This window comes from Rhinolophus hipposideros, assembly GCF_964194185.1.
Source record: "Rhinolophus hipposideros genome assembly, chromosome: 11".
Lineage (NCBI taxonomy): Eukaryota > Metazoa > Chordata > Mammalia > Chiroptera > Rhinolophidae > Rhinolophus > Rhinolophus hipposideros.
The window spans coordinates 31,162,031-31,234,119 of record NC_138057.1 but is presented as its reverse complement, the minus strand read 5'-3'; the positions used below and the strand labels follow the sequence as shown (position 1 = coordinate 31,234,119).

At 40.5% G+C, this 72,089-nt stretch overlaps 3 protein-coding genes and 1 pseudogene across 7 annotated transcripts; 1 reads left to right on the top strand and 3 right to left on the bottom strand.

Moving 5' to 3' along the window:
• Positions 1-1,898: 1,898 nt before the first annotated feature.
• Positions 1,899-3,472, bottom strand: LOC308505222 (prorelaxin-like; the record flags this gene model as incomplete). The annotated part of the gene is made up of 2 exons (XM_081067047.1): positions 1,899-2,212; positions 3,253-3,472. 2 exons carry the CDS (start codon positions 3,470-3,472, stop codon positions 1,899-1,901), a joined length of 534 nt encoding a protein of 177 aa, XP_080923173.1.
• Positions 3,473-12,507: 9,035 nt separating this feature from the next.
• LOC308504768 (prorelaxin-like) lies at positions 12,508-14,691 on the bottom strand. The gene is made up of 3 exons (XM_081066015.1): positions 14,536-14,691; positions 14,059-14,359; positions 12,508-13,018 (listed from the first exon to the last, which is right to left on the bottom strand). The coding sequence occupies exons 1-3, from the start codon at positions 14,629-14,631 to the stop codon at positions 12,705-12,707; spliced, it is 711 nt and encodes a 236-aa protein (XP_080922141.1). The 5' UTR covers positions 14,632-14,691; the 3' UTR covers positions 12,508-12,704.
• A 2,781-nt stretch (positions 14,692-17,472) lies between these two features.
• PLGRKT (plasminogen receptor with a C-terminal lysine) lies at positions 17,473-60,097 on the bottom strand. Of its 4 annotated transcripts, XM_081066019.1 has the most exons (8): positions 59,905-60,043; positions 58,783-58,886; positions 57,777-57,904; positions 56,204-56,313; positions 55,879-55,965; positions 20,928-21,058; positions 20,261-20,370; positions 17,473-17,867 (listed from the first exon to the last, which is right to left on the bottom strand). In XM_081066019.1, exons 5-8 carry the CDS (start codon positions 55,957-55,959, stop codon positions 17,746-17,748), a joined length of 444 nt encoding a protein of 147 aa, XP_080922145.1. In that variant the 5' UTR covers positions 55,960-55,965; positions 56,204-56,313; positions 57,777-57,904; positions 58,783-58,886; positions 59,905-60,043; the 3' UTR covers positions 17,473-17,745. The 4 variants fall into 4 exon arrangements, with proteins under 4 accessions (XP_080922145.1, XP_080922146.1, XP_080922147.1 ...); XM_081066020.1 differs by lacking the exon at positions 58,783-58,886 and having other exon boundaries at positions 59,905-60,039; XM_081066021.1 differs by lacking the exons at positions 56,204-56,313; positions 58,783-58,886 and having other exon boundaries at positions 17,478-17,867; positions 59,905-60,097.
• On the top strand, positions 40,509-42,061 carry LOC308504767 (tubulin epsilon chain-like; annotated as a pseudogene). Its single transcript has one exon. The product of its transcript is annotated as a tubulin epsilon chain-like (transcript).
• Positions 60,098-72,089: the final 11,992 nt, after the last annotated feature.

Below are 72,089 nucleotides of genomic sequence, written 5' to 3'. Positions count from 1 at the left end.
GAAGGAACTGCTAAACACTAAACTGAGAACTTTTGTTAATTTACTACTCTAACAAGTTTTCATATTAATCCAGTTACTATGTTCCCGAAATGGATTGTAAATTCTACAATAGTGAACAAAAAGAGCATTCTTTGCTAAAGCAGGTTTTCTGTAATATATGACACAGAGATGTTTATTCTTTTTATGTATGTATTTATTTTCTGCTTAGAAAAACGTAGTTTACTTTTTAGTGTCTTCGATGATAGAATTAAGAGAAGAACCCCGGTTTGAAAAATAGCTGCGTTCATGTGGCCCCCACTGAATTCAATTGATTTAGGGTCCAATGTAATTGTTTTTAATTAAAAGCTCAATGCAACAGAAAAATCTTTTTTTTTTATTTGTTGATTTATTTATTTATTTTTATTAGTTTTAGGTGTACAAGACAAGGTAATACTTAGATGTTCATCATTTATATCCCTCACACTGTGAACCCCCTTCCCCCCATCCATTATCCCTCCGACCTCACACCCAGCCATCACATTATCTATATAAAATTATAGTTGGCATTCATTAATAGTTAGCTTCTGGTGTACAATGCCATGATCAGGCATCCACATTATCTCTGAAGTGGTCTCCCAAATAGGACGCATGTCCATCGGATACCCAACAAAATCTTTACGACATTATTGAATAAGTTCCCCAAATTAATTTTCAGAAAACCCTGAGGCCATCTTGTGGTTACCAGCTGCTTCCTAATCCCTTCACCTTTCCCCTTATCCCCAACCCCCTCCCGCCCCCAACCATCTAACAACTCTCGGTTTTTTCTTTGTGCCCTCAAAACTGTCTCTGATTAGTTCATTCACATATTCTTTTCTTTAGATTCCGCATATAAGTGAGATCATATGGTACTTGTCTTTCTCTTTCTGACTTATTTCACTTAACATAATGTTCTCTAGATCCATCCATGTTGTTGCAAATGATAAGATTTCTTTCTTCTTTATGGCTGCATAGTACTCCATTGTATAAATGTACGACAGCTTCTTAATCCAGTCATCTACCGATGGGCATTTCGATTGTTTCCATATCTTGGCTATTGTGTAAAGTGCTGCAATAAACATAGGAGTGCATACTGATTTTTGAATTGGAGTTTTGGATTTCTCCGGGTAGATGCCTAGGAGTGGAATTACTGGATCATAGGGTAGTTCCATTTTCAGATTCCTGAGATACCTCCATACTGTTTTCCATAGTGGCCGCACTAATCTGCAATCCCACCAACAGTGCACTAGCGTTCCCTCAGAAAAATCTTTAAAATCTATTAGAAAAGTCCAGGATTTGTGACCCTTTGTGTATCTGATATGAGTTAATATCGATGAAAACATTTTGGTCCTTTTTTTATAGCCAGCGTTAAGCATTGTGTAAGTGAATTATTTTTAATTTTTTGTTTGCTCTCCAAATAATTTGTTTAATATTAAGTAGTGAAAGAACATGTGGATAGTAGATCTAGAGGAAAAAGTGGGTGACAGATCATAACGTATGAAGTACAAGTTTCACAAATAGACTAATCCATTCTCACTAAAGGAAGAAAGAGAGTTGAGAGTTTTACTAGGTATTTAAAAACAATTTGTAAGTTGACTTACTGTGTGTAAAGTGATAAAGATTGTGTTATTTTAAGTTAATAGTATTAAAGCAGCAATCACAATTATGCCATTAATAAAAACACGCTTTTTAGCAGAAAAGTATTTATTAGCAGTAACTACAATAATGCAAGGAATAATGCCTTACACGCAAAATTAACAACCCAAACCCTAATGATGATTGTTCATATTCCAATAATCAGTGGGGTGACAGAGGCATTAGTGAATGTGAACACAGGTGAGACACACAGGTGCTTAGCAGATGAAATACACATTCTCTGCATCTCAGCAGTATCGAGCCAACTCTTTCCTGTAGCAGCCATAGTTACAACACCTATCGACTATTACAGTACCGGCGCTTCTCTTTTGTAGGTAATGTTTAGCTGAGCCTATGTTCTTTAATTCCGACTGACTGCTGTCTTCTGCTCCACTTTGTCCAGTAAGAATATTGTCCTTAAATTCTTCAGAGTTAAGATTTCCACCCTGTAATGCACCTTGTAGCTCTCGCAGCGATGGCTGCCTCTCTTCTGACGAAGCAGGAGCGGATTGCAGCATACTTAAGGTTTCTGTATCTTTGGCGTCGGTCAATGACATGATATCTAAGTTAAATAAGTGGGGTGGGGGGAGAGAAAACACAGGTCGATGAACATCGGGAAAACTGTAAAATTTTGCATAGACAGAAGGAAAGCATTGCCTCAATAGAATACACATCAAAAGACTCAGCCAGTATCCCGATAGCTGAACGACTTGGTTTATTATAACTGGGCAGCTTACAGTACTCCAGCATGACCGAGGTTTTGCTGGTACCCGCGGGACCCTCTGTCATCTCTCCTTATGTCCACTGTGCAAGTTCCACGTGTTCCCCGGAAGGGGGCCTCTACCTCTGTGAAACTTTTCATTGCAACTTACACTTAGCTTCCAACTTGCCTTTAGGAATGCCTTATAGCTAACCAAGTGTTTGCTTCTTCTTTTTCAATACATTCTGCATTTGAGCCGCCTTCAATTCTGAGATTTTGCTTTGAAAGATAATCCGTTGCAGCTTCCAGATGCTTGAAGCATCAGTCGGGCTTTCTGTTCTTTGCAGCTGTGTTTGTCTGAAGGGCAAACGCCCCTTGCCTCTTGGCCCCCTGACGCCCAGCCATGCTGGATAAGAGCTCACACCCACTGTGTGAGCCCTGCCATCTCAGTCAGGATGCCCTGTCCAGTTGGCCCCGCCACCAGCATTCGCGCCATCTGGCCCACACAGCTGGACTCCGGGTCCCCGCCACTGGCTGCCCCTCCCTGCCTCCTGCGGGGCTTTGGGCAGCCCCCCCCCCTGTGGCCTCCCCCGCCCCCTCCCCTTCTGAGCCCTCTCTACCCGCGGAAACCCTGGCTGCCAGGAAGTGAAGGGCACCAAGGGAGACCCTGTGCTGTTCCCGCTGCTGCCCCTCTCTCTGGGGAGATCCCCGTGAGACACTCCCCAGAAATGCAGGTTCCCAGGGAAAAGCCCAAACTTTGAGGCCCCGGGCACCTGAGTCAGGCTGAGCGCTGGCGGTCGGTGAGGTCTGGAGCCCAGAGTGCGGGCCGCGCTTCGGATTGGTCGGCGGCTCGCTGGCAGCCACCAATGGGAAACGCGGACTGGCCAGGGGCGGGGCCTCACCTGCAAGGGCTCCAGTTCTCAGCCCGGGCTCCTTGGGGCTCAGAGCCATCCTGTCCCAGTTGAGGTTGCCGCAGAGCCGGATCCAGTAGAGGGCTAATTCGGAGCCGCACAGCTTGATAAACTCATTCTTCTTCTGGTTCCTCTGGCCTTGGATCTCTGCGGGGAGTTGGCTCAGTAGCAGGCAGACTCCCAGCAGGTAGGACACGAACAGGCGCGGCATCTTGGCCCTTATCTCTGCTCTTCTGGGCGTTTCAGCCTTTTTCTGGACCCCGCGGCTGCTGTGGATCACCAGCCTCTGCCCCTGTGCCAATGCTGGACGTCAGGATGCTTTCCCTTGGCTCCAGCAAGCTTTTATAACCCTCGGACTGCCCCCTAGACCTAGAGTCACGTGGTCCACACTCCTCCCCTTTCCCCACCCACCTCCTTGCCATCCACTGCCCCCATCCCTCAGCCCCAGCTCTGGTGTAGGCTTCCTACCTTTCCTCCTTTGGCCCATCTTTCTTTTCTTGGACCTTCGGTGGTTCTAGTTTTTCCTTTTGTTTTTCTTGTCTTCCGGCGGTTGTGTATACTCATGTGAAGTTAGTCAATATTTGAAGTCTTTCCTTGATTATAAAGTTAAACGTGGCCAATAGCCTGAATTATGTTAGCAAAAATAAAACAGAAGTCATTTATTTCCTCACAATCCAGATCTTTCCAGCGTGAACATTTACTACATAACCTTCTAATCCTAAAAAGATTACAAAGGGTTTAATTACATAGTATCTGGCATATCAATCCATAAAAAATGAATGAATGAATTGTTGACGAGAGGGAAAGCTGACGAATTTTCATCTAAATCCCTGTAAAACATTATATTTCTCAAAGCATCTCTTAGTCTTTTACAGTGTCTTAAGATTACCATGTATTTTTCCCACTAAAAGTACTTTCCTTCACCTCCTCTGGGAGGTAATTTGACAGTAATAGGCCTGGATAGTTTAGTTTGAGATTTTGTTCTATATCTATAGAGTGGAGAGAACACACAAACACAGAGAACAAAACCAGAAAAGAAAAGGATAAAAGCAGTGAAATCCCACAATTCCTGAAGGAAAATATTGGTAGTGCATGGTACAGCACCAAAGTCATATATATATATTTTTATTATACTCTCTGTGCTGTATTTGGAGAGGTGATTTTTGTTTCAATATAACATGCCTTTTAATTTCATTTCTTCAGAAACGTTGCCTGGATGGCAACATAACGAGTAAAAGAGAGTTTTGTCGAGAAAAACAATAGGTGGATATGGAACAGTCATTAAACATGACCTGGCAATCATGTGTAGCTCCTAAACCAGTTTCAAAATAAATGTTTCCTCCCAGGAACAGCAAACATGTATCCAAAGATTTATTTAGAATATGATACACATAGCTATGTAGAATAATTTTATGTGTAACATGCAATTGGAATCTTTCCTTTTTTTGTGATTAAATATATATTTCGTCTTTGTCCCATTTCTTTTTTTTTTTTTTAAATTGGAATCTTCCTTTTGTCCGCCTTTCCAATGTAAACATCCAAGTATGAAATCTCCCTGTGGTGTACTCTTGAAATACAGAATTACAAAAAAATGCATAGTTTGTCTGACGGACTCAGAGTCCGTATAATATGTAAATATTACATGACATGTTGCTTTAAAAGAACAGTAAAAAAAGGACATCAGACCAACTAGTGATTTTCACAATCATCTCTTTTTAAGCTTTTAAAAATTAAGGATCTTTTCAAAATTTCAAAGAGAACTTCTGGATTAATTAAATCAGCAGTAGGTTTGGTAAGCAAAAACAAAAAAAAAAAAAGAAAGTCAAAACTAGTGAGTTCCCAAGAAGCACGGAATATGTATCTAATACGGTAGTATTCAAAACTATTCCATGAGTGACGTACACTTTTGCTATGACGAGTATGGGCTTTCACAGGGAGCAGGACTGTAGGAAAGCTACACCAACCAAACCTGACAGCATCCCCTCATTTCCCCTCCAACCCCACTTTGTACAATGTAGGTTCCTGTCAGTAGGGATAAGTGTTATAGAAAATCATCACCTGTTGAGAAGTATATTGGACGTGATTTCCCTCTCCATTCAGCTTTTTTCCAGGCGACTACTCCCCCCACCCTTCAACTCCACTAAATTAAGTTCTAGAGATATTTATGCTGAACTCCAGGAGCACAAGTACTCTGTGTACCAAAGTACCCTGTTTACCAGGGTACGTCAGGGCGGGTTAGGAGCAAGATAGAATGAAAGAGGATCAAGTGAGGAAAAGTAAGATGGGCATGAATAGAGAGTGGACGTGGCTAAAGGTGCAGGACCTCTAGGGAGGGTCACGCAGAACATTCTCCCAGGTAATGGCTGACTGAAGAAACCACAGTAGTGCTGGAATCATGGAATTACTAGGAAAGACATGTTGTTGTCTAAATAAAGTTACGTAACAAATTAGTATAATCAGATTGAGTCGTGTTGAAGTGCAAAGGCAAGGAAGGAAGAGAAGTACTTTCAGACTCTGGCCGTTGGCTTGAGGGCAGTGTCCAGATACAGTTGTACAAGAAAGCCTTAAAGATGGGTCTCCAAATGGTGTCTCAAACTTTGCCAACGTTTGACAATATTGTCATCAGGTAGGTTGTGGAGAAAGGACACTTTTGTGCAGGAACTAAGCTGGAGGTTCTCTAGTCAAGGGGGGCTAGTCCCTTAATGATAAGAGCAAGTTGTAGGTCTTCAACGACTGAGAATGTGAAGTATGGCCCTAGCAAAGAAGCCCATAACACAGGGGGGTCATTTTTAACACCTTCTAATTTAACTTTGAAAATTATTCCACATAGTCTCAGATAATATGCTCATTAAACAGGTCTTCTAGATGGACAATAAATTTTAAGTGCAAATAGGTTCATTTTTCCCCCCAATAAATTATTTACTCATGTTCATAATGTACTCAGATGACTTCAGCTCCACCAGGTTAATTAGAGAATGGCACGAAGTTAGTACACTTTGAATTAAAATAATAGCTCAACAATCACTTAGGTACAAATATAGCTCCGGAAGGCAATAATTCTAATTTCTAGATTGCTGCTAATTGCAACAAGGCCCACGGAGCATTGGTCAAATGCTCAACATTATGTAATTCTTCAACAAACAAACAAACAACCTGCCCCTGGCTATTGGATGGCCAGAAGTAGTGCTTTTCGACAGGTTTTCATCAAGACGAGCAGTTGGGGAGAGGGTTTTCAAAACTGAGGTTTGAGGTGTTTTCGTGGGTTGACTGTCCTTGCAGAAAATAATCCATTTGCAAAGCTCTTCTCCGAAGTAATTGATCCTTTAAAATATAAATTTACGGAGGGTCATTTTTTGACTTTGCCTAGAGGGTCTCAGAGTGCTCACAGCTGTCCAGTGAAGTGGCCATTCTCCCGGTTTTGGTTTTCAGAGCCAGGAGGCAAGTTGAGAGTAGTCAAGTAACATGTGCAGCTGTGTGTGGCACACGTGCCAGGGCTGCGCTACTCTATGGCTAAGGTTAACAGGCAAATGCAGGCTTCCCCGCCTTTACAGGCACAACTAGAAGACATGCTGTGTTCTTAAAACAAACAAGCAAACGAACAAACCTCTTTAAAGCCATGCACACATACGCATTTCATGTTCTGAAAAAACAATAGAATGCTCCAGAGAATCCTTTTTAAAGAGAAAACCGAACATGTGCCCTAATAGCCAGTACTCAATAGGTTTGTAATTACTTATTCCACCCATTCAGCAACTGGGAATTCATGTGATAGCATAGATTTGGTGCTGCGTTCTGTTCAATACCTATTCCCAGAGCCTCCTAGCTGCATCTTGCCTTCGCCTCTGCTGGGACACAATACAAACTCCGCGTGGGGTACTCAGCAGCCTGCCATCAACAACAGTCTCTACAGGCAAGATCTTAACTGTATTTATCTTCCTGCAGGAGCTCAGCTGACGTCACATTGATGGCATCCTCGTCGAAGGAGATTTGTTGGACCCACTCACTGAGAACATGCAAAGGAGCTCACGAAAGGGATGGGTGGGCCCTTGCTGCTCACATAGTGCAAGACCCCACCACCTTTCTTAAATTCCTGAAAATTATGTGGTAAACTGACGGCTGCTCCATTCCTGCGTCTCTCAAGAAACCGCTATTGACCTTCTTGGGCCCCACAATATTGATACAAGTCCAGCAACTTTAAGACTTGTTGGGTTGTGGAGGCCCAACAGTCCATATTTACACTATTACGGATTCTCACGGATGTTGTGACTTACACATCAGCCCACCTGGAATGGGCCCCCTTCACAAAAGGCTCTAGAATCTGTCCAATTAGAAATACAGGCACTTCCGTTTGTGCCCTCTGAGATCCCTTCACTGGAGAGGCTTCAGTCACCTCTTTTCATGCCTATGCGCCACCTCAAATGGCCATAAGTTGCCCCATGGACTTGTGAGGCAAGAAACTGCCCTGTGAGGCCTTGCATTCTATGCCCTTAGAACAGCACTTGCTGGCCACGTTCTTAGCCTCTCCTGGAAATAGAGGCTGTCCTGGAGCCTGCGACCCGACAGACGGAGCTGCCCGTTATGACTTGGGTCATGAAAGCAGCACGCCGGGAGCTCAACATGGCTCCCGAGCACTGTCTGCTGCAGGACGGAGCCAAAGCTGAACTCAAAGGAGCAGGTAGCCTTCCCTGTCCTCGGAGCCGACCCCTTGGCTCCTCGGGAGTCCCTTGGGATCAACTGATGGAACAGAAATGGGAATTCATGTCCTTCCCAGGTGAGCTCACCGCCGTGTATGTTGCTGCCCCGTGTCCCTTAGTCAGGATGTCCCTGACCACGACTGGACCCCACCGTCAGCTCAGTGGGCCAAAGTTCAGGTAGTTATCTGTGCACTGGGTGCCCTGGCCATTAAATGGCTCCCTCTGCACATTTTTTGAAACTCTTAAACTCTTGGGCAATTCTGTACGAGTGCCCCAGGATACTTCTTATCTTTCTGTAGAATCTTTTTCCATGTGGAATGATTGATCCCTCCGATTCCACAGTGTACCATAGCTCCCACGTCCACCCTGGGCCCTGAGCCCAGTGCAAAGTTTTCCCAATGCCGCAGCACATTAGAATCACCTGGGGAGCTTTAAGAGCGCCTCCCGCCTACGTTCTCTGCCCAAACAATTCAACCTCTGTATTCTGGTATGCAAAGCAGGCATCAGTATGGTTAGAAGTCCCTAGTTGACTACTGTGTGCCAAATAGTTGGAAAACTATCACGTAGCCACTACCCGAAGAATCTGGTAAAACATTTTTGGAATAATTCCATTGAATATGTGACTTACCGCAATCCTGAAGAAATGAAAACGTGAAAACTTTTAAATATACTTGGTTTGACCATAAGTGGGTTATGCAGTACTTTAAATGTATTGTAAAGAGCTCATCATGTCATTAATATCAGGGCATGCTACTTAATGGGGTGAAAAATGTGTACTATGGAAAGGGAGATGTATTTTGTAACTTGTCTAAAGGTTCTAGCCAAAGTGATTTTAATGAAATCTGTTGGGGGCATATTGGTTAATACCATTATGTGAGTTTCAAGTGTACCATCGTATAATGCTTTATTTGTACATTGCACTATGTACTCACCACCCAAAGTCTAGTCTCCCTTTGTCGCTATATATTTCACCTTCTGTACCCTGTTCATCCTCCCCAGACACTGCTTCCAAGCTGGTAACCACCCTGCTGTCTGTGAGTTTGTTTGATTTGGCCTTGACACCCTGCTCTCTGGTCACTGGCATTGCCGCAGCAGCTCACTGGAGTACTTTTCTCCAATCAGCATGAATACTCTTTACTGAAATCCTCCATATCCAAATTCTGAATAACAGGACCTGGCCTATAAAGTCAATACCGTTAATGTACAATTTAAAAGTAATTTTGTTTCAAAAATTCTAAATATGTGTATTAGTCATGTAACAAATGTTAAAATTCATTTCTTTCACTCTTCCTCGTGCTATCTTTTTCTGAATAACTTCTGGCGAAATCCATTTGGAGGGTCAGAGCAAAGGAGGAGTCCATGCTGGGTATTTGAATTTTCACTTTTCCTACAACATTCCTGTTCTAGTAGGAAATTGATGTCTCCGCTTGAATTGCTGAAGAGAATTTATAAAAGTCAGAAGTTGAACAGAACCCCCTTTGCCTGCCTCATTCAACTTCCAGGCTGTTTCCTAAGGTGCAGGGTCAGACAAGGGAGCTGGATGGAAGGTCAGTCCCGTACCGTGTGTGTCTCTTGGCTGTTGAATTCAGCAAGTAACTATCGAGAGGCACACGTGTATTCAACCCCAGGTGTTTTTTATTATTGCTAGTCTGAAATGCGTAGCATTAGTTGGACTCATTTCAAAATTCTTAGTTCCTTGAAGGTGAAGAGAAAAGTATTGCACAGGCCAAGTTTTCTCTGGAGTATTTTGAGAAGATGTGTAACAGTTAAGTGTCTCAGAGTCCCTATTGGGTTGATAGTGTGTTGTCTCTCTCTCTGTCCGTGTCTCTCTCTGTGTCTCTCTGTGTCTGTCTGTCTCTCTCTGCCTCTCTCTCTCTCTCTCTCTCTCTCTCTCTCTCTCTCTCTCTCTCTCGCTCTCGTTCCATATCTTTGGTGGATAGAGTTGGTTTTCCTACATAAATCGGATCTTCATCAGCAGAAAATTAATGGTTGTAGGAATGGTGGGAAGATAAGGAAAAACAGTCACCTGTATTCCTCAAAGCCCAACCACACTACCCTCACATGCTGATAGCTTTTCACAGACCTCCCTTATTACATTTCAGTGTCTATTATTATCGCATCTCTGATCTATTGATTTTCACATATATTGAACAGCTGTCTTTTACATTTTTTTGAAACCCTCACCAAGCTAGAAGCCCAGATTGCCAGTCTTCCCTAGGACTTGACTTCATGTACTCACGTCCTGAATTCTGTTCTCCTAACACCAAGGGAAACGCCCAGACCCACTCAAGCTCAGGGTTTGCTGTCCCCATGTCCTGGTAGAGCAGAAAACATGCACAGAGCGCTGCTGTACCCAGAGGATGTCCTCCAAAGGAGAAAGTAAACTGAGGTTCGCAGTCCCTCATTGAAGCCCATGACACTTGTGGACTGAGAAGTTGTGAATCAGAAATGTCGTCTAAACCTCAGACTCAGCGACACCACTGCGTATCAGTGGGAGATAGGTTTCCAGTTTCTTTTGTCAGTGGTCATGATGAATTTGTGTCGCTCCGGCCACACTTCTTACTGTCATCCAAATAGCCAGAGGAACAAGTTAGCAGACCAAATACAACTGGTCTGTGAGGGGATCCTGTGGGTGGCTTGTGTCCCTGGGGTTTCCTCGTGCTGCCAAAAGGCTGAAGGCCTGGCGTACTGAAGTAACGGGTCAGCGATGTGCAGCGCACAGTGGCAGTGCCCTGCAGAGATGAAAGCTTCCGAGGGGATGACTGTGGTCACCTGAGGAAATAGGGCCCTGAGCAGAGAAACAAGCACCCTTGGCAAAGTTCTGCTGATCCCCAGGAGGGAGACAGGCACCTAAATTGCGAGGACCATGCAGGCTGGAGCAGTAGGTGTTATGGTGGGCTTCACTGAAAACTGCGGGTCCGGCAACCTAACGCTTTGGTGCTTTTGGATTTCAAGCGCAGGTTAATGGGTAGCTCCATTAGAATAATGTGTGATGCTGAATTGCCAACTCAGCGACAGAATGTGGATTTCTATTGATTTGTTTAAAATGGAGAAGTTAGGGAGTTTTTGCCACAGCAGAGACTACTTCTAAATGTATACCTGTTATACCTAGACATGGTCTTTTAGGAATCAGAAAGCTAGGGGTCTTAGCTCACAAAGTTAGGGACCAGCGGTGTTACATTTGGGGGTACGTTTCCATCTAAAATAGAGAAAACCGTAGGCCAGGCGTAGTGGTATGTGCTGGAAGATGAAAGTCACTGAGTTACCGGTGTTGATAAAAGACCTCAGTGTCCCACTTACAAAATGGCCATGTCGTCAGAGGTAGTGAATGCTGATTCTGGAGCAGGGGTCCCGCCTCCAGGGCTTTTGTGGAGGAGCAGATGAGGGACGTACGTGGCCAGAGCAAGGTCTGGGGAGACGTCTTCTGCATCCAGGGAAGCCTCTTTGTTCTGTCTGGGCTGCAAGTTTCCTGGTCAGCGCCCTTGTTGTTTTGGGTTGGACATTTCAGACAGCACCCTTCCTGGCATTATGAGATCGCTAATGGCCTCTGAGGTTGTGCGTGCGCAGTTTTACAAGTTGGTCTTGGTGAGGACTTCAAAAACTTTAGAGGCCTGATTATTGTTAATCATGTGTAGGATTTGAAATAAGGCAGTCGCTGTCTTAATCCCTTTAAATTCTATTTATAGGCTTTAGATGGAGATTTACTTGTTGTTTAAGGGCATTTTTCTATAAATGCTGCCAAGATTTTATGTGTATGGATTATCGAAGGAACTGCTAAACACTAAACTGAGAACTTTGTTAATTTACTACTCTAACAAGTTTTCATATTAATCCAGTTACTATTTTACCGAAATGGATTGTAAATTCTACAATAGTGAACAAAAAGTGCATTCTTTCCTAAAGCTGCTTTTCTGTAATATATGACACAGAGATGTTTATTCTTTTTATGTATGTATTCATTTTCTGCTTAAAGAAACGTAGTTTACTTTTTAGTGTCTTCTATGATAGAATTAAGAGAAGAACCCCGGTTTGAAAAATAGCTGCGTTCATATGGCCCCCACGGAATTCAATTGATTTAGAGTCGAATCTCGTTGTTTGTAATTAAAAGCTCAATGCAACAGAAAAATCTTTTAAAGTCTATTAGAAAAGTCCAAGATTTTGACTCTTTGTGTATCTGACCTGAGTTAATATCGATGAAAACATTTTGGTCCTTTTTTTATAGCCAGCGTTAAGCTTTGTGTAAGTTGAATTATTTTTAATTTTTCATTTGCTATTCAAATAATTTGTTTAATATTAAGTAGTGAAAGAACATGTGGACAGTAGGTCTAGAGGAAAAAGTGGGTGACAGATCATAACGTATCAAGTACAAGTTTCAAAAGTGGACTAATCCATTCTCACTAAAGCAAGAAATAGAGTTGAGAGTTTTACTATCAATTTAAAAACAATTTGTAAGTTGACTTACTGTGTGTAAAGTGATAAAGGTTGTGTTATTTTAAGTTAATAGTATTAAAGCAGCAATAACAATTATGCCATTAATAAAAACACGCTTTTTAACAGAAAAGTATTTATTAGCAGTAACTACAATAATGCAAGGAATAATTCCTTACACTCAAAATTAAAAACCCAAACCCTAATGATGATTGTTCGTATTCCAATAATCAGTGGGCATCAGTGACAGAGGCATCAGTGAATGTGAACACAGGTGAGACACACAGGTGCTTAGCAGACGAAATACACATTTTCTCCATCTCAGCAGTATCGAGCCAACTCTTTCCTGTAGCAGCCATAGTTACAACACCTATCGACTATTACAGTACCGGCGCTTCTCTTTTGTAGGTAATGTTTAGCTGAGCCTATGTTCTTTAATTCCGACTGACTGCTGTCTTCGGCTCCACTTTGTCCAGTAAGAATATTGTCCTTAAATTCTTCAGAGTTAAGATTTCCATCCTGTAATGCAGCTTGTAGCTCTCGCAGCGATGGCTGCCTCTCTTCTGAAGAAGCAGGAGCGGATTGCAGCATACTTAAGGTTTCTGTATCTTTGGCGTCGGTCAATGACATGATATCTAAGTTAAATAAGTGGGGTGGGGGGAGAGAAAACACACGTCGATGAACATCGGGAAAACTGTAAAATTTTGCATAGACAGAAGGAAAGCATTGCCTCAATAGCATACACATCAAAAGACTCAGCCAGTATCCCGATAGCTGAACGACTTGGTTTATTATAACTGGGCAGCTTACAGTACTCCAGCGTGACCCAGGTTTTGCTTATTCCCACGGGACCCTCTGTCATCTCTCCTTCTGTCCACTGTGCAAGTTCCACGTGTTCCCCGGAAGGGGGCCTCTACCTCTGTGAAACTTTTCATTGCAACTTACACTTAGCTTCCAACTTACCTTTATGAATGCCTTATAGCTAACCAAGTGTTTGCTGCTTCTTTTTCAATACATTCTGGATTTGAGCCGCGTTCAATTCTGAGATTTTGCTTTGAAAGATAATCCGTTGCAGCTTCCAGATGCTTGAAGCATCAGTCGGGCTTTCTGTTCTTTGGGGCTGTGTTTGTCTGAAGAGCAAACGCCCCTTGCCTCTTGTCCCCCTGACGCCCAGCCATGCTGGATAAGAGCTCACACCCACTGTGTGAGCCCTGCCATCTCAGTCAGGATGCCCTGTCCAGTTGGCCCCGCCACCAGCATTCGCGCCGTCCGGCCCCCACAGCTGGACTCCGGGTCCCCGCCGCTGGCTGCCCCTCCCTGCCTCCTGCGGGGCTTTGGGCAGCCCCCCCCCCTGTGGCCTCCCCCGCCCCCTCCCCTTCTGAGCCCTCTCTACCCGCGGTCACCCTGGCTGCCAGGAAGTGAAGGGCACCAAGGGAGACCCTGTGCTGTTCCCGCTGCTGCCCCTCTCTCTGGGGAGATCCCCGTGAGACACTCCCCAGAAATGCAGGTTCCGAGGGAAAAGCCCAAACTGTGAGGCCCCGGGCACCTGAGTCAGGCTGAGCGCTGGCGGTCGGTGAGGTCTGGAGCCCCGAGTGCGGGCCGCGCTTCGGATTGGTCGGCGGCTCGCTGGCAGCCACCAATGGGAAACGCGGACTGGCCAGGGGCGGGGCCTCACCTGCAAGGGCTCCTGTTCTCAGCCCGGGCTCCTTGGGGCTCAGAGCCATCCTGTCCCAGTTGAGGTTGCCGCAGAGCCGGATCCAGTAGAGGGCTAATTCGGAGCCGCACAGCTTGATAAACTCATTCTTCTTCTGGTTCCTCTGGCCTTGGATCTCTGCGGGGAGTTGGCTCAGTAGCAGGCAGACTCCCAGCAGGTAGGACACGAACAGGCGCGGCATCTTGGCCCTTATCTCTGCTCTTCTGGGCGTTTCAGCCTTTTTCTGGACCCCGCGGCTGCTGTGGATCACCAGCCTCTGCCCCTGTGCCAATGCTGGACGTCAGGATGCTTTCCCTTGGCTCCAGCAAGCTTTTATAACCCTCGGACTGCCCCCTAGACCTAGAGTCACGTGGTCCACACTCCTCCCCTTTCCCCACCCACCTCCTTGCCATCCACTGCCCCCATCCCTCAGCCCCAGCTCTGGTGTAGGCTTCCTACCTTTCCTCCTTTGGCCCATCTTTCTTTTCTTGGACCTTCTGTGGTTCTAGTTTTTCCTTTTGTTTTTCTTGTCTTCTGGCGGTTGTGTATACTCATGTAAAGTTAGTCAATATTTGATGTCTTTCCTTGATTATAAAGTTAAACGTGGGCAATGGCCTGAATTATATCAACAAAAATAAAACAGAAATCATTTATCTCCTCACAATTTAGATCTTTTCAGCTGAACATTTTCCACATACCCTTCTTATTTTAAGAAGAGTATAAATGGCTTTATAGTATCTGGTATATCAATCCATGAAAATTTAATAAATGAATGAATTGTTAACGAGAGAGAAATCTGATGAATTATGTAAATCTCTGTAAAAACATTAAATTTCTCAATGCATCTGTTAGTCTTTTACAGTGTGTTAAGATTACCATGTACTTTTCTCACTGACTTTCCTTCACCTCCTCTGGGAGGTGGTTAGATATTAAAAGGCTCCTTGAAGAGTTTAGTTTGAATTTTTAATGTATATCTTTAGAGAGGAGAGAACACATACACACACACGCAGAGAGAGAGAGAGAAAAAGAGAGAGAGAGAGAGAGAGAGAGAGAGAGAGAGAGAGAGAGAGAGAGAAACCAAAAGAAATCGAAGAAAGCAGTGAAATCTCACAATTCCATAAGTAAAATACTGGTAGCACATGTTACAGCACCAAAATCATATATATTTGTTTTATTGTATTCTACTTGCTGTATTTGGTGAGGTAATATTTTTTCAATATTGCAAGGCTTTCAATTTTATTTGTTTGGAAACATTCCCTGAGTATCATGTTAATTAAAAGATGGTTTGTTTGAGAAAAACAATAGCTGGATATGGAACTTCATTAAACATGACCTGGGAATCACGTGTAGGTTTTAAACCAGTTTCAAAATAAATGTTTCTTCCCAGGTACGGCAAATATGTATCCAAACAGTTTTTTAATATGATACACATTGCTATGTTGAAAAGTTTTATATGTAACATGCAATTGGAATCTTTCTTTTGTGCATATTTCAAACTTGAACATTGAATTGTGAAATCCCCCTTTGGTATATTTGATATACAGAATTACATCCTCTTCTAACCTATGCCCTTCTAATCCCACCCTAATTCATTTTCTAAGACTATGAAATTGAGCATATATGAGAGATTTTAAAAATTGTTTCTGACTTTTACTTTGTGACTTTCCTTTCAGAGTCAGGCAGCATGTTGCATTGGAAAGAATCCTTCCAGGGATACCAAACACCAAGGTTTTAGTGCAAACTACCATTACCATATGTGGAACTTTAGGTAAATCACTAAGGGCCTCCATTTTCTCAACTGTAAAATGGGGGACCCATTTCTAAGGGTCTTCCTTTCCTCTAACAACTTGACAATGGTTTTAGTATTTGTCACTAAAACTGTTTGGAGTAGATTTGGTGCACTGCTATAATCTTTTACAAAGTGTCGTTAAGTACTATACCATAAAGGATCCTTCAGCCTTACCCCCAAACACAAACTAAGTTAGGTGGAACACCATATAAAGTTGATTGATTTGTAATCTTAGTCCCTCTACGATGGAGTGCAAACTCCTTGGTGTTGCACCCAAGGGCCTTCACGAGTTGAGCCTTCAGGCTCATTCTTAACAAGTCCCCCAGGTAAGGAATACCTTGCTGCAGGCAAATCTAATAACCAGCAGCAAATCCCTGGGCTTGGCACTCAGGGTTCTGCCTTTAATCAGTCTCCTTCTACAGCCCAGGATGTCCTTCCTCTTCACCTTGTCTTCATGGAGATCTTCAATGCATCCTTTAAGAACTGGCCCAAGTCTCTTCAACCAAAATTGTATCAAAGCCATAGGTTCATATGTTGTCAACTGCTTCAAGGTACCAGCTATTGTATCCATGCTTGCTTCTCTCCTTCAGATTTCATCTTCTGTTCTCTTGGCCGTCTCTCTTTTTCTTTAGCAAGTCTCAGAGCCTTCCCTTTGGCTCTTCCCTTCACCTAGAGATCCCTTTCTTGCCCCCATACCTAGCTACACTTCATAGGACTGACTCATTCATCACTGTTCTCAGCTCCCACGTCACCTCTGCAGAGGAGTCCTTTCTATCCCGGGTCTAAAGTAGTCCCCGCCACCAACATTCTTCGAATCATTCTTTTATCCTGTTTCATTTCTGCTGAAGTGTTTGTCACTGTCAGAAATTATTTTGTTTATTTCCTTGTTTCTTTGTTCCTCTCCCCAGTTTACCCCTCACTAGAACTTATTCCTCTGCCTGGGGTGCAGCGACCTTGCCTACACATTCACTCATGGAGGTCCAGTGCTTACAACAGCCCTGGACGTTAGTGACAATCAATAAATATCTCCCGAATTAGTGTATTATGTGTGGTGTTTGCAACTATAGAAATGGGTATAAATCAGATTATTTCATGAGTATAGCTTTCCTGGTGAGTGGAAATGAAAAGATGGGTATCCTAGTCAAATTCCCGTCCTTCCCACTTCTCTAGCAACTCTGCTCTGAGTTGGTATTTGAATGCTTTTGCCTTTTGTCTTTCACATCTGTCTTTGCATGTCAAGAATGCTTGATGGCCTAACTTTTTCAAGGCCTTTTAGAGCACAGACACTGGAGCCAAATGGTCTAGGTTCAAGTCCCATTTCTGTCTGTATATGACCTTGGGCAAGTAATTCATCCTCTCTGTGTCTCCATTTCCCCATCTGTAAAATGATGCCTCATGAGATTGTTGGGATGACTACTAGGACATATACATTCAGAACAGTGCCTGACTTTAGTAAGCACAGGGTGCATGCTGGTCACTAATATTCGTTGTTTCCGTCGTTTGGAGGCAGGACACAATTGACAAATCCAAATACAAGGAGTATCTGTGAGAGACGAATGTGATGGGGAAAGCATGTGAGACAGAGAAATGAGAGCAGCAGGACATTTGCTTTCAGGAATTTGAAACAATGCAGTTTATTAATTTTACACTTAGATATTTGTAATATACATACATAGAAATCTGAAAGTTATTTAGAATACCTCCATTTTTTGTTGAGTGTTATAAATTTTATTTTAAAATAGATTAACAAAACAGATCTTGCATTTTAACATTTTAAAATACAATCCATGGTATCAAAATCTTGAGCATTTAAAAAGTTATAAAAACCATGATTCAAGTCCACAATTCTGTGTTTTGAGATTCAGTGGGTAAACATGGTTTCATTTGTCTATGAAGAATTTACTTTGTTCCCTTCTGGATTTTTCAAGGCTTTCAAAAGTAATCATTCCTTTTGGCAGCTGCAACTTACTCTTTTCTGTTTCCAGTATGTTCTCAGCTTCACCTTAAATAAAGTACAGACACGTGCAAGGTGACAAAGGGGTACCAGCATTTTGTGAGAAGGCCCACTTGCTGTGTGCCAGTGACAAGCTGTAACACTGTGTGGAGGGATGTCCCCAAGTTTCACAGTTAAATATTTCACCCATTGCCCTCAGGAGAAGTGGCCTCCCAAAGGAAACATAGTGATGAATTCTGAAGACTCAGAGAGAGATAAATCAGATGGCAGGGATTTTATTTGACAGAAGACAGCATTTAAAAATGTAGAAGAGAAAGCATACCAAGTAATATTTTTTTTCCCTGAAGGAAAGTCAGGATAAGTATTAGTTGTATTTGGAAGGGTTTGAGGTAGAGAAACTAGTCTGCTTCCCATTGCCCCTTAACATATCATAAGTGACCTGAGAGAAAATAAGGTTTACTAAAAATTCTAAATTTTCAGGAAAGCTAATCTTTGACCTGAAACTACTTATAAATACCTGAAATAATATTAGATGTTCTTTAGTCTGTATATATATACAGTTCTTTAGTCTGTGTGTAGATATATATATATATATATATATATACACACACACATACACAATTTCATAAACAATTCCTGCTTCAGATAACAGCTAGTACTTTCTTTGCCAACTTTTATTGTTGAAGAATTAGAAAAATTAATAAAAAATGATAATACACATTGACATTTCATAAACTTTGGAAATGAAGGCAAATAAATGTTTTCTTAAGTTCTCCTCTTTTAGCACACAATGTATACTCCAAATTCAACAGGGCAAACTACAATTTTCAAATTGTAACAGCATTTCAACCATCTGCAAACACTTTTTTCCTCAATCTTAAATCGTAAGTAAAGATCATTATAACTTGTATATAATTAGGCTGGCCACCAATGACAGACTAGATATCCCCATGTGAGAGTATCACACATATGGCAAATCTCAGTACATATTTACAGAATGGCTGATGATAAATTCAGCTCAACAGGGATTGTATATCTTGGGGTTATCACTAGTTAAGAGGGCTAAATGTTGTAACCTGAACTTTCTTTTCTTTTCTATTATTTTTTTAATTAAAGTTTATTGGGGTGACAATTGTTAGTAAAGTTACATGGATTTCAGGTGTACAATTCTGTATTACATCACCTATAAATCCCATTGTGTGTTCACCTGAACTTTCTAATGTGGTAAGTTTTCTGGTGGATTCAAAAGTTGTATTTTTTTAATAAGAAATTCCCACAATATGCCTTGAAGGTTTAAATATTCTGTACACTCAGATGGACCTGTAATAAAATTACTTCCAAAACATACGGTAAAAATGTTCCTAGGAAAAAACTCACTTTCCATTAGTAATATGTTCAAATGAATGCTCTGTCATAGAGTTGACAAATCTTAATACTGCATATTAATTTTTATGAGGCATTGAGAATTCTAATGTCCATATAAACAATGAGACATAGTTGAGAATGATGGGAAGAACTTTGTTGTTTCAGACAACAAGTTTTAAACATTGGGAGAATATTTCCTCAATTTTTTATGCTGTTCACAAGGTAATAGCTATGGACACAACACACTTTTAAGCATAACCTGCATTATTGACATCTCCTTCATCACTCTCTTAAGTCTGGGCCATAGGTTGGCAAACTTTTTTAAAGGACTAGACAGTAAATATTTTAGGCTTGTGAGGCCATTCATCTCTATTGCAATGACTCAGCTCTGTTATGATAATGGGAAAGCTGCCACAGACAATTCAGAAATGAATGGGCGTGGCTGTGTTCCAATAAAACTGTATTTTCAAAAAGAGTTGGCCATTCCTCAGGCCATAGTTTTCCAACCCCTGGTCTAGACAAGCAACAACAAAAAATAAGTCAAGTCTTGATTTGGCATTTGCAATTTTCCACGGTCACATACTCCCACCACAGTCAACTTCAAGGTCCCAGTGGGATGTCACTGAAGTCAGAGTTGTAGCTGTCTTTTATTGTGTCTGTATGTTGTATCTGCATTTCTATCATACAGATCCAACAGATATTCACAACTTAAGAGTATAGGTAATAGTAGAATAATTAGACACTGATTTGTTGAGTATTTTTACCATTGTTTTAAATATAATTTAATGTTTATTTTTTTGCAATTTATTTCACTGTAAGTTTATATAATTTAACTTGTAATAATTATTGTATTTAACAACGAGCTTATAAAATTCCTGAAAATTTGACAGTTGGTTCTCATGAGCTGGTATGAGCTGGCTCCAGCATACCACAGTGTGTGAGGGGGCAGAAGTGTTGGTTATGGGGAGCTCAGGGCGAGGGTCTTATCAGAATCTTCATATGTCAAGGGATTATAAGGAGACAATACTTGAACCAGATGAATCAGAAATAAAGCCTCTGGTTTATCAAGGACTTACCTTTCATTCTTTGTAGAAGGGTCCCATAGCCTAGGTCATACTGGTAGGTAAGGACAAAGCTTAAGGGAACGAGAGGGTAGAGGAAGGCTGGTCTCTTCCTTTTTATTGCTCTGGTTCAAGAACAAAGAAGAAGAGTATCAAGAAATGTAAATACGTATCTCTATACTCAATGAAAAAAAATGTTTTCCTGTTTTTTGAAAGAATGGCCTTCATTTCAAAAGTTACTTAATCATTTGAATCTTCTCTGAAAATAGGATTTTCTTACCCATAACCCCTCACCAGATTCTGCAGTTCTTAAGGACAAGATCTTGCGCATTTTTATTTGATGTCGTGGCTCAGATTACTCATTGTATAAATGGTTAAGTATTGATGTCTATCCTTTAGGGACTGTGGAGGTAAATGTGTAAACTCCTATCTTGGGGTCAAGTCAGTCCTCTCTCTAACTTATGAAGTGGAGAAAAGGACAGAAGAAATCTAAGAAACTAAAGGCAGAAGTAATTGTTACTACCATGTTTCTACAGAGTTACCTCCGAGGACTAAGCTATACTTTGTTTATATATACACTATTTGGACCGAGTCCTATCTTGGCCAACTTAATAATAATACAGTGGCAAAGGCAAAAGAAGTAAATTATTTAAGAAAATTTTAAAGTAAACAACAAACATACCCAGCTGTTAAAGAGATGGCTGCAATGCCAAAAAATGTTCCAAAATATTTGAGGAATTCCCGAGACCAAGCAATCTGCATGGCCATTTGTCTTTCTCTCATTTCATTCTGCATCATTAGCTGCCTTTCCAGCTGAGGACAAAAGACAAAATGTGGTTTAGTCATCTTTTGAATCTTAGCACAGACTTAATAACCTGCTTTTCCAGTGGATTTTCATTCTTCAATTGCTTTGATTCATTTTTTTAAGAAAATTCTCAATAGACTTTTGCAAAAGTCCCTCTGGACAGCTATCCCCAACTGTCACTTTGGCAGTGAAATCTTCCTGGAATATGTACAGAATAGATACGATATTCTTTTTCTGTGTCCTGAGGTATTTGAACACATGAGGTCTGGAGCTTTTATCCAAACCTAAAATATATGTTCACTTTAATATATCACGGGTGAGGAAAGATCTGTGTGTCTTTAAATGCAGATGCTTCCTATTGGCCTTTATTACAACGTTCACTGAGATCATTTTGCCTTCCAAATCCATCCAACTCCAAATTGAAGTTGATTTGGAGTATCAGGTCCATATCACTCCATGATGGTAGGGGAGTATTATTTTGAGACATCAATAGAGACTTTTCTTTGCCACCATCTTCTTGTTGCTTCAAGTCCTTCACCACTTTAGTCAGCGCCTTCCACAGGTTTGGAGTAGAAAGCATACAGCCCAGAACACAGGACACTAGATTTCTGAATGTATTTTTGAAACCCCAAGCATTATTTTGAGAGAGTTAGATACGTGAGAGAGAAAAGTTGTTTTTAATTCTAAAATCTGGCATGATGTATTATTAGCAAAGCATAGAGGATAGCAAGCATAGAATTCATGATGTAAACCATAGGGTGGGGAGGAATGAGTAATAATATGACTCAGTTTCCCCTCCAATCCTTTTTTCTACTGTGGGAAGCAACTGGGAGAGGAGAATGAGATTTTTAGATATAAAGATGGGGCTTGGCTCTTTAGCCCCTCTTAGGAGTTGAAGCCCCAGGGGATGTAGTGGATTTGGGGTTTGGGGATCCCCAGACTAAGAGCACTTGTGGTCCTGCCTCCTGTTGAGAACTCCGGGTAGGGAAAACTAAAGTACAGCAGAAATGGATGCAGGGCAGATTTAGGCCTAGAGCAGACCTGAGAGAGGCCACCTCAGTCTCCCTCAGCTGCCACAAGATATGCAAAACATTTGTAAGGTTCTTGTGTCAACCTGGAGAGGGTCACAGGAGGTAACTAAGAATTCAAAGCAGGTGGCTTACCAAGGAGCCACCACAGACTAAGGTCCAGGGACCCCATAATAGACACTTGGTGTGGGGACAGAGCTAGGACTGCAGTTTCCAGGCTCTCGGCCTCACATAGAAAGGTGCTGGCTCAGGTAGTAAATGGCCATCAACTGTGATTGGATGGCCATTAGCTGTGGCTAGTTGGCCGTCAGCTGTAACCAGTGAGCCATTGGCCACTAATATAAGTGCCGTGGCTATGCTAGCAGAAAAATGGGGGCTAGCAAGAGCGGATTGCAGAGAGGCGGATGCCGCCGGTGAGAATATAGTGATATGACTCCCCTACCTATGGCTCCGTGGGTGTTCCTTTTTGGCCTCACCGTGTCCTGCGTTCTTATGTGAGGACCAGAGACCCCGCAGGTCACCCTGCCTGACACATTTCGTAGTCAGCAGGATACGGTGCTGGCCAAAGCTTTCCGAAGGGCGGTGGAGCAGTTTGTGCGTATGAACACCCAGTCTCAGGAAGACCAGGAGGAGCAGTTGCCTGAGAGCTGGACCCCCGTGGAGGGGTGGGAAGATGTGGACGGTTCTCCAACCAGCAGAGGCCGGAGAAAGAGAAGGACATTGTGGGCCTGTGGGCTGGGAAGTGCTTGCTGAGGCAGCCCGGATGCAGGACTTGTAGTCCCAGGAGGAAACACTTGCTGAGTCCTCCTTGGGAGATGACAGTGAGGTTAAGTTTGTCCCTCAGCCCCAGGACAGCCCTGGAGAATGACTGTGGACTATGGGGAATTGCCTTCCATCCCTAATTTAATGGACAGCTTGACTGTTTGGGAACATACCACCATGTAGTGGAACTGGCAGATGTTTGCTTTTGTGTCTTGACCAGCCGCCATCGAGAATATGTAAGCACCTAGATTGCGAGCCGCTGTTGTTCCAGCACGGTACCCTGAGAGGCCCAGAGAGAGTGGCAGTGCCCTGAGAACCCTGGCTGAGCCCAGGAAGTCTGGCTGTGCCCAGAGAGTGGCAGTGCCTTGCGAGCCCTGGCTGTGTCCGGGGTGACTCGTGGTATTCTAAGAAGCCCAGTAAATCTGGCTGTGCCCAAAAGGACTGGTGGTGCCCTGAGAAACCCTGGCTGTGTCCAGGGAGACTGGTGGTACCTAAGAAGCCCAGGAAGTCTGGCTGTGCCCAGAAGTACTAGTGGTGCCCTGAGAAACCCTGGCTGTGCCCAGAGAGACTGTGTCCAGGATATTGCATTCACCTCCAAGCTCCTCACACAGGGCCCCTCGCGGAAGACGCTTGTCGCGTAGATTGTGAGGCGAGACCCTGTAGGGGTGGAGTGTAGGGACAGAGCCCCAGAAAGCAGTTTCCAGGCTCTCGGCCTCACATAGAAAGGTGCTGGCTCAGGTAGTAAATGGCCATCAACTGTGATTGGATGGCCATCAGCTGTGGCTAGTTGGCCGTCAGTTGTAACCAGTGAGCCATTGGCCACTAATATAACTGCCGTGGCTACGCTAGCAGAAAAATGGGGGCTAGCAAGAGCGGATTGCAGAGAGGTGGATGCCGCCGGTGAGAATATAGTGATATGACTCCCCTCCTTATGGCTCCTTTTTGGCCTCACCATGTCCTGAGTTCTTATGTGGGGAGCGGGACCAGAGACCCCACAGGTCACCCCACATGACACTTGGGTAGAGACCATAAGCCAAGGGGTGGTTGAGGAAGGCAACTGGATGTCAAGAGGATCAGCAGCACCCCAGAGCACAGAGGTGGTGGCCAAGCCAGCTTGAAAATGGTCAGACACCCTCAGAGAAAATCATCTGGTACTGCCCAGGTTGATCAAACAGAAAACGACAGCAGAAAAGCCTCCTCCAACCAGATGTGCCTTCTCCAATGCCCATTGTCGCGTCCCGCGCAACAAGGGCAGTGAAGATGCGAGAAGGGGCGGTTTGGGTTTTTTTAAGCAAGAAACAAACAGAGACTTAATGCAGTTAAATCTCTCCGAAGGCCAGGGGTCTCTCAGTCTCAGAGGACTGGAGCCCAGAATAAAGCTGGCTGGATGTTTTTATTGATAGGTCTACTACTACAAGAAAGCAACATTGTTTCTTACACGGTCTGTGAGGCTCAGAACCCATAACAGAAAATGTTTATTCCAATCACCCTTTGTCTTTAAACAGCGAATCACAAGGTCCCAGGATGTTTTTACTTAAAGCATGTACCTTTTCAGGATCATGTCTTTCACATTGTAACAACTCCATTGAGAGAAGTGGAAACAGGTGCAAGGGGAAAGCCAGAGCGGGCAATAGACTTTCCCAAGCAGGGGGAAGGGGAGGCAAGGCCCCTTCCCATACCTGTCCAAGGCAGCTCATTGGGGGTCCCCACTCGGTTCCGCCTGGCTTAGGTTGTGTCTCCCGTGAGATATCTTACCCATCTTTTGGCTGCAAACCATCTTTTGGGGACCAGACAAAGACATAAGGTGTAAACACAAGGATGGAACAGAGTCCCAGAAAGGCACACTCTCACAAACTCTTCTTTCCTTAAGGAAAGACATGAAGAGACAGTTGGCTAGGCTGTTGTGTGACTACAGCCCATGACACCTGAGACCACCTGGACCCAAACCTACATTGGTCCAGAAAGAAAGGGACAGAGAAGGGGGGGGCAAGCTAATTTCATCTCTTTATCTACAAAGAAATGAGTTTTACCCTAGAAATAATTCAGTCGCTTTGACTTGTCAAAATTCAGTTTGCCTTCAGCAGCAGAAATTGAAGTTCATTTTGAATTCAATTAGAGGGTCAAAGATAGTGTTTTTGCACGCATAATTATTTAGTATGTGAAATTCATCCTTAGTATATTACTTACTCAAATATCTTACATGATAGTTGCTAATATGCCCCAAAGGGATGCAGGTACATCAATTAATTATCTGTTTTGTTATCAAAAGGCAACTAAAGCCAGTTATGACACAGATGAACCCAAGACCAGTGGTTCTGATCTTGGTTGCACATTGTGAGCATTTCAAAGCCCCAGTGCCCAGGCTCACACCTCAGACAATTAAACTGGAAGGGACCAGTGAAACCAAGACCAGGCATCAGTATTTTTTAGAGGTCGCCAGGTCATTCCACTGTGCAGCAAGGATTGAGAACCACTGCCTGAGACGAAAGACTTCACAACCTAAGTTTTTTCCCAACCAAAGATCAGGCTGAAAGAGTGTGAAAAGCAACCCTCTGGGAACTCTCAAACAATTGTGAACAAGGAAGGGTGGTCAAACTAACATGTATGGTACTGTCGTGGATACATGACTCTCTGCATTTGTCAAAATCCTTAAAACCTTACTGAGTGAACCTTACCGTATACAAATTTACATGTCACCCAGAAGGTCAGGGGATACATAGGATAGAATGTGGACTGTGACAAAATAATCTAATTCTGTTATAAATGCATGACAGAACTTCACTGAAAGGGATAGAGGAAAAGGAACTGACCTAACTTGGGAAAATGGTATTTTGACTGGCAACTGTAGAACTAAAGATAAAAGGAACTGTACATAAGTATTGTACTCTAGTTACTAAAGTGATTTCTCACAGGGTATGGGTTAACAATTCTGAAACTACATGTATAACTGGACATGAACAAACAATAAATTCATGGCAGATGGTGGGAGTCAGGTTTCTTACAATTAGAAAAGGAGAATACCAAAAAGCAAGGGGAAAACACTAGAATAAACCATGGTATATTGGACTAGAGGCAGTGACATCAGTATGAACTCATATTTAACTTAATATAGGTATAGCTAGACAGATCAAATTATAGATATACATGGTTAGTGGAAGTGTATATATTTCCTAGCTCTGTCCTCTGACACCCTTGTAGCAAAGAGCACACCCAGCACGCAGATTTTGGTTTATAATATTACCCTCCAATAAAAGGAACCAGGGCTCCTTGGAGAAATGGCTGACCTAAGACTGGGATAGGAAATATACAAAATGAGCGAGAGCATTTTATGGTGCCAGAAAAAAAAAATGGGGCACGTCAGAGGGACATAGGAGCCAACCTAAAGGAGCTCCCAATGACCCAAACTAGAACAATTTGAGCAGCAAATGTATAACATAGTATTGGATTACGACCCAAAGTATAAAATAAATATCCCTGAGTCCATACTGATATAAATGCAGGAGACAAATATCCTATACAGAATAACTCCAAATCATTTGTGTAGATCCTGCCCCGCCAAGTTCAATGAGGTGGAGTTTAATTCCCACCCTTGATGGTGGGCTTTGCTGTTAGTTGCTTCCAAGGAGTAGAGTCTGAGAAGGCAGGAGAAGAGAAGGGAAAGGAATATTACGTTGGACGAACCTGGCAAACACTACCTTGGCCAGGTGATCAAGATTAATATTAGTGGTGAGACATGTTGATAGCAGGTGTCCTTGATGGAATGTGAGAAGAAGGGCGCTTCACCCCTGTGGTCTTCCACCCAAAAACCCCTAACCCCAATGTAACCATGAGACAGACCCAAACTGGGGGACACTTTACAAAATACCTGACCAGTACTCCTCACACCTCACAAGGTCATCAAAAACATGGAAAATTGGACAAACTGTTATAGTCCAGAGGAGACAAAGGAGACAAGAAGACTAAATGTAATGTGGCATCCTGGATTGGATTCTGGGACAGCAAAAGAACATTTGGAAAACACTAATGAAATATGAATATGGAATTGATTTAATAGTAATACACCAATGTTTGTGTCTCAGTTGTGACAACTATACCATGGTAATGTCAGATATTAACTGTAGAGTATATTAAGTATAGGGTATTCAGGAACTCTGTATTCCTTTTCTATAACTCTAAAATTATTCCAAAATTTCAGTTTATTTTTTAAAAATAATTATGAACAAATCTCATTCTCGATCTCTAGTCTCCTATTGATGAGAATAGAGGCAGTCATCTCCTTATAGCATAGATACATTGTGAAAACCAGCAAGATTGTATCTGCAAAACCTCTTGAGCATAAGGTTAACAAAAATCTGTGCACACCCTCTCCATGGGCAAAAAAATATTGATGAAAAACATCATTGAGCTGTAATGTTAATTACCAATTAAAACTTTGTTAATTACTCCATACTTCATAAAATTGTGTTTAAAGTCATATGTCTAGATCAAACATATTTTAAAATTCAAATTAATAAATTTTGTAATTATATTAATGCAATCTTTAACTTACCAATAATAGGCATCATTTAACTAAATGTACATTCATTTTCATCCTTCTTCCCCAAATATTAAGAACTAAGAAAAAAATAAGCAAAAGAGAAACGTACAAGTTTCCTTAATAATCTCTAACCCAAATCATAAATATAAATTTCTTTATTCTATTTTTAAAAATGTTAGACCTTTCTATAGAAATAATTTTCCTATCTCTTACTTTTCATGTTGCTTTACAGAACAATTTGAAATTTAAACGTTCCTGATTATGACTTCAGACTCTAATGATCTTATAGGCTTATCTGATACTAGTTTAACAACTACAAAACCACAATTAATTTTAAAGAGAACATAATAAAAGGGAGCTAGCTTATTAAAAGTAATTGTACATAGTAGGAGAGACCACATCTAACCACCTTTATAAAACTGTTACATCTGTTACATCTGTTCTTTCCTGTGTTGCAGCTGTTAAAACTGTTACATCTGTTCTTTCTTGTGTGTTTTGATTCTTCAGTTTCTTTGTTTAAAAATATTAAGGACAGCCACAGAATTACTGATTTCGGTAATTTGTCAGTCTCTTGAGCTTCAGACGGGACAATTACATAAAGGTCCACAGACCACTTTATATGTTTCTCCTTAATATGATAATAAAATGATTAAATTTCACTTGGACACAAAACATTTTCAGAGTACAAAGAAGTCAATGACATTGTCCTATAAATTATCGTCATTGAAATTTCTTTTTTTAATTGGAGCCTTTCCAATTTTGAGAAATAATTAGGTGAGCCTTGAGAAAAAATCAGTTTACTTCTGTGTTTTCAGTTTCCAATGATCTTTTAGGTTATGCATAATGTGTTCACATGTAATAGAAAAGTTGTCTTTGCTTAATTGGACAATACTAAAAAGTTATTTCTATGTGTCTGCCACAAAAGAGGTTTTGTTTTCATCAGAAATGAGAATATTTTACATATGTCTATGCTTTTGTTAAATTAACAGAACCATTATTTTTTTAATTTATGACTTGGTCTTTTATTAAAACATATTGGGGTGACAAGTGTTAGTAAAATTGCATAGGTTTCAGGTGTACAATTCTGTACAGAACAATTATAGATACCTTCTAAACTAAAAGTAAAATCAGAATTTCAGGTAAACAAAACATAAACTAAAATCACTAAAAAAAGCAACCATAATGAAAGTTGTGACAAGTGGCATTTAATTTTAACTTGTTTTTCTCAACAACCAATAAGCAGTTTGGAAAGAATCTGAAAGGGGAAATGAGTAGTAAATTGAAGCTTTGAAAAAAAAACGCAAAAAAAAAAACCGCACTATTTTTAAATCAATGATTTATGAAAATAATTGAATATGAACAAAATTGTAGTATTATTTAGAAGCTTAAATGCTTTGGTTACATCATCTTGTTACATATCTTCCAGTAACTATTACAACACAATTAAATTGATTCTTACTCTCAGATGTTTGTGAATAATGAGGTTACACTAAGTGAAAAATCAGAATTGGAGTTTGGCAAAAACCTTTTATAGTAAGGTATGGATTCCAAAGTACTCGCATATGGAATTTCCCCACCAAGATCAGAACATACTGACAACATGAACAGCCTGGGAAAGAACAAAAGACCAATGATCTCAACCATTATCTAAGATTCTTTAAAGACACAGCTGCTAACAGTATCTGGTATATTAAAACACTATTAACTGAAGTCAAAGACAGTTCCACAACTGAAATAAAAACAACAATTAAGACTATTTTCTTTTATCCTGGATTTCTTCATTTTAAAAAGTACGTCTCTCAGTTTGATAATTAATGTTCTACTATATCAGTCCTAACTGCACAAAGCTAAGACCTCTGTGCTATGATACTTGGAACTCAGAATCTTAGAAGCAAAATATGCTTCAAAAAATAAAGTCAGAAAGCCTTAAGAAATGGCAGGATGCTTGTTTCTACTATATTGTGGCAGCTAATGCTGTGATCCACCAGGTGCTAAGTATTGTACTAGTTTACATACAGATTTTCCTACAAAACTGAGGTTGGTCTATGAGCTGAAGACAATGGAGTCCACTCATCTCATTTAGTTTAAACAAAATGAGAATTATTGCAGGTTATTTGGCAACTTAAGAATTTTGAGGAGAGCCATAATGTTAATTCGCTTTCCATACTATCAGGAACAACAAAGCCAGGAGAAATGCTCAGCCTGGGTATGGAACTCTCCTAGGGGAACCCCACAGCTGCTGCTTCCTGTCACAGATGCTCAGGACCAAACACTGAAACTCTACCTCCACATTCCTAAAATACTAATCATCTCCACTACGAGGGTTATAAGAAGATACAGTATCTTCTTGAAACTTTACATGCTCACATCTACCTCCCAAGTTTCCTTCAGGATGCCTATTTGGCAGAACCAGGTCAGATGTAAAACACAGCTGCAAGGGAGTTTGGGAATTTGCCTTTGGCTTTCCAGCCTTTGTTGTGTAGGCAGGTATGCTATAAGGAAGTAGAAATGGATCTGAGGTTGAGTGATCAGTATTACCTGCCACAAAAGGTATTATTTCAATTTACAGTTGAGGAAACTTGAGGATCAGAATTGGAGTGATTTTCACTGTGGCCTGTTATTAAATGGCAGAGCTGTGATTCAAACCCAGGTGTGCCTATTCCAAAGCCTAAACATGCAGTCTACTATAACTACACTTGCAGTAATCAAGTCAATGTGGAAAATAGGGGTAAAGTGCAAGAATTTTATAAAGACACTACATAAGGAGCTCTAATTGACTGGGGTACAAACTAACTGAATTATTCTGTTTAAGCCCTTTTGAAAGAGCCTTTACACTCACTGTTACCAAGTTCTCCCCCGCAGCATTTCGAGCCCCCAGCCCTGCAGTGATTTCAGTGACCTCCACTCTCTGAATGTGAGCCTTCCCAGGCCCCTGTGACCCTCTCCTCATTGCTATATCGAATTCCTCAGACAACTGGAAGAGCCACCACATCCAGTAATGACCATGGCCTGCAGACATGACCTTCTGAACATTTCTTGAGATATGCCCTCTCCTACCCTGTTGCACAAGCATGGGTTCCGGGCTCCAGGCCAAGGGCCCTGGGAGAGATCAAGTCCAGCCTGTGGTTTTATAAGGAAACTGCTGTCTGTGCTCAAGGTGAAGAAGCAAAGGAAGTTCTGAAAGGTCAAGGCCTGCTCCCCGTTTATAAATGGGACACAAAGGGAAACGGCAACCCTAAGAACAGATCAGCACTGGAGCCTTTTCCAGAGAAAGTCCTTCGCATTCTGTGTTTGTTGAATTTCCCCCGGAATTTCCATCTCAGCCATTTCCTCTTGGTCTTCTCGGTTCCTGGTGATTCATCATCTTCCAGGCTCCAGCTACCACCTCTTGCGGGTGATTTTTGAATTCTAAATCTCCGTCCTAGAACTCTTTAATGGGATCTCCACGGGCCGATGGAGAGCCACCGTGTCTCCGCATACCTCTTGAATCCAGTCTCCTTCCTGCGCTCCCTGCTCCAGCTCAGATCATTGCCCATCAACAAAGCACTGCATTACTGCCAATCTGTCTTCTCTATTCCTAGTTTCTTCTCTCTCCAACCCATCTTTATACTGTTCTCTTTATATTTATTTATGTTGATATTCCTGTCTCAAAAGCAATGTCATGTTACTTTCCTGCTTTAAAATTTTCACTAAGTCCTAAACATGACATAGCCCTTAGAAATCCTATTCCACTTTACCTCTTGGGCTTCGTGTTCTGTCCTTCATGTCTTCCCATACGCCCGAGCCACCAATTCTCACCCAGGCCAGTAATGTCCACCTTTCCACACCTTTTTACTTATGGAAAGAAACAGACTTTGGAGTCACATGGACTGGGCTCCGATTCTAGCTCTGTTATTTACTTGCTGTGTGATTGTGGGCAAGCCCCCTAAATCTCTTGACTTAAATTTCTATTTCTAGGAACAACATAGATACTTTACAGGGTGGCTCTCCTAAATAAGATGGCATATTTGCAAGGTGCTGGTGCACTGCAGGCATTGGTATGTTAAGCCCTTTGTCTTGCCTTTTTTTGGGGTGGGGGGTGAGGGGGTCAGTGGTTAGACCTAGACTTAGAGCCTTCTTCCTTTCCATTTTTCCCTTTCCCTTCCTTTCCTTTTTTCCCTTTCCCTTTCTTGGATAGTTCACTTGTTTTCCTGACTTCGAAGTTCCTCTTTGCTGAAGATCCCCACATCTCTCTCTGGAGCCCCATCCGCTCACTGAGCAAGGCTGCCAGGGGCCCGCTCACACGCATTCCTGGCGCTACGCCAAATTCAACATCCCTACACTTTGCTTATTGTTTCCTCCAGACCAGCTCCTCTGCCAGTTCCTTGTATTCCTCAGGGGCTCCACAACTCTTCCAGAAGAAGAAAACTTTAGTTTCATCTTCAACATACTCCTCTTCTTAATCCCCCAAGTATCTAGTTAGTCCAGAAATTCTACCAACTTTATTTTTGAAATCTCCCATTTCTCCATTCTTGCTGCTTCCCCTGAAATCCAAATCCTTATCAACTTGGCTACTACAGTAGCCCCATGCGAGCCTTCTATGTCCAGCGTGTGGTTTATGGCTAGTAACAAAAGCCCAGAGGTTAATACTGTGGGCACCAGGGCCAGACTGCCTGTATTTGAAGCCTGGTTCCATCACTTGCAAACTGTGTGGCTTTTGGCAAGTCTTGCATCGCTCTGTGCCTCAGTTTCCTCATCTGTGAAATGCGGCAAATGACAATGCCTACCTTAAAGGGTTAAGTGAGAAAATACATACAAAAGTTTAGAGCAGAACTTTAATAAGTATTCAATAAAAGTTACTATTATTTGCCTAGAGGATAGATATAAAATTATAAGATTGATTATTTAAAAATGTAAATTCTACCCATTTGTGCCTCTGCTCAAAAACTTCCAATGAATATTCTCAAGGATAGACCATATGTTGAGACATGAAACTAGCCTCAGCAAATTTAAGATTGAAATCATACCAAGCATATTCTCTGATTACAAGGCTTTGAAATTGGATGTCAACCGCAAAAAGAAAGCAGGAAAAATTACAAATATGTGGAGATCAAACAACATGTTTTTAAAGAATGACTGGGTCATAGAAAAAGTAAGAAGAGAGATCAAAAGATACATAGAAACAAATAAGACTAAAAATACATCCTATCAAAATTATTGGGAGGTAGTAAAGCAGTAATAAGAGTGAAATTTATATCATTACAGGCCTATCTCAACAAACAACAAAAATCCCAGATAAACAACCTCATGTTACACCTTAAAAAACTAGCAAAAGATGAATAAATGAAACCCAAACTCAGCAGAAGAAAGGAAATAATAAAAATCTGAGCAGAACTAAATCAAATAGAGAACAAAAAGGCAATAGAGAAAATAATGCAACCAAGAGCTGGGTCTTTAAAAAGGTTAATAAAATTGACAAACCCTTGGCTAGACTCACTAAGATAAAAAGAGAAAAGACACAAGTAAACAAAATCAGAAACGAAAGAGAAGTTACTATGCATACCACAGAAATACAAAGGATCATCCAAGAATACTATGAAGGACTATATGCCACCAAATTCAATAACCTCGAAGAAATGGACAAGTTCTTAGAAACATATAGCCTTCCAAGGCTGAACCATGAAGAACTGGAAAATCTTAACAGGCCGATCACCAGTAACGAAATTGAATCAGTCATCCAAAACCTTCCCAAAAGCAAAAGTCCAGAACGAGATGGCTTCACTAGTGAATTCTACCAAACATTCAAAGAGGATCTAATACCTCTCCTCCTCAAACTCTTCCAAAAAATTGAAGAAAAAGCAATACTTCCTAACTCATTTTATGAGACCAGCATTACCCTGATACCAAAACCTGGTAAGGATAACACAAAAAGGAAAATTACAGACCAATATCTCTGATGAATACAGATGCAAAAATCCTAAACAAAATTCTAGCAAATTGAATACAACAATGCATTTAAAAGATTATACATTACAATCAAGTGGGGTTCATCCCAGGGCCACAAGGATGGTTCAACATAACACAAATTGATCAATGTGATACACCACATAAACAAAATAAAAGATAAAAATCATCTGATTATATCAGTAGATGCAGAAAAAACATTTGACAACATACAACATCCATTTATGATTAAACCACTTAATAAAATGGTATAGAAGGAAAATACCTTAACATAATAAAGGCCATATATGACAAACCCTCAGCTAATATCATAATTAACAGTGAAAAACTGAAGCCCTTCACTCTACATTCAGGAACACGACAGGGTTGTTCCCGATCACCTCTGCTTTTCAACATAGTATTGGAAGTCCTTGCTAAAACAGTCAGGCAAGAGAAAGAAATAAAAGTTATCCGAATTGGGAATGAAGAAGTTGTCAACTTTTTGCAGATGACATGATGCTTTATATAGAAAACCCTAAAGGCTCCACCAAAAAGCTATTAGAAACAATAAACGAATACAATAAAGTTGCTGGCTACAATATCAATGTACAAAAATCCATTGCATTCCTACATACTAACAATGAAATTTCAGAAAAAGAAATAAAAAACAATTCCTTTTGCAACTGCAACAAAAAGAATAAAATACCAGGCCGGCCTGGTGGCTTAGGTGGTTAGAGCTCCATGCTCCTAACTCCGAAGGCTGCCGGTTCGATTCCCACATGGGCCAGTGGGCTCTCAAGCACAAGCTTGCCAGTTCAATTCCTCGAGTCCCGCAAGGGATGGTGGGCAGCGCCCCCTTCAACTAAGATTGAACACGGCACCTTGAGCTGAGCTGCCACTGAGCTCCCGGATGGCTCAGTTGGTTGGAGTGCGTCCTCTCAACCACAAGGTTGCTGGTTCCACTCCTGCAAGGGATGGTGGGCTGCGCCCCCTGCAACTAGCAACGGCAACTGGACCTGGAGCTGAGCTGTGCCCTCCACAACTAAGACTGAAAGGACAACAACTTGAAGCTGAACAGCACTCTCCACAACTAAGACTGAAAGGACAACAACTTGAAGCTGAACAGCACTCTCCACAACTAAGACTGAAAGGACAACAACTTGACTTGGAAAAAAGTTCTGGAAGTACACACTGTTCCCCTCTAAAGTCCTGTTCCTCTTTCCCAATTGAAAAAAAAAAAAGAAAGAAAATGTACACCTCATTAAAAAAAAGAATAAAATATCTAGGAGTAAACTTAACAAAGTATGTGAAGGACCTATATACTGAAAACTATAAGACGTTTTTTAAAGAAATTGAAGAAGACACAGAGAAATAGAAAGACATTCCATGTTCATGGATTGGAAGAATAAACATAGTTAAAATGGCCATATTACCCAAAGCAATATACAGATTTAATGCAATCCCCATCAAAATCCTAATGGCATTTTTTAAAAGAAGTAGAACAAAAAATCATCAGATTTGTTTGGAACCACAAAAGACCCCCAATAGCCAAAGCAATACTAAGAAAAAAGAATAATGCTGGAGGTATCACACTCCCTGACTTCAGCTTGTACTACAGAGCAACCATAATCTAAACAGCATGGTATTAGCAGAAAAACAGACACATGACCAATGGAATAGAATTGAAAACCCAGAAATAAACCCAAATAAATATGGACAGATAATTATTGACAAAGGAGCCAAAAACATACAACGGAGGAAAGAAAAACATACAACAGAGAAAATAAATGGTGCTGGGAAAAAGGGAAAGCCACATGCAAAAGAATGAAACTAGACTGTTATCTGTCACCAAGTACCAAAATTAACTCAAAATGGATCAAAGACCTAAACATAAGATCTGAAACAAACTGCATAGAAGAAAACATAGGTACTAAACTTAGGACTTTGGGTTCAAAGAGGATTTTATGAATTTGACCTCAAAGGCATGGGAAATAAAAGTAAAAATAAATGAATGAGACTATATCAAACTAAAAGCTTCTGCACAGCAAAAGAAACCATCCATCAACAAAGAGGCAACCAACCGAATGGGAGATGATATTTGCAAACAATGCTTCCGATAAGGGCCTAATATCCAAAATATATAAGGAACTCATACAACTCAACAAGGAAAAGACACACAATCCAATTAAAAAATGGGCAGAAGACATGAATAGAAACTTCTCCCAATATGACATACAAATGTCCAACACATACATGAAAAAATGTTCAACTTCATTAGCTATTAGGGAAATGCAAATCAAAACACAATGAGATATCATCTCACACCTGTTAGAATGTGTATTATCAACAAGACAAATAATAACAAGTGTTGGAGAGGCTGTGGAGAAAAAAGAACCCTCATACTCTGTTGGTGGGAATGTAAATTGGTATGGCTGCTGTGGAAAACAGTACGGAGGGTCTTCAAAAAATTAAGAATAGAATAACCATATGACCCAGCAATGCCTCTCCTGGGTATCTACCCAAAAAAATTGAAAACATTTATCTGTAAAGATATGTGTACTCCTGTGCTCATTGCAGTGTTATTTACGGAGGCCAAAACATGGAAACAACCAAAGTGTCCTTTGATAGATGAATGGATAAAGAAGATTTGGTATATGTACACAATGGAATACTACTCTGCCATAAGAAAAGATGAAACACGGACATTTGCAACAACATGATGGATCTAGAGATTATTATGCTAAGTGAAATAAGTCAGACAGAAAAAGTCAAGTACCACATGATTTCACTTACGTGTGGGATTAAAACTGAAGGCAATAAAGGAACAAGACAAAGAAAGAAACAAACACTCAGAGACACAGATAACAGTTCAATAGGTACCAGAGGGTAAGGGGGAAGGGGAGATAACAGAAGAGGGTGAAGGGGGTCAAATATATGGTGATGGAAGGAGAACTGACTCTGGGTGGTGAACACACAATGGGATTTATAGATGATGTAATACAGAATTGTACACCTGAAACCTATGTAGTTTGTTGACCACCGTCACCCCAGTAAATTTTAATTTTAAAAAATTCACATTCACTGGAGGATTTGATTAGCATTTGGTTTCATTTACAAAATTAGATTGTTAAACCTCTTACACATTTCAAACTGCATTTTAAAATTTAATATGTGGGCTTATCCGTTTGAAAACTTCCAAAGCCTGACTAACAAACAAAATGTTCCTTGATTATTAATCCTAATCAATCTAGTCAATTAGAAAAAAAAAGAAAATACATTTATGCAGTACCTAAAAAATCAGAGTCCAGTTAACATCAGAAACTTAATCTAGTGATATAATAATTGTTTTTGAAAAATAATTTTTTATTTTTCAATTAGAGTTAACATATTAGTTCCAGGTATATAACATAGTGATTAGACATTTATATAACTTACGAAATGATCCCCTGATAAATCTAGTACCCATCTGACACCATACATAGTCACTACAATATGATTGACTATATTCCTTATGCTCTACCCTACATCCCCATGACTACTGTGTAACAACCAATTCTTCGTCCCTCCCCCGGTGACCCATTTTCCCCAACCTTCCTCCCATCTGGTAACAATCAAAATGTTTGCTGTATCTGTAAGTTTATGTCTGTTTTGTTTGTTCATTTATTTTGTTTTTTAGATTCCATATATAGATGAAATCATATGGTATAATAATTATTCATAGGATGAATTCCTAGGGCAGATCATCTCCAATTCTAATTAATTTTAGGCAAGCCTTTAAATTAGAAATTTCTTACTTAAACCTGATTTCAATATGAAAACAAAAGTAGATTGTGGAAAGAATTCATTATTTAATTATCCACTTCTGGGAAATAATATTTCCAATATTCATGTTCACATGGGATATGAAAAATAAAATATCTCATTATTATAATAACCATTAATTCCTGAAATGGAAAACAAAATAGTTATTTTTACATTCTGTCTTTATGGCTTTGTTTTGTATGGGTCTAAGTGTTCTATAGAAAGGTGAGCCTGACCCAGTCATAACCAATAAATTTTAGATTTGCTGTTGTTTAATCCCTGTAGTGACACTTATTCCTCCTTCAATACAATGCTAAATAAAAACCCAAACTGACTAGCCACAGGTAGGGAGAAGTCAAATTGAGAAACATAAATGTAATTAGATTTTTATGTCAAAACTTTCTTTTATAATCTTCCTAAATGTTCTTTTCTTAATAAGAAAGAGGTGCATTTTTTTTTTACTATGGGCTGTTTATTCACTCTGACTTCTTTTGCTGCAAACAAAAGCCTAATTTGATAGTATTGGCAAGCAAGCTAAGATATGAAGTAATAAAAACAATAGTGGCTCAGTTTCAGCCCTGGATTGGGGCAGGTGTTGGGGACAGACTACAGAAATGAGAGGATGGTGGAAAGGGAAAGGCCTGAGCTTTCATGAATGACTGACTAGCATTATTGACTTTCAGTCTGGAAGAAGATAGCACTTCCTATTTCAAATCAGAAAATGAATTCTGCTCAAATACATCTTCTTCAGAGACAGGCCTTCCCCACGCCACGTCTAGCCTTAGTGTTTGTCATACTGCTTATGGCAACATTGTATCTCCTTGTGTGTTGTCTGTCATCTCCATTAAAGTGTACCCTCTGTATGAGCAGTGACTTAGTTCAATTTCGTATCTCCACCGCCTCAGATGGGTGTTCAATAAATATTTGTGGAGTAAATAATGAATAAATGTATACACAAAGAAAAGAATGAAGTAACAGCCAGGCAAGGAGGGGGCTTGCAGAGATTTGCCTAAACAAGTGCACCATGGCCAGGAGAGGAGGTGCAGTAGCCTCGGGGGAGTTCTCCAAGGTGCTGCCCTGGGGCTCACTGAATTAATGGGGCAAAAAGACACAGTGTTGGCTGGCACTGCTGTCAGTTATACTCCTCACTCCCCGAGGTTTGTAAACTACTTTGCCATCTCTATGCCTAGTTCTGAGACAGTTTGGGGGAGCCCTGATTACTTCTTTCTCCATCTGATTTCCTTGCATTTAAAGGGCAGAACTGTGAGCACAGAATTCGGAAGGTGGCATAGTTGAGATCTGTGCTTTGTAGCAGAGATGCCAAAATTTTAACAAATTCAAGTTGAGCCTGGGACACCTCTTCTGAAGGCATACAGCGAGGGAGAATTAGGGTATCCAGTGGATGGGAGAAGACCATAAATAAGGTCCCAACCAAGGGTGAGGTTCTCTGGGTGACGGTGGGTGAGCTGATAGGGCAGCAGTTGCATTCTCATCTCCTCCCCCAAAAGGTGTGCAGCAGGGGAAGGCTATCCTCCAGAAATGCTTTACTGCTCAGATTTAGGAAGAATGAGAAACCTGTCGCCCTGTCATGGAACTTCAGCTTGCCAGGGACCCCCCAGAAGTGATAGGCTCCTAATCACAGAAGAGATATAGATACTGAACTGTCTAAAAGGACTACAGCAGTGATCCAGGGGAACAGTTAATTCTGTGAAGTCATGAAAGTGGCACAAAGCATCCACTGGAGGAGGGAAAACTGAGAAGTGAGCAATGATCCTCCCACTTTACAGCACCTTGGATTCCCCTTGGTAAAGTCCATAAGACAACAATTTGATTTTGAAGTGATTACTTCTCGGATGCTTTAACTTTTCAGTTTGGTAAAGGTATGAACATGCTGGAATTTTTTTTCTCACTGCACCCCACCCCACGATAGAAAGTGAGGGTCATGAAGCTAATAGATGTGCCCTTGGGATCCTCTCACTGGAGAGGTCCACATCTAAAATACTTCCTTTTGCATTATAAATTTTGTGCAAAAGTATATCATATTTAAACATGTGCATGTTTATTTAAACATGTATGTTTATTTAAGCATATATGAGAGAGAGAGAATGTGAGAACATCAAATCATGTATGGTGTTCAGTGGGAGTAATTTTTTGCCTAATGGAACATATAAAGCGGACAAAACCACTGCCATTCTCATCTGTACATCCCTTGTTTCTGAACATTATTCATTTTTTATTTTTATCTATCACAACTGGCAAATTTTTTCTTCATAGTTGTGTTTTGGGTTTCCATTTCTTGAAAGTGACAGTTCTTGCAAATGAACATTCTACTTGATGTATTTATTAAAGGGGCTTATATAACAACAAAGTGTTACTTAGAAGGGAACAAGTTTTAACAGTATTTTTTTAAAAATCTAGGTTAGGTTAATAGAATTTTCTTTGCTTTCAATTTCCTAAAGCATTTAACTATGCAAATATTTACATACTAATGATCTCGTGTGGTATTGATTTTTATTATAATATGTGCCCCCCAAAAAAAACTTTTACCAAAACCCTGCGGGTAGATTAGCAATTGCTGATGTTGAGGTACAGAGTTTATAGCTGTAGCTCTCACAGTGCTTTTGTTTGTTTGTACATATGATAAAGATATATATAATAGCAGAAAGGTTTTTCAAGAGAGGAAAATCACCCATAATCACCCATTCCAATATCATTTCTTAAGCTTTGAAGTTTTCATGTTCAAATTTTCCTCAAAACAAATATGGCTTCAAACTAATAGTTTTCTTTTTGTGTATATGACTGAAAATAAATATTTCATATTATATAATTTGGCATCCAAACCATGTACAATGATTTAAAAATCAAGTGAACATGCCCATACATAACACAAATTCAAATCCTAAATTATAATTATATTATCATTAATGTAATAAATCTAAAATTTAATGGCTCACGTATTTCTTCTAATTTATCATCAGTAAATATCCTAGAACTGAACCTACCCATGAATTTAACATCATTAATTTACCAAATAAATTCATAGAGAACACATAGTTTTTCTTTATTGAAAATGATCCAACCATTTCTTCTTCCAAGACAAGCACTACATGAAATAATGTGAACCATTTCAGAATATATAAATATTATAAAACGACTCAACTTTGTCTTTCATCTTTATATGCTCATTGATGAGCACAGTGCCTGGCATGCTGTCATTGCTCAGTAAGCACTGAATAAATAAATCAGTATCAGAATATTCTCTTTGGGGTTCTATCCTTTACGTAAACATTAATAAGAAGCAAATAGAAATGCCAACGTGTTACTTACAGTGCTAGGCAGCAGTAATTTTCCCAGAAACATTCTGAGGCATTGCTTTGCAAATCCTTGCCTAAGTTTCAGGGCAAGTATAGGAAAAGGAGGGTATTGGGAGACTTTACCATCAAAAACCCTAAAAACCAAATTAGATAGATCATAACATAATCGGGTTAGAATTTTAAAATGTTTTGATGCAAAGGCTGGTGCAGGCTCCAAGTGCCCTGGGGGGGCCTCCCTGCAGCATGACCCACTTGGTGGTCATACAGGGCGGCCAGTGCAGAAACCATTTCAGCTGCTACTTTTGGGACTTGGCATTGAGGGAGCATGCCACAGTTAACCAGAGAGGAATTTATGATGAGGCAATAAGCAGCTTCTTTAGAAATGTGGATAGCAGGCTGTCTTGATTGACCTGGAGGAAGAGGTAGTAAATGAAATTCTGCAGGGACCTTTGAGATGTTTGATAGCAAGCAGCTCATCACTTATCAGTTCCTGGCTCAGGGAATAATTGGGCTTTGGGTCACAACATTTTTGGCAGTCTTCATCAAGAACAGATTTTAGAGCAACTCAGAAAGTCCGCAGAGCAGTGGTTGTCTGCAGGGGTTTTTTAAAATAATACATTTCATGGGAGGAGGAACAGGATCTGGACTTGGCACATTTCTTTAAAAAGTGCTTAAGGATGAATCCCCAGAAGAATACAGACTCGTGACTTCAATATATCCTTCTGTCTTTATTTGACATCATTAGCAAAATTGACCTCATGGTGAATTCTGGAAAGTTGGGTACAACTATAAAGCCAAAGAGTCTGGATACTTCGAGAGCTGGGGCTTTTAAAAAGTGGCAGCAGAAGCCCTTTGATATTTGCCACCAACACTGTGGCAAATATGCTGCTTAACCAAACACACTCTGCGAGCTTTGAAGGATCCCTTAATAGGGACCTTAATGAAATCAGCATGAACATAGTTCCTTTTCCTCAACTGCATTATCTTGTGTCGAGCCTAACACCTCCGTCTGCACTGGCAGGTGTTAACATTCCTCCTTGAAGGTCGGACCAGATGTTTTCAGATGCCTTCAGTAAAGATCACGAGCTAATTGGGGCTGACCCCAAACATGGGTTCTACTTCACTCGTGCCCTCATGGTTAAAGGAAATGTCCAGATTTCAGATCTTCGCAGAAATACGGAAAGATTAAAACCTTCTCTATGGTTTGTCTCGTGGAATCAAGAAGGCTGGAAGACCGGCGTGTGTTCCGTACCTCCTGTGGGCCAGTCCCATTCATTTTTAGCTTTTGCAAATACCCATGTTTGTATGTGAAGCCTGCCTCCATGGAAGTTAGCAAGAGATTCGTGAGGCTCTATACAAAACAGGCTCATCTTCATCACCATCTACAAAGTGAAGGGATGGAGGAAAGCTTTTTCACAGAAGCTGTGTCATATTTTTCAGCACTCATACAGGAATATAACCAACTGGATGCCACAGAAAGCATGCCTGTGGAAGATTTATCTAGACTAAGCATAGCTGTGTAAAAAAGAAACCCAAAATATACTTTTTCTTAATTTCACATTGTTTCTGTCATCTTCATAATTTTTGTGATTCAGAAAGCCCGGTTTGTGTTTTTCATGTTAGGAAGTATTTTTATCTGAATGAGTGGTTCCATTTAATCAAATTTGTTGTGTGAAATTCATAAAGTTCTAGTACATGAACTTCAAACACTTGTCTTCAGAAAACCCCCCTTTTCTATAATTCAGAGAACAGAGTTCTTCAGCATTTTACTTTATTTATGAACTCATATTTAGGCATTTATACAAGGTAATCATGTATTTGGTAAAAATCTTGTACATATATATTTTTATATTTATTTGTAACTTATGTTTTTATATTCTGTTTAGATTCAGCTGGTTCTTTAAAAGTACGTACAGGGAGTTGAAGAACACAATATAAATATTTCTGTGTAATACCCAATAACTTCGGGGATAGATTTTATCACAACTATGAACGAGATTTTGTTTCTTCTTTGGTTAACCACTTGTTTACACTCAAAAGAATCAACATTTATTTTAAAATGTATTTGTAGTAAATTATTTTTAAATATAATGCTTTATTATCAAACCAGTTACTTTTATAATAACAAATTGTCCATAATTTTAAACAACAAAAAAAGATGTTTTGACTTTAAAATCGTATTTTTGAAAGGAAAGAAAATTTGCTATTGCTGGAGTTGATTTTACCTCTTTTTTTTTCATGTGTGATTGATATGAGCATTTAAGGCTGTCATTTTCAAGTACATTTTCAAGTTTAGTGTTCTGTCATCCATTCTGTGCCATGAACATTACTATAACGTCAAACATGGAAAAGAACAGAAGCTCACCAAAAACAAAGAAATAATAATTTAAACAATAAGTTTGAATGTAGGAAGGGCTGGCAAAATTATGTTTTAGATTATGCTTCTCTACATGAAGCTGAAATTTTTCACACTGAAACTTTAACGTGATTGTCTGTTGCATGGCATTTGGAATACAGAGCCACAGTAGAAAATGACAGTGATTCATATGTTGTACAGTGCTATGGCCTGTACCCCAGAGACAGATTAGAAATGGCTCCAGTTCAATAAGCTCACAAATGAACAAGAATATTTTATCTTCAATTTTTTTTCAGAGCCTTTCACCTAGGGACCAATGTGTATTCCTCATGGATGAAATAAATCAGCATTACTTACTTCAGCTTGATGTTACATTATTAGTTGTTATATGGCTGAAGTAACTAGGTATGTGGAAGCTAGTATTTATTAGCTTAACTTTGCGCTAGATATGTACATAAGTTGTGGTTTTAGAACTCTCTGTAGTTCCAGTATCTGTATCTGAAAGGAGACATCAATGTTATTAAAGAAGCAGCTGCTCTGTTACAAATTCCATGTAACATGCTTGAGTTTTAGGTCTTTTCTCTTTGGTCAGCATAGACTCTTCTCATTTCATATGATGTACACACCCAAGGTGGGAATTGGAAAAGAAGTTATCACCTAGTTAGAGAGCTTAGTTGAGCTTAGAACAAAGTCTGACACAAAATCTCAATTTGTAATTTTAGAATGTATTTCATACAGGTTTGAGAGCATCACACTAAATCTGTAATTGCCAGAAGCATTGTTAAAGTTTAATGCATATTAATTATATTTTTAGTGATAATGATAAATGCAGATATCTTTTACATTTTAGATAGTTGTTCATAACAAAAACATGAACATTCCCATCCTTTTGTTTGTATGGTGTTAGGGGGTAGAGAGCACACTCCTCGCAAGAGTTTAACTGACGGGACTGTAGTCTTTGTGGGCAGGGTTTTAAGATAAACCACAAGGGGTAGTGAGGCCCCCAGGGGCTGAGAAACAGCAGGAAGCCATTAACACTCCTAGGCCTATGAGAGATGGCGCTAGGGGAGAGACAAGGCCTGAAAAGAGCAATGGCTCTAGGAACCCACTGCCACCTTGAGAGCCACATACCTAAACTCACCATCTTCCCACCCTCCAGGTTGATGCCTCCCACTGGCTGAGTCCGACTGAAGCTGAGGGTGAGGAGACCTGGAGATGCAGGGCTGAGGGTCAGACCCCCAGGACGCAAGGCAGAGAAGGGCAGAGAATGAATCTAGGAGGAGTCGGGAGAGGGGGTCAAACAGAAAAGGGCTGACAAAGTGGCCACCTAATTTGTACGTACTGATGGTTTGATTCTGCGTGAGAGAATGTTTTCAGAGTTCCGGTTTGAATCCAAGCCAGAAGTCTCAGAAAGTATTAAAGATGGCAACAAGTTTTAAGTTGCTGTTTTGTTACATTTTAATGAGAACTTATGGTTATGTACAAATCAATAGATAGTTGTGAAGTAAATGCTAAGTATTGAAATAGATGTCAAATCTCTTGACGAGAAAAATTGGAAACAGGAAATATTTTTATCCAATGATTATAATAAAAGCATACTTTAAATTGCTATTATAGTCACCCAAATTTAAGTAAGTGATTCCTAAGAGAGAGGAATTATGTTCCCCCAAAGTACTCTGGATCTCCAGGACAATGCTACGCAGTACCTCCTGAAACATGTGCTGATTCCTTTGCAACGTCCCACATACATCACAAGTAAACTGGTATTTAGTGAATTCATTTTAAACTCAGATTTTTTGTTGTTGTTCTGAAATTTCCCAGGGGGGAAGAAAGCATAACAATCCTGAAATATCATATGTGCAAAAGGAATGAACAGGAAACAATTCCTTTTTGTACTAAGGTGGGCACATAGGAATACATCTGTGTCCTCTGGGTCAGGTGACAGGAACCTTTGGGAATGACTTAGGTTCTGCCATGGCTCTAGAGGGGACACTTGCAAATGCCTTGTAGTGTCTCAGGGCTGAGCATTCCCAGTGGGATGGGGAGTGCCAGCGAGAGGCTGTGGGGCTGACAGGCTCGTTGGCCCCCGGGTCCCGTGACCAGGATTGATTCATTGAAGTGCTAAACATCCTGTAAGGCGGAGGGGAACGGGAACTAGGAAAGCACATGCCTGACATTGAAGATACAGAGATGGGGAAAGATAAAAAATGATGAAGAATGAAAAATGGAGAACTAAATTAGAGATGAAAGACAGAATAAAGTAGTGACAATGAGCAAATAAGAGAGAGGAAAGTAGATGAATGGGAAAGAAAGGAACATTTATTGAGCATCTCCTCTGCCATACAAGCTAGTCCGTGGGTATCCTTCTCCCCATCTTAGCGATGAAGCTGAGGCTCAGAGAGCCTATGTCATTTATTCAAGGTCATACAACCAGCAGGTGATAGAGCCAGGCTTGGCCCCAGGTGTGTCTGACTCTAATGCCTGTGAACCTCCCATTGCACACAAGGAGAATGAATCCATAGTCCTTAGCAATCATATACTGGCCTTAAATCCAGGAGGCAGCAGCCTGGGGTCCTGTTTTCCCTTCTAGATTTCCCATGATGCCACCCCAACCTGCCTGGAAGTTCTGGAATTCTCTCTCTTCCTACTCTTCAGTCTTGCACGTTGCGAGTAAAACTGTCCCTCCATCATATGCACTGCTAACAGAGTCCCTAGCCAGATACACAAGGACTTCAACTGCAAGAATGTTTTCATAATCATTTACAGGAAACTGTAACTTAAAATTTTCTTTTTTACACACACACACACACACTCACACACACACACACACACAACTGGTTTAGTCTATAATTCATTTATGAACTCCTGAAATACATAAAAATAGACTCAAACGAATAGAAAAACATCCATTCTTGGATAGATTGACTCAACAGGTCTTCTTAATAAACTTATCAATGATGCAAACCCAATAAAAAAAATCAACAAACTCTTTTATAGAGTTGGACGAGTTGAACTAAAGTTTCTATGAAAAAGCAAACATGTAGTAAACATTGAAAAGGAAATACTGAAAAGATAAACTACAATGGTATGTATTAGCTTCATTAGACATCAAAACATACTAAAAAGCATCTATAATTACGATAATCTGGTACTGGTACATGAAGAGACCAAATGGCCAGTTGAATAGCAGATACATATAAAAGCTTGGTAAAGGTGACATCTCAAATCATTGGGGATAAAGATGGACTTTTTAATAAATGTTGTAGGTACCACTAGGTCACCCTTTGGGACAAGGTAAAATTAAATCCACATCTCACATCACACACAAGAACAAACTCCAAATGAATTAGAGATCTGAATGTAAATGAATGAAGCTATACAAGTAGCATAGGGAGATATGGTGACTACATCTTTAACTTTGGTACAAGGAAAGGCTTTCTAAATAAAGACTCAAAATGCAGAGGCAATAAAATAAAGTATTGTTAATTTGAATACATAATTATTTTTTAAAATTTTCATGGCAAAAAAAACCACACCATAAACAAAGTCAAAGACAAATAACAATCTGAAGAAAATTTTGGCAACATATTCCACAGACAAGAGGTCAGTATCCTTAATGTATATAGAACTCTTAAAATTGAGGGACAGGGGATTGAAAAAAAATGAACAGACAATTCACAAAAACAAGATATATAAATGGCCCTAAAATATCTAAGAAAATGTTCAAGTTCACTCATAAAGAAATGTAAATGAAAACAAGACCGAGATACCACTTCTTGCCTATCAGACTGGCAAAAACTAAAAAGCAAGACAAACTCTGTTGGTGAGACTTTGGGGAAATAGGCCCTCTCAACTTGGTACAACCTTTCAGAAGGAAAATGTGGCAGTATCTAACAAACTACATAAACACCTGCCTTTGACCCGTCCCACTTCTAAAAATCTACCCTGAAGATAGACCTCCAACAGTACCAAAGGTTATTCATTGTAGCTCTGTTTGTAATAGCAAAATATTGGAAATAATAAGTAGCTGTGGTAGGCAGAATAATGCCCCCCCCCCAAAGAAGTCCATATCCTGAACCTATGGCTATGTTACCTTCCATAGCAAAAAGGGACTTTGAAAGTGTGACTCAGATAAGGATTTTGAGATGGGGAGATTATCTGAGATTATCCAGATGGGCCCAATTTAATCACAAAGGTCCTTATAAGTGAAAGATGGAGGCAAGAGTGTCAGAAATTCAGGTAGCCTCTAGGACAGGTTTCTCACTGTCTGAGAAAGAACTTGCAAATAAAGGGGAAAGGTTCAAATTAAATGTCATGCTGGACTGGAATCATATATATCAGTATAAACTCATGGTTTAGAAAATATATACTTATAGGTAGATATAGAAATAATATAAGTATGTGCACATGCATGGATTAGTACATATCCTTGCTGAGAGAATCTAGGAATACCTAGAGCCTAGATCTTGATGCCATTCTCCAACAAAACGAACCAGGACTCTTGAATAAGTGGTTAATTCCAGGCCTGGGGTAAGGGCAATATAAATGGAATATCTTATGATCACATAAAATAAGCAAATATTTTTTTAAAATGGGGTATGTCAAAAGGACGTAGAAGCCAACTGGAAGGAATTCCCAATAGCCAAAACAACAACTTAAGCCATAATATAAAATAATGATGGTATTAGATTATAACCCATAGAATAAAATGTCCATGAGACCATATTTATATAAATAATTGAAAAAATATGTGGAGAAGGAAAAGCTTTTCCAACAAACAAATATAAACGGAATGAGGAGATAAGGCACAATTAGGCAAACATCATAGTAATAACTGTTGCAGGTAAGAACCACCAGTGGCTGCTAAAGTGAGTGGGCAAAAGAATGAGGAGAAGCAAGATACTAACATTCTCAACATATCTACCCAAAGATTTTTATCAGTTAGAAAAGAAAAATACATTTACGTGAGTGGAGAAACCTGGTGGCCACCACCTTAATTGAGATCAAGGTTCACATCACCAGAAATAAGATATATCATCAAGTGTTCTCTGATATGACGCAGTGACAAAGATACAACAGCATTCTGTGGTTTAAGAATGATATGTAAAAAATGCACAACCTCAATCTAATCATGATAAAACACTGGAAAAATCCAAAGTGAGAGAACTACTAAAGAGCTGCCCAATAAAATTACCTACTTATCAAAGGTACTTATCATGAAAGCCAAGGAAAGAATCAGGAACTGTCACAGAGTGGCGGAGACAGCAATTAAATGCAATGCAAGATCTTGGGTTGGGTCCTGGAACATAAAAGGGACATTAAGAGAAAAACTGATGATATTTTAAGAAGATCAGTAATTTAGTTAATAGTATTGTACTAATAATACTAATTTCCCGGTTTGAGCATTGTAAATTGTTAACATCAGAGGAAGCTAGACAAAGGGTATATGTAAACTCTCTGTACTAGTTTGCAACTTTTCTGCAAATCTAAAATTATTTCAACTAAAACATTTCTTAAAATGTGGATTCATTATTATCTTACATTTAGTTAATTTGTTCAAGAATAAACAAATTTGTGCCTCAAACTCTCTATATACTAGGCATTCAGTAATTGCTGTATTGAGTGAATAAATAAATGATCCTCCCCCCTTGCTCAAGCAATCAAGAACTAAAAATGAATTAAAATTCACTCTGATCAGATTTATGAAAATAGAATTATAGTTGAGGGAGAAAAAGAAAATCTTTCTGATAGGCTACAACTGGATTTATTGGCCTCATTTAAGTTTGTGAACAAACCTAAAACCAGTGTGTTCCCCTTGGAGAATTGAGTGTAGAAAGGGTCCTGGACCATATGATTTCACTGATATGTGGGATATAAAACTGAAAGCAACAAAGGAACAAGACAAACAAATAAACAAAAATCAGTGGTTACCAGAGGGTAAGAGGGGAGTGGGTGTTAGATGACGGTAAAAGGGATCAAATATATGATGATAGAAGGAGAACTGACTCTGGGTGGCGAACACATATACAGAGGATGTATTACAGAATTGTACACCTGAAATCTATGTAACTTTACTAACGTTGTCACCGCAATAAACTTTAATTTAAAAAAATAAAAGAAAGAAAGGGTCCTGGAACCTTGGAAGGGCTAGGAAGCAAAGAATCGACTTGGTGGCTTGACCTTTCTTTATCATTTGTTTACCTTTGGAGAAGTAAGAGCCTGTGGTACCAGGGACCTTTATTAATTATTTTACTTTCCTACCATTCCTGAACATAGCGTACAGAAAAGTAAATCTTAAGAGTTATTTTCATTAACTCCTCTAAGTGATCCCAGACATGTTAATATCTTGCCCCACATTTAAAGAGACTTGCTGAACATTTTTAGCAGTCTCTTTAAAAATCAAATAATTCATTATATTCTTTGCATTTAGATCCAGCTCTTCATGATACAGTTAAAAAAACTTATTTCCATCTCTTCCAACTTTGGTAGAGAAAGACACCTGCAAGTTGCCATCATCTTGAACATTTTGGTGGTTCCTCAGTTAGTTCAACATAAAATTATCACATGATCTAGCAATTCCACTCCTAGGTATGTATATACTCAAAAGAACTGAAAAGCAAGTGTTCAAACAAAAACTTGTATAAGAATTTTCATAGCAGCACTATTCTCAATAGCCAAAAGGTGGGAAAATAAACAACAACAAAAACCTTAATGTCCATGAACCAGTGAATGGATAAATAAAATTTGGTATAGCCATACAATGTAATGTTATTTAGCCATAAATACCGTGTTTCCCCGAAAATAAGACCTAGCCGGACAATCAGCTCTAATGCATCTTTTGGAGCAAAAATTAATATAAGATTCGGTCTTGCATTATATAAGACCCTGTATTGTATTATATTATATTATATTATATTATGTTATGTTATGTTATGTTATGTTATGTTATGTTATATTATATTATATTATATTATGTTATATTATGTTATATTATATATTACATTACATTATATTGTATTATAATTATATAAGACCTGGTCTTCTATTATAGTAAAATAAGACCAGGTCTTATATTCCGATAATTTTTGCTCCAAAAGACGCATTAGAGCTGATTGTCCAGCTAGGTCTTATTTTCGGAGAAACAGGGTAGGAATGAAATACTGATACATCAGTTCTCAGGGCTCGGTCAATTCCAGCCCAGCTTTAGCTGCTTGGGTTCACTTAACATGTAGGGAGGAACCTATAGGTCACTTCAGGGGTATTGTGAGAACATAATTTTTCAATTTAGTGATGGGTTCATTGGTGTTCATTTTATTATGCTTCAAAACTTATAAATATATTCTCTTATATGTATAAAATATTTCATGGTGCTTTTTTGTTTTTCATAAAGAAGAATAGCTCTACACCCTAAGAATGATGCTAGAAGTTTAATTCCTTTGAATGGGGAACATTCACGGACCAAATAGATCTTCCAAAATGGCTGCAGATAAGTGTGTTTCTCCCTAGGCTTCCCCAGTTGGGATCACAACTCAAGCAGATTTAGGGCTGGAAAGCTGCTTCAGTTATGGTGTTCTATATTCTCTTTGTCTCCTTCCTTGAAATTAGAAGATAAGTAATAAAGTACATGATCAAGAAGGAAAAACTAATCATCTTAACCAACACATATGTTGGGAGAATCAATCCACGGGGGCCCTGAGCATTGCTGGACTTTCTTGCTGGGTAGGCTACGGATGCAGGCCCTGACTTCTCTTTACCGGGGCCATTTCTCAGGGTTGTGTTTGAGGAATGATAATATCTCTTCCCCAAGAGCAGCCTTGCTGACCACTCACCATAAACGTGGTTCCTCAGTTAAGTCAGAAACCTACTGCATCCACTGCGGTGTCCAACTAGGCCCACCTCCATCTCCTCTGTTCAGTTTGGGGTGCATAGAAAACATGTCATTTTCATGCTTCCAGCATCCATGAAACACTAAAGGGCTAATCTGTTAACTTGCTGTAGGGTAAAATCCCAGGCCCTTCACAGGACCTGCCCGTTTTGGTGACAAAGATGGGATGCTGATGGAGACAGGGCATTCTGGAAGAGAAAGGACAAGAACCCTCTTGGTAGGTTATGGGATGTGAGAAGACTCTGACATCTGGTAGGATTGCTCTCGCCTAGGTGGTAGTGAGGGTGGGAGGGTAGAGTAAGGGTCTGTCACTGTTCTGTGTGTTAAACGAGGCTGAGCAACAAAAGGTCTGGTCGAAACAGGCCACCCAGTGGGTGCTTTCATTGTGGCACGTGCTCCTCTGGGGTGGGAGATGGAAGGACAGTGGGGCATGACAGTGGGGCAGCAAGCCACACACCCCAGCCAAGAGGTAGGCAATATGGCTGCGGCAGATGGGTCAGGGGGTCCACAAAGCTGAAATAACGTGTCAGCACTGAGGTTACAGAACTTTGGGTAGGCTGAAACAGCAGAAGCCTGTTTGTTGAACCTAGTGGTGGGGGGGGCGCGTTGAGACGGAGAGCAGATGCAAAGTCTTGCTTGCTGGCACCAAGCCGGTCTCTCCCTCCATCTCTCCCCCAATGCCAGCTACTTCAGGGAAGAAGGCTGGCTGTGCTGGCGAACATCAGGGAGGGGAGAGGAGGGATTCAGATGTTTATGGCTCTGTTGGATGGAGGGACCCATGTCTACTTGGTCCCTTACGGCTGCAGGGGGAGCTAAGCACCAGGTTGGCCCAAAGTGCTGAGGATACATGTATGGATGAAAAAGGGACCACATACTAAACCTGACTAGCTCAGGGGAGCCTGCATGGTGGACCCTACAAACTCAAGAGAGCGAAAGTAACCACGCAGGATGATCTGAACACAAAAATTCCTAACTGAAAGCAGGTCGTGGTGGGTAGTCACGTCCCAGACCTGTACCTTCTTTCTGTTATCTTTTCGTATCTCAGATAACACGCCTTTGAACTCTCAGAATAATCTTTTATAGCCCCTCGTGGCACAACCGCTGCACCAGAACATGAGGCCACAGAACCCCTCGCTGTTATCTTGTTCCCCGCATACCATCTGTGTGCTGTAATGTTAATTGGTAACTATTTTGTACCCAACAATGTAAAAGAAGTATGTGTTTTTCCATTTTGCCTTTTTTATCTAATCCCAGAGATTTCCCTGCTTTGCTTTCTCCCGCTCTTTAATCTATTAACATTTCATGTAACTTTCCTTACTCTTCTCCTTTTATTTTAATGTGTAAAGTAAGTTGCAAAACTGCCATTCTCCAGAGCATTTTCTCAATCTGTTGAGATTTTGCTTCCTGGCATATGTTATCAGTTTGGCTCAAATAAACTCATAAAAATTCTCTACAGGTTCGGACGTTTCTTACATGGACACAGGACAGAGCAATGGCACCAGAAGATGCTAAAAGAGTGATGCCCCTGAACCCCAGTGCTCTCCAGAGGCCAGGGGTACCCAGGGGAGGAAGCAACACCTAATCTGCGATAAGGAGCCAAAGGACAAAAAGCTGCCCTCACCCCTTTGCACCCCGCAGGTTCCCCGAGCTGGGAGACAGCATTATTCCTGAAACTGTTACAATAGCCCCTGAAGTACCTGTGTTAAACTCTTTGGTCTGTGTTCCCACACAGAAGAAAAAATCACTGGAATTCAATTGATAGGGTTCGGACAAAGTTTGCAGTAAGGAAGGGAAATTAAAGTGACCTTTGAACGGCTTCAAGACACTGCAGTTGTGTTCCCCGCATATACGTGTATAATGAAATGGATGTGTTACTTGCTTATATTGTAAATATTCATAGTGATGAGAGGATATGCTCCCATTCAGGGATTCCCTGACCTCTTCCATCTGGTCTAATAGAAAACACAGAATCCCAGAGAAAAAGAAAAATCACAGCCAGTCTCCAGAGGCCATTGCCAAGTACAGCAGCACCACCTGCCGGACACAAACACCAAATACATCCTATGTTAGTTTCTATGGCTGCCATAGCAACGTGCCACAAAAAACGGAGTAGCTTAAGCAACAGAAATGTATTGTCTCAGTTCTGGAAGCTGGAAGTCCACAATTAAGGTGTCAGCAGCGTTGCGTCCTTGTGAGGGCTGTGAGGGAAAGATGTGTGCAGTCGTATTGGATTAGGGTCCACCCTAATGACCTCATTTCGACTTGATTATCTCTGTAAACACCCAATCTCAGGTCACCTTCTGAGGTAGTGGGAATTAGTACTTTTAACATACGAATTTGTGTGTGGCGGGTGGGGGGGGGTTGTAGGGGGGTGTCAAAATGCAACCAGTAACATGCTCCTTTCAAAAATGCAAGGCAGCTATTGTCCATTACTGACCTCTTGTTAAAAATGACCCATGGAGGCCTTGCGACTCTCAGACCTGACATTCCCATTTTGGGGTGGGTTATCTAGGACAAGACAACTACAAGGAAAAGGGCCCATTTGCTGGTCAAATTAAAATGTATTTGAGGGCACGGCTGGCCTGGCCTTACTGACGTCACAAATTTGCATAAAGTAGTAGCTAACTCTCTGGGAAAACCTTGATCCCCCACTCTGCCACCCGAAGCAAAGCTACTGGCTCAACAGGGCTTTGGGTTCACAAAGATTCTCTGAAATGCCTGGGCCTGGCTCCCCTTTGATTCAGCTCAGCTGAACACTGTGTTGTCGACAGCGCTCCTGACGGTTTGACCCGGCATCCGCTGTGGTGGTCACTGGCATCAGTGGGCAGAAGCCAGGGCTGTTCTCAAAGCTCTGGTTGTTGGCGCTGAGGGGCAGGTTGTCAGGGCGGGCAGTCCGCCAGAGGCCCTGAATGTCCCAGCACATTCCTGCTGGGTCTGCCAAGGATGCAAGGCCCAGACTGCTCTTTGCTCAGGCCATTTCTCTGGGTTGTGTTTGCAGTGAATAGGACTTCCCACCCGTTCTCAGGAATTTTTTTCGCTTTCCCGTTCCCGAATCCTGAGAAAAGTTGGTCAGGAAATCGGGAAAATTGGCTCCTTGAACCCAGTAATACCCACAATGGAAAGTAAATGTACTACTCATAATGTATCTATTAGACATTTTTCCTATTTATCGTTAGATTTATCGCTAGGGTTTCCAGGTGGGAATTCCCGCCCATACTTGGGAATTTTTTTGCTTTTCTGTTCGCGAATCCCAAGAAAAGTTGGTCGGGAAATCGGGAAAATCGGCTCCTTGGACCCAGGTGCTTGGTAGTATCAGCCGTCACTTTGTGGAAACGATTCATCATGGTGAACAGAACACAGTTTATATCTCAGGATTTGGGAACGGGAAAGCGAAAAAAATTCCCGAGAACAGGCGGGAATTCCTGCCTGGAAACCAGCAGTGAACAGCCTTGAGGAATGAGGTAACCCTCCCCAACCCCACCAGCTCACCACTCACGATAAAAGCAGTAGATTCTCCAAGCCCGGTATTTTTCCAAGGTGCCACAAACCCACTGAAGGCACAGCACCAATTTAAACCCATCTTTATCACCTCTGTGGGACTTGCGGGGCATATGGGGAATTGACACCAGCCGCGTGCTTACACTGCTTGCTGTGCTATGAGTCATCAAGACCTCTGTCTCTAACACAGGTGTAAGACTGTTTCCTGTATTCTGCCAGTGTCCGTGAAATAGTAACAGGCTGATTTATTAGCTTGCAAGTAGCGTAAAATCCCAGATTCTTCACAGACCCTGAGTTCAGGGGGAATGATGTAAGAGTAAAAGCCATGTACTTCCCAAAGGTCCTGGACAAGGATTCTCTGAGCATGTGACGTTCTTGGCTGGTTTGTATGCCTAATGTTTGGTCTCCCCTAGGTCACTTTGTTCTGTTACAATAATTCAGTTGCCCATTCTTTCAGTTGTTCAATTCCCCCAAAAGACATTAGTATCCTGCATAAGACACTCTTACCACTTTTTAATAGCAGTAACAGCAGCAAAACTTATAGAGTGTGAGACATTGTTCTTGAGGCATTGTTCTCTATACCTTCTCTATATTACCATCTTTACTCCTCAGAACAACCCTCTAAAGTGGGTATTACCACCTCCAGTTTACACATTAGGAGACTGAGACGCAAGTCGTACAGTTAGTCAAGGCTAGAGATAGGATTCAAACCCAGGCAGTCTGGCTTCAGTGCTCACTTTTCACCACTCATTAGACTGCCTCAGAGTAGGCCTTTTTTATCTCAGGGCCATAATGAATGACAGGCCCAGAGATCTTGGTTTGAAATCTTAGGAAGATAATGCCAGTGAAACTTTTAACACTTGACTTTGACATACAGCATTTTAAAATACTTTTTGACACTGTATATTAGACAATTAGACAATATTCCTCTTTGCTTTGATCTTTTCTATCCAACCTATGTATAAATCCAGTCTCCAGTTTTCATACTCTGTATTAATTTCCTATTGCTGTGTAACAAATTATCAAATTCAGTGGCTTAAAACAACACAGAGTTATTATTGTACAGTTCTGGAGGTCAGAAGTCCAAGATGAGCTGGTGGGACTGAGTTCCTTCTGGAGGCTCTAGGAGAGAATCTGTATCCTTGCCTTTTCCATTTTCTAGAGGCTGCCTGAATTCTTGGCTTATAGTGGCTTATAGTGGCTTGGCTTATAGTCCTTTACTCCATCTTCAGAGCCAGCAGCATAGCATCTTTAAATCTCTCTCTCTCTCTCTTCCCCCCCCCTCCACCTCAGCCCTCTTGGTCAGTCTTTCCTTTATAAGGACGCTTGTGATTTCATTGGGCCCATCCAGATAACCCAGGATCTTCTCCATCTCAAGCTCCTTAACTTAATCTCATTGCAAAGCCCCTTTTGCCATGTAAGGAAAAAAATATTCACAGGGGATCAGGATGTAGATATCTTTCTTTTGGAGGGGTATCATTCTGCCTACCCTAGACTCTAAGCAGTTGTCCCTTTATAGTATGGAGATTTTTACACAAGTATCTGCACTGGAGATTTAAACAAGCTCATTTACTAGATAATTAACAATCCATTTCGTCTTGGCTTTGAGAATGGAGCCCTGAGAGCATTTTACCTTTTGGGGTCAAAGAGAACATACTGCTAGAACACGTGTTAGAAACCTTAACCAATGCAACAACATAAAAGCTTAACTATTTAAAAATGTACCTGAAGTCGAGCATTCATAAGCATGAACTCCTGTTGGTTTTTCATGTTTTCATTCATAGATTTTGAAAATATAAACCCCATCTTGACCTAAAATGTAAAAAGGAAAAGAGGTTTAATTAAAACAATGTGTTCTACATGCATCCTCATATGCTCTGAGTTGGGCTATCGTGAACTTATGGCAATGTATAAAAAACAAAAGAAAGAAAGAAAAGAAAAAAACAGAAGAATCTCTGACGTGGCAACACAACATGGATTCTAGTCTTTGCTCCTAACTAGCTGTCTGATCTTGGGAAAGCTTAACTATCCTGGCACATCATTTACTCACCCAAGACCAGCTGATTGAACTGGATGACTTCCAAAATCTTCTGCTCTATAAGCATACGGCCCCCATGTCTCCTGATGTTGCTTCCTACTGTAAATCTTGAAGACTGAATACTTAAAAACAAACAAACAGAAAAAAACCCTCTCTTTTGTGAGGTCCAGGGTAGACACCGTCCATCCTTTCACTTTTTGTCCAGTTAGATGAGAGAATCTTTGTTTCTGAGAAGACGCCTTGTGTACCTGGAGGATAGGATTCTGTGCTCCTTGCATTGTTTCAGGAACAGGTTTCTCAAGGTCACTATCGATTCTCTTCCTGTAATCCCTGCCCCTCTCCACATACCCCCTATTTCCATCCACCCACTGCTGACATCCCTTGGCCATCCTCCTTTAACCTCACCTTTGTTCTCTTCAAGCTACTACTGACGTTCTCAAAATGGGAAAACAAGGATAAATATCCTGGGAAACACAATTTTTAAATGACTATATGGTGTTGACTCTCTTGTTTATCTTACTTAAGAAGTTCTTAAGTGGGCTGTCAACTCTAGGTGAGCCAGAACTCTAATTTTTTGTTCTTAATCCAATTGGGTACAGAAGACCTTCCGTTGTTGATTTTACTTTCAGAAGAATGCAGAATTCAAGAGAGTTACAACTGCTCTACCCTCCTCAACAGTGTTGCGGATTCTCTTTGGTAGGCTGTTGGGCAGGGTGTGAACCCTGGCTCCGAGTGGCCAGTCTTAACGCTTTCTACCCAGTCTTCTATAAAAAGCCAGCAGAGCTCCTATTTTCCATATCCTATCAGGAAATCTTGGGTTCTGGCTCACTGGGAAGGTGGGGGCCGGGGTGGGGGGCGGGGGGGGCATTTACATGCAAGGTGGAATGGGTTGTCCCTGCTAGTGGGGCTCCATGTGAGTGGGAACTACAAGGCAGACTTCAGTGGCTTTCCTGGATTGTGGCCCAAAGATACACCCTGGAATTACAGGGGCCTCTGATTAGAGTCAGCGTTAGTGCTGAGCACGGGAGGCCAAATCACGCCCAGAAAGAAGAGGCCTGGATCAGGCCTGGGAGGTCATGATGTTTCTCGCCCTCCCTGCCACTGCTCCCCTCCATCCTGTGACCAGAGTTGGAGGCTACCCACTGAGAGTGGGGAGATTAGCGTAAGTTTTCTCCTTTCTACAAACTCAGACAGCCCCATGTCATCCGTTTCCAATGGCAGACCAGAAAGGCAGAAGCAATATATTATCCATCTTGGCAGTCGTCATGGTGTCTCTTTCCCACAAAAGTTTGCAGAAAGCAATAAGTGATCCAAGAGAAGCATAGCTCAGGCCACTTGCCGTTTCTTATTTTTCTTCTGCATATAAGATGGCAGAATTGAATTTTTACATACACTGCAAACATTTATAAAGAAAACAATTGTCCTCTAATCACATACACACTCACACACACAATGTCACAGAGCTGTGTCTCTTATAGTGCTCCTATTTATTAAGGGGTGGGATCTTCCCTGAAGTGCAAGGACAGCTCTCATGTCAGCCATCTAGGTAAGAGAAACTATCTGGAAAGTTAGGATTTAGGCTTACGTGTTTCGGGGCCTTGCTGTCTTGGGTCTGGATTGTAGTTTGGATGTGTTAGGAGACGTTCCCAAGGGTTAAAGGTAGAAGCTGAGCAGGAAGAAGAGCTTCCCTGTGGTACTCAGGGGAGATCACACCTGAAAATGAGTGCACCACACCTTGTAAACTACATACAGGAGTTCAGTATTTTCAACCTTCCCCATACTAACAAAGCCATTTTCCAAAGTCTGGGAGGTTCCTTAGGGTGTCCAGAATAGTCTCAGTGTTCTCTCTCCCACTCACAAAATATATATCAGAAATGATGACAAGAATTAATACTGCTGTATGGTAAATAGGACAGTTGTGAGGAAAGTGGATCCTAATAGTTCTCATCACAGGGAGAAAAACTGCTTTCTTTTCTTTTTATTGTATCTATACTTGATGGTAGACGTTAGCTGAACCTATTGTAGTAATCATTTCACGACACAGGTAAGTCAGTACATCAGGCTGTTCGCCTTAATTGTATATGGTGATGTATGTCAATTGTTTCTCAATAAATCTGGAAAAAAAGAAAAGCAGCAAGAGTGATCTTGCAATAGGGATAACTTTGAATTCACTCTATTATATGAGCTAAGTCTTTTGAAAATTCCACTTTTTTTAATTAAAGTTTATTGGGGTGACAATTGTTAGTAAAATTACATAGATTTCAGGTGTACAATTCTGTAATACATCATCTATAAATCGCATTGTGCATTCACCACCCAGAGTCAGTTCTCCTTCCATCACCATATATTTGATCCCCCTTACCCTCATCTCCCACCTCCTACCCCCTTACCCTCTGGTAACCACTAAACTATTGTCTGTGTCTGTGAGTTTTTGTTTCTCATTTGTTTGTCTTGTTCTCTTACTGTTTTTGGTTTATATACCACATATCAGTGAAATCATATGGTTCTCTGCTTTTTCTGTCTGACTTATTTCGCTTAACATCATAATCTCAAGATCCATCCATGCTGTCACAAATGGTCCTATTTCTTACCACCAAATAGTATTCCATTGTGTATATATACCACAACTTCTTTATCCATTCATCTATCGAAGGACATTTTGGTTGTTTCCATGTCTTGGCCACCGTAAACAAGGCTGCAATGAACATTGGAGCACACGTGTCTTTATGGATACATGTTTTCAGATTTTTTGGGTAGATACCCAGGAGAGGGATTGCTGGGTCATCTGGTAATTCTATTAGTAGAAAATTCCAACACTTATCATTGGTGACAAGTGTCTTGATACTTACAACTAAGACACCGCTGTGTCTCAGCGGACTGAGAATGCTGATTTGGGTCCCTGCTGCCTTCATTTCTCCTTTGATTACCCCTGAGACCTTAAAAAGCATTCTTTAACGCTCCAGCCCTGCCTCAGCTGTGCTATAGATTACAATGGAAATTGGGTATTTCTAAGGAGTGTGGGGGGGCGTGCAAGTTACGGGCAGCCTTCCTCCAGTGGCAACCTGGATGTGATTTTATAGAGGATAGATATAGATGATAGATAGGGATAATCCCATGACCTGTCATCCAAATTTCTGCACTCTTTTCCTGATCAAATTACACATTAACTACCTACATTTATGACTGGTTGCTTAATTACAGTCATTTTCAATAAGTCGTGTTCCATTCAAACTAGCTCACTTCCCCCTGCAAATTCCAGCCCGGAACCCACAGCTTCCGGGAGGTTTTTCCCAGTTTAACTCCACCCACAGTCCCAGGGCCCAATTCCGGGAACTTGGGTATTTCCTGCATCGTATGCTGAGTTCCGTTGACAGTGCCACCTACTTTCCCCAACTCGATTACCACAGTACGGGAAAGGCCAGGAGTCCTGGCGCCTGGAAGAACGGACTCTCTCCGACCCGGGTTGGCGCTACCTGCCAGCACCGGGCAGGAGGAGAGCCGAGGGCGGGGCTCGCGGGGAGCATGCGCGCAGCGCGGCCCGGAGCCCGGAGCCCGGAGCCCGGAGCCCGGAGCCCGGAGCCCGGAGCCCGGAGCCCGGAGCCCGGAGCCCGGAGCCCGGAGCCCGGAGCCCGGAGTCGCGGACGCCACCGCGCAGACGCGCCCTCTCCACCCGCCTACGTCCGGCGGGGCCCGCACGGCTTTTGCTCACTCACTGGGCAGCGGGCGGCGGAGGCGCGAAGACGGATGGTGGCAGAGTCCTTGAGGCTCGGGGTCCCCCAGACAGCGTCGGGAACCGGGCCTCGCCGCGCAGAGGGACGAGCCTGGACAGTGGGTTCCGATCCTCAGCCAATCAGCGCAGCCCTTGACTCCCTTAAAGAGCCCGCGCGCCTGACCTAGGCCTGCACCAGAAGCCTGGAAAGGGCAGGTCAAAGGGGCAAAGTCAACAGCAGCGACTCTGCTGTGAGATTTTTGAGGAGGCAGAGGAAGCAGAACGACAGTCTCAAAGACCTCAGTGAGCCTTGTCAGTAACCTACGTGTGTAGGAATCCCAGCGTCTGCGCTGCACTAAGCCTCCATAGGCTTTCATGAGACTTGAATGAGCTGTCCTTCTCCAGAAATGATGATCAACCACCACTGTTGGGTCTGTTTCCAGGAAGAGAATGTGTCCCGTGAGAGGTTGTCACTTAGACATGTAATCCACAGTTATAAACATTTTCTAAGGGCTTTTCTACTTGCAGAATAGGTTTAATATTGAGAGAGGACAGGAAGCCAGAAGAGGAAGGAGACAGGTCCATGCAGTCTATCAAGGTCAGTCTCCTAGGGACAAACACTGACAGGACAAATGGAAAATACCCAGCACATCCTGTCTACAACCTTGGCTTTATCATTTTTCGGAAGTCCTAATTCAAAAGGAAGAAGTGCTTCCACTAGAGGGCCCATCTATGTTTCTATTGAATTAAAAACGGAAATTGCCCCCTGATTATTTTGGCACCTCATAGTGATAGCATTGGGATAACTGATCCCAATTACCAAGGAGGGGATTGGGTTCCAGCTATAGGAGGGCAAGGAGAACTGTGCATGACATCCAGAGATTCCCTGGGCATGTCTTAATACTCCCATGTGCAATAATAATGATCATTAGATAACTGCATGTGGGGACAGAGCCAGGAGAGCAGTTTCCAGGCTTTCGGCCTCACATGGAAAGGTGCTGGCTCAGGTAGTAGATGGTCATCAGCTGTGACCAGTTAGCCATCAGCCACTAATGTAACTGCCGTGGGCATGGTAGGTTGGTTGGTTGGCAGAGAAGCAGACGGCAGATTGCAGCTCCTGCTTCTTGTGTCTCCAACCCAGCCGCCAGCGAGAATATAGTGGTATGACTCCCCTATCTATGGCTCCATTGTTGTTCCTTTTTGGCCTCTCCATGTCCTGCGTTCTTGTGCCGGGATCGGGACCAGAGACCTTGAATGACATTGCAGTAACCTGATAAATTCAGGATCACTTAAATTTCAGATCATGCAGAAATTAAAGTATTGCATCACCAGACCAGGGGAGAAAATCCTGTATCTAACAAGGTACTGCATAAGGCAAGGGAAACATAAGTGAATGAAGTAGGAAGCTGTGGTTATCAACTTTAGCCTAGCAACAAGCTGTAGAGGCAAGGACCGTTGTAGGTAGCTCTGTATATAAAATGTTAACTGATTTTTTTCCCTGCCCCTCTTTCTCTGTTTCTTTATATGAAGAGTACTGGTGGAGACAAATATTATAATTTAGTTTCTAAGTCATAGTATGCCCAAATTGACATCACATCAAAGCAATATGGTGGTTGGTAGGACTCTGTAATTCTCACATCTGTAAGGGATGAGTTTCTCTCATCTGAGCAAAGGGCAAGCATAAATCCTAGGTGGCAAAACAAGTAGACTAGGTTTTCTATTTGCCCTCCCTCGTATCCACCTTCCTCCCTTCCCTGCCCTATTCTTTACCTTAGGATCTGACCTCTTCGGAAAACATCACCTGGGCTCACCGCTGGTTTCCATTTAGGTTTAAACAATGTAGGCATCCACAGAGATTGGAGACAGGAGGAAAGAGAGGTAGTATGTGTTTTATCCATTCTTCTCTGTTTTGGGTTGAGGATCTGGCAGTGGCTGTGTCCCTCTACAACTGTAGCTCTTGACCAGGGGCCCTCCGCAGTGGCTCCAGCTCACAGAGCTCTGGAAATGCTTTCCTCCCTTGCTCTTTAGCCTACAGATGGGATAGGCTTCCCGCTGTTACACCAAGACTTTCAACTTGATGGTTCTTAACCTCAACTTGATGGTTGGGATGCCTCAACTGAATGATTCTCTTAACTCTACCCACACCCCTTTAAATAGTGTCTACATTAATATCTCTGTAGTCCAACCAACTGAGTAGAATTCAGATTTCTGATAGAAATGCAATGGATACACATTAAACTGTATGCATACATTATAAATACTCTTGAATGTATAATATTGTTCACAATTTTAAAATATAAGTGAAAAAAGTGACCATGAGAAAATATCCCCTGGTAATTGAGATAAATCTTGGTATAGATATTGAACACATTTTATAGAATGTGGGGTAAGAGGATTAAAATCATTTATTTCAACAGGACATGAATATAACTTTAACTGGTATGTGCATTACTTCTAATTGTATGAATTTGTGAATGTATGTGTGTATGCTTTATAAAATCATTTTGCATCATAGCATAAGGATTTTCATGTTGTCAAATAGCATTCATATGTGCCATTTTTAATAGGTATAAGACTTTCACGATATGTGAATACAATTTCCATTGTTAGATATTTCTGATTTTGTTTTGCTACTGTCAATAACATCATATGACCATCTTCATACATGTAGCTTTTTAATATTTTGCCTGGAAATATTGGATTAAATAATGTAAATATTTTAGAGGGAGTTGATGTAAAATCTTCAACTCATTGAAAGCCTCCTACCCCAGGAAAGGAAAATTATTCAGTATTTTCCTGGGTATCCATAAAGTAGTTTTTTAAAAAAACAAGAAAGTTTAAGACATGCCTAGAAGTAATTATTTTTAACAGAGATGCTTGTGCAAGGAGTGTGAATTTCTCCATTCATATGGGAACCAGAGTTAGCCAAAAACTTACAGTCTGTGATGGAAGGCAAGTTGTAGCACAGTGTGTGGGATTGAAGCTAGAAGCTCTTCAGTATTAATATTCTGGAATGGTTTTGCCCAGGCTCTGGGGAACATGGTCTAAATTTTAACCTTACACTTAAATTATGGACCACACCTGCAGCCTGGGTGCGATCTGAACCATCAGAGCAGCCCAGAGCTTCGTAAAACCTTGTCGGAACTTTGTCAACAGTGACACCATGTGTCAGTGTAATATAATGACAGCAGTGGACTTGAGATGTGTTCTCTTCATGCCTAGTAATTTTTAAATTGAGATATAACTCATATACCATAAAATTCACCATTTTAAAGTGTACAGTTTTCTGTCTTTTAGTATATTCAAGAGGCTGTACAATTATCACTTCTATCTAATTCCATAACATTTTCATCACCCCAAAAAGAAACCCTGTACCCTTAGCAGTCACCCCATTCTCCCCTTTTCCCCCAGCCTTGGGCAACTCCTACTCTGCTTTCTACCTCAATAGATTCACCTATTCCAGACATTTCATATAAATACAATCATAAATATATGGCCTTTTGTATCTGGCTTCTTTCACTTAACGTAAAGTTTTCAGGTTTCATCCAAGTTATAGCATGTTCCAGGACTTCATTCCTTTTTATGGCTGAATAATTTTCCAGTGTGTAGATACAACACGTTTTATTTACCCATTCAAAATTGGTGGACGTTTGGATTGTTCCCTCTTTTCTTGCTGTTGATAATAATGCTTCTCTAAACATTTGTGGACAAGTTTTTGTACATATGTTTTCAATTCTCTTTAGTATATATGTACAATATTTCCCCCAAAATAAGACCTAGACGGACCATCAGCTCTAATGCGTCTTTTGGAGCAAAAATTAATATAAGACCCAGTGTTACATTATATAAGACCCGGTCTTATATTATAGTAAAATAAGACCAGGTGTTCTATTAATTTTTGCTCCAAAAGACGCATTAGAGCTGATGGTCTGGCTAGGTCTTATTTTTGGAGAAACTCGGTAGGAGTGGAATTACTGAGTCATACAGTAACTCTATATTCAACTTTTTGAGGTTGCGCAAGTAAACAATGCCACAAGGAGTAAATAAGGACACTAATTTCACCATGCACTTATACAGTGGTTAACACAGACATTGGAACAGAGTACCTGGGTGTGAAATTCAGTTGTGCCACTTCCTAGCGGTGTAAGCTTAGCCCAGTTACTTAAACTCTGTGCTTCAATATCCATTTCTCTAAAATAAGGGCAATAATAGCATCTTTCTCATAGGATTGTTATAAAATTTAAATGAGCTAATATATGTAAATCACCAATACGAAATTCTGACATTAAAAATTCTGTTTAGAAAAATGCTGTGTTTGGCCAAGACATGGAAACAACCAAAATGTCCTTCGATAGATGAATGGATAAAGAAGTTGTGGTACATATACACAATGGAATACTATTCGGCGTTAAGGAAAGATGATATAGGAGCATTTGTGACAACATGGATGGATCTCGAGAGAATAATGCTAAGTGAAATAAGTCAGACAGAAAAAGCATAGAACCCTATGATTTCACTGATATGTGGTATATAAACCAAAAAGAACAAGACAAACAAATGAGAAACAAAAACTCATAGACACAGACAATAATTTAGTGGTTACCAGAGGGTAAGGGGGTGGGGGGTGGGTGATGAGGGTAAAGGGGATCAAATATATGGTGATGGAAGGAGAACTGACTCTGGGTGGTGAACACACAATGGGATTTATAGACGATGTAATACAGAATTGTACACCTGAAATCTATGTAAATTTACTAACAATTGTCACCCCAATAAAATTAATTAAAAAAAAAAAGAAAAATGCTGTGTTATGTAATGTTTTACTATTACTACTATTTTTATATTTATAATTATTGCATTTTGTTTTTTTAATTTAATAGGTGAAAAAAAGTGATGCTATAGTTTGTTGAGATTTGCCATTGAAATGGAATAATCAGAGGTGACAGTAATTTAAGGGGGCAGCAAAGTCAAGGAAAGCTTTTTTTGAGCAGGAGGATATTATATTTCAGAGTGTAACCTGAATAAAACTGAGGCTTCACATGGTTCGGTCCAAGCATGTAATAGCATTCTAAGAAAACATAAACTGACTGCCAAAGCATTGAAGAATAATATTTAAGCTTTCTTAAGGTGTCTCTGCAAATGTTCTGTGCAGCATATTGAACAAAAAACTCCTCAAATCTTCTCTAGATATTTCTCTCTTTCCAAACTTTTCCCACTCAAAGTAGCTGCTTATATTTCTCTTTTTTTTTCAACCAGGAGGCCTCCATGCTAACTTCCTTCTCTTACAGCCTGTGCAACTCACATGACCCTGTTCTCAGCTTGTGACTCTCCGCCTCCTGCATCCCTGAGAAAATCAGCCTGGTCTCTTACCCTGAATGCCTTTTTTAAAAAATTGAAAACCGTCCCCGAACTCTGATGAATAAAATGACCTACCTCGTTATGTATTCCCTCTCGCAGCTCTTCACAAGACACACATCTTTTTGTGTCAGCCAGGGACACCAAAAGACCATACGCAGACCTCAGCGTCCATTCCTTTTCTCCTCCTTCTATGGCAAGCCTCCCCAGAAGTACTACATAGCTTGGCCTGGCAGTGTCCATCCAAGCTCTTCCCAGCAAACCTGGGAATGAGTGTGTTGATGTTAGAGTTTATTCTACCCCATGCCAACTCCCCATCTTCCTTTTGCCATCCATGAACACATGAAAAAGGAAGCATTAACTGGGTTAAAATTTGTGTGGTTACAGCAGGCATTAATTATTCCTTTTACCAAAATAAAGCAAATGGGGATTATATGTGAAATACAGTGTGATATGTGATGGATACCCAATGATTTTGCTTGAGACCAGCCCTACTACACCAGAAGCAAAGAAGGATGACCTTTTTCTTTTTTTTTTTTAATTTAAATTTATGTATTGGGGTGACAATTGTTAATGAAATTACATAATTTCAGGTGTACAATTCTGTATTACATCAACTATAAATCCCATTGTGTGTTCACCACCCAGAGTCAGTTCTCCTTCTATCACCATATATTTGATCCCCCTTACCCTCATCACCCACCCCCCACCCCCTTACCCTCTGGTAACCACTAAACTATTGTCTGTGTCTATGAGTTTTTGTTTCTCATTTGTTTGTCTTGTTTTTGGTTTATATACCACATATCAGTGAAATCATAGGGTTCTCTGCTTTTTCTGTCTGACTTATTTCGCTTAGCATTATACTCTCAAGATCCATCCATGTTGTCACAAATGTTCCTATATCATCTTTCCTTAACGCCGAATAGTATTCCATTGTGTATATATACCACAACTTCTTTATCCATTCATCTATCGAAGGACATTTTGGTTGTTTCCATGTCTTGGCCACCGTAAACAAAGCTGCAATGAACATTGGAGTACACGTGTCTCTATAGAGAAATGCTTTCAAATTTTTTGGGTAGATACCCAGGAGAGCGATTGCTGGGTCAAATGGGAATTCTATTCGTAATTTCTTGAGGAACCTCCACACTGCCTTCCATAGCGGCTGCACCAGTCTGCATTTCCACCAACAGTGTATGAGGGTTCCTTTTTCTCCACAGCCTCTCCAACACTTGTTGCTATTTGTCTTGTTGATGATAGCCATTCTGACCGGGGTGAGGTGATATCTCATTGTGGTTTTTATTTGCATTTCTCTGATGATTAGTGATGCTGAGCATTTTTTCATATGTCTATTTGCCATTTGTATGTCCTCTTTGGAGAAATGTCTCTTCAGGTCCTCTGTCCATTTTTCAATTGGGTTGTTTGTTTTTTTGTTGTTGAGTTTCATGAGTTCCTTGTATATTTTGGATATTAGACCCTTATTGGAGGAACTGTTTGCAAAAATCTTCTCCCATTCAGTCGGTTGCCTCTTTATTTTGTCGATGGTTTCTTTTGCTGTGCAGAAACTTTTAAGTTTCATATAGTCCCATTCGTTTATTTTAGCTTTTACTTCCATTGCCTTTGGAGTCAAATTCATAAAATGCTCTTTGAACCCAAGGTCCATAAGTTTAGTACCTATGTTTTCTTCTATGCAGTTTATTGTGTCAGGTCTTATGCTTAAATCTTTGATCCATTTTGAATTAATTTTGGTACATGGTGACAGATAACAGTCCAGTTTCATTCTTTTGCACATGGCTATCCAATTCTCCCAGCACCATTTATTGAAGAGGCTGTCTTTCCTCCATTGTATGTTTTTAGCTTCTTTGTCAAAAATTATCTGTCCAGAACTGGATCCTCGAATCCAAGAAGCAAATAGAACACCTAATTACCTCAATCCCAACAGGCCTTCACCAAGGCACATTGTATTGAAGCTGTCTAAAATCAATGATAAAGAAAGAATCCTCAAGGCAGCCAGGGAAAAGAAGACGGTAACTTACAAAGGAAAGCCCATTAGATTATCATCGGATTTTTCAGCAGAAACTCTACAAGCTAGGAGGGAATGGAACCAAATATTCAAACTATTGAAAGAGAGAAATCATGAGCCAAGAATAATATATCCAGCAAAGATCTCCTTTAGATATGAAGGAGGAATAAAGACCTTTCCAGACATCCAGAAGCTGAGGGAATTTTCTAATACACGACCTGCACTACAAGAAATACTAAAGGAGGCTATTAGACCACCATCAACAGGGACAACTTGTGGCAACCGAAACATAAAAAGGGGGAGCGTAAAGGCCTGAACTGGAATATGGGAATAGAGAAAGTAAGCGTACTGAAGAAACTGGAATACTCTAAATATCAAACTTTCTTTTACATAAACTCAAGGGTAACCACTCAAAAAACATCCAAATCTGAAATATATACTGTAATAAAAGAAGAAACAGAGGGAAACATCATAGAATACCACCACACACAAATAACAGACAACAACAAAAAGGCAAAGAAACAATGGAGACACAGCCTTACCAGAAAACTAAAGACAGAATGACAGGAAATCCTCACATATCAATAATCACCCTAAATGTAAATGGACTGAACTCACCAATAAAGAGACACAGAGTAGCAGATTGGATCAAAAAACTAAACCCAACCATATGCTGCCTACAAGAGACACATCTCAGCTACAAGGACAAGCATAGACTCAAAGTGAAAGGGTGGAAATTGACACTTCAAGCAAATGGTACCCAGAAAAAATCAGGTGTAGCCATAATGATTTCCGATGAAACAGACTTCAGGGTGAAAAAGATAACAAGAGACAAAGATGGACATTTCATAATGGTAAAGGGGACTATACAACAAGAAGACATAACAGTCATCAATATTTATGCCCCCAATCAGGGAGCACCGAAATATACCAAGCAACTACTAACAGAACTAAAGGGAGAAATTGACCAAAACAATTATACTAGGGGACTTAAATACATCATTGACAGCTATGGATAGATCATCCAAACAGAAGATAAATAACGAAATCGCAGCCCTAAATGACACATTAGATGAATTGGACATAATTGACATATATAGAGCACTTCATCCTAAAACATCAGACTATACATTCTTTTCTAGTGTACATGGAACATTCTCAAGGATAGACCATATATTGGGACACAAAATCAGCCTCAGCAAATTTAAGAAGATTGAAATCATACCAAGCATATTCTCTGATCACAAAGCTTTGAAATTGGATATCAACTGCAAAAAGAAAGCAGGAAAAAACACAAATACATGGAGATTAAACAACATACTTTTAAAGAACGACTGGGTCAAAGAAGAAATTAGAGGAGAGCTCAAAAGATACATAGAAACAAATGACAATGAAAATACATCCTACCAAAATTTTTGGGATGCCGCGAAAGCAGTTTTAAGAGGGAAATTTATATCATTACAGGCCTATCTCAAGAAACAAGAAAAATCCCAAATAAATAACCTCATGTTACACCTTAAAAAACTAGAAAAAGAAGAACAAGCGAAACCCAAGGTCAGCAGAAGAAAGGAAATAACAAAAATCAGAGCAGAACTAAATGAAATAGAGAACAAAAAGACAATAGAAAAAATTAATGTGACAAAAAGCTGGTTCTTTGAAAAGATTAACAAAATCGACAAACCCTTGGCTAGACTCACTAAGATAAAAAGAGAGAAGACACTAATTAACAAAATCAGAAATGAAAAAGGGGAAGTTATCACGGACACCACAGAAATACAAAGGATTATCCAAGAATACTATGAAGGACTATATGCCACCAAATTTAATAACTTAGAAGAAATGGACAAGTTCTTAGAAACATATAGCCTTCCAAGGCTGAATCATGAAGAACTGGAAAATCTTAACAGGCCGATCACCAGTAAGGAAATTGAATCAGTCATCAAAAACCTTCCCAAAATCTAAAGTCCTGGACCAGATGGCTTCACCAGTGAATTCTACCAAACCTTCAAAGAGGATCTAATACCAATCCTGCTCAAACTCTTCCAAAAAATTGAAGAAGAGTCAGTACTCCCTAACTCATTTTATGAGGCCAACATTACCCTGATACCAAAACCTGGTAAGGACAACACAAAAAAAGAAAACTACAGACCTATATCTCTGATGAATACAGATGCTAAAATCCTAAGCAAAATTCTAGCAAATCGAATACAACAATGCATTAAAAAGATTATTCATCACGACCAAGTGGGGTTCATCCCCGGGGCACAAGGATGGTTCAACATTCGCAAATCCATCAATGTGATACATCACATAAACAAAATAAAGGACAAAAATCATATGATTCTATCAATTGATGCAGAAAAAGCATTTGATAAGATACAACATCCATTTATGATTAAAACACTTACTAAAATTGGTATAGAAGGAAAATACCTCAACATAATAAAGGCCATATACGACAAGCCCTCAGCTAACCTCATAATTAATGGTGAAAAGCTGAAGCCCTTTGCTCTACGTTCAGGAACACGACAAGGTTGTCCCCTATCACCTCTGCTTTTCAACATAGTGTTGGAAGTCCTCGCCAGAGCTATCAGGCAAGAGAAAGAAATAAAAGGCATCCAAATTGGGAATGAAGAAGTTAAATTGTCACTCTTTGCAGATGACATGATGCTATACATAGAAAACCCTAAAGACTCCACCAAAAAGCTATTAGAAACAATCAATGAATACAATAAAGTTGCTGGCTACAAAATCAACGTACAAAAGTCCATTGCTTTCGTATATACCAACAATGAAATCTCAGAAAAAGAGATAGAAAAAACAATTCCTTTTGCAATTGCAGCAAAAAGAATAAAATACCTAGGAATAAACTTAACCAAGGATGTGAAGGATTTATATGCTGAAAACTATAAGACATTTTTGAAAGAAATTGAAGAAGACACAAAGAAATGGAAAGACATTCCGTGCTCATGGATTGGAAGAATCAACATAGTTAAAATGGCCATATTACCCAAAGCCATATACAGATTTAATGCAATCCCCATCAAAATCCCAATGGCATTTTTAAAAGAAATAGAACAAAAAATCATCAGATTTGTTTGGAACCACAAAAGACCCCGAATAGCCAAAGCAATATTAAAAAAAAAGAACAATACTGGAGGTATCACACTCCCTGATTTTTCCTTGTACTACAGGGCTACAATAATCAAAACAGCTTGGTATTGGCGGAAAAACAGACACATAGACCAATGGAATAGAATTGAGAACCCAGAAATAAAACCACATAAATATGGACAGATAATTTTTGACAAAGAAGCTAAAAACATACAATGGAGGAAAGACAGCCTCTTCAATAAATGGTGCTGGCAGAATTGGATAGCTACGTGCAAAAGAATGAAACTGGACTGCTATCTGTCACCATGTACCAAAATTAATTCAAAATGGATCAAAGACTTAAGCATAAGACCTGACACAATAAACTGCATTGAAGAAAACATAGGTACTAAACTTATGGACCTTGGGTTCAAAGAGCATTTTATGAATTTGACTCCAAAGGCAATGGAAGTAAAAACTAAAATAAACAAATGGGATTATATGAAACTGAAAAGCTTCTGCACAGCAAAAGAAACTATTGACAAAATAATGAGGCAACCAACTGAATGGGAGAAGATTTTCGCAAACAGTTCCTCTGATAAGGGGCTAATATCCAAAATATACAAGGAACTCATGAAACTCAACAACAAAAAAACAAACAACCCAATTGAAAAATGGACAGAGGACCTGAAGAGACATTTCTCCAAAGAGGATATACAAATGGCAAATAGACATATGAAAAAATGCTCAACATCGCTAATCATCAGAGAAATGCAAATGAAAACCACAATGAGATATCACCTCACCCCAGTCAGAATGGCTTTCATCAACAAAACAAATAGTAACAAGTGTTGGAGAGGCTGTGGAGAAAAAGGAACTCTCATACACTGTTGGTGGGAATGCAGACTGGTGCAGCCGCTATGGAAGGCAGTGTGGAGGTTCCTCAAGAAATTACGAATAGAATTACCATTTGACCCAGCAATCGCTCTCCTGGGTATCTACCCCAAAAATATAAAAGCATTTCTCTATAGAGACACGTGTACGCCAATGTTCATTGCAGCTTTGTTTACGGTGGCCAAGACATGGAAACAACCAAAATGTCCTTCGATAGATGAATGGATAAAGAAGTTGTGGTACATATACACAATGGAATACTATTCGGCGTTAAGGAAAGATGATATAGGAACATTTGTGACAACATGGATGGATCTCGAGAGAATAATGCTAAGTGAAACAAGTCAGACAGAAAAAGCAGAGAACCCTATGATTTCACTGATATGTGGTATATAGACCAAAAAGAACAAGACAAACAAATGAGAAACAAAAACTCATAGACACAGACAATAATTTAGTGGTTACCAGAGGGTAAGGGGGTGGGGGGTGGGTGATGAGGGTAAAGGGGATCAAATATATGGTGATGGAAGGAGAACTGACTCTGGGTGGTGAACACACAATGGGATTTATAGACGATGTAATACAGAATTGTACACCTGAAATCTATGTAAATTTACTAACAATTGTCACCCCAATAAAATTAATTAAAAAAAAAAATTTCTGTCCATATTTATGTGGTTTTATTTCTGGGTTCTCAATTCTATTCCATTGGTCTATGTGTCTGTTTTTCTGCCAATACCATGCTGTTTTGATTATTGTAGCCCTGTAGTACAAGCTAAAGTCAGGCAGTGTGATACCTCCAACATTGTTCTTTTTTCTTAAGA

What these genes read in the sequence shown, in the direction of transcription:
- LOC308504768 (XM_081066015.1), bottom strand. Translation starts at nt 14,631, where the DNA reads ATGAGTATACACAACCGCCAGAAGACAAGAAAAACAAAAGGAAAAACT. An exon ending in GATGGGCCAAAGGAGGAAAG is followed by an intron (nt 14,360 to 14,535) that starts GTAGGAAGCCTA and finishes GCATTGGCACAG; the next exon opens with GGGCAGAGGCTGGTGATCCA. An exon ending in GAGAACAGGAGCCCTTGCAG is followed by an intron (nt 13,019 to 14,058) that starts GTGAGGCCCCGC and finishes TATTTAACTTAG; the next exon opens with ATATCATGTCATTGACCGAC.
- PLGRKT (XM_081066021.1), bottom strand. Translation starts at nt 55,959, where the DNA reads ATGGGGTTTATATTTTCAAAATCTATGAATGAAAACATGAAAAACCAA. An exon ending in TTATGAATGCTCGACTTCAG is followed by an intron (nt 21,059 to 55,878) that starts GTACATTTTTAA and finishes TTTTGTCCTCAG; the next exon opens with CTGGAAAGGCAGCTAATGAT. An exon ending in CCTTCTACAAAGAATGAAAG is followed by an intron (nt 17,868 to 20,260) that starts GTAAGTCCTTGA and finishes ACTTTATTTAAG; the next exon opens with GTGAAGCTGAGAACATACTG.